This window comes from Bufo bufo, chromosome 2 (genome assembly GCF_905171765.1).
Source record: "Bufo bufo chromosome 2, aBufBuf1.1, whole genome shotgun sequence".
Taxonomy (NCBI): Eukaryota; Metazoa; Chordata; class Amphibia; order Anura; family Bufonidae; genus Bufo; species Bufo bufo.
Window position 1 is genome coordinate 372169956 of NC_053390.1, and position 72089 is coordinate 372242044.

General features: G+C 44.5%; 2 protein-coding genes across 2 annotated transcripts; both read right to left on the reverse strand.

Annotated features, from left to right (window-relative positions):
- Positions 1–12108: 12108 nt before the first annotated feature.
- Positions 12109–52168, reverse strand: ZDHHC21 (zinc finger DHHC-type palmitoyltransferase 21). The gene is made up of 9 exons (XM_040417166.1): positions 51749–52168; positions 41894–41948; positions 40266–40468; positions 34988–35086; positions 33251–33362; positions 30811–30949; positions 29719–29835; positions 15703–15746; positions 12109–13705 (listed from the first exon to the last, which is right to left on the reverse strand). Exons 3-9 carry the CDS (start codon positions 40417–40419, stop codon positions 13573–13575), a joined length of 798 nt encoding a protein of 265 aa, XP_040273100.1. The 5' UTR covers positions 40420–40468; positions 41894–41948; positions 51749–52168; the 3' UTR covers positions 12109–13572.
- A 4751-nt stretch (positions 52169–56919) lies between these two features.
- Positions 56920–61000, reverse strand: CER1 (cerberus 1, DAN family BMP antagonist). Its single transcript, XM_040419765.1, has 2 exons — positions 60527–61000; positions 56920–57522 (listed from the first exon to the last, which is right to left on the reverse strand). Exons 1-2 carry the CDS (start codon positions 60998–61000, stop codon positions 57244–57246), a joined length of 753 nt encoding a protein of 250 aa, XP_040275699.1. The 3' UTR covers positions 56920–57243.
- Positions 61001–72089: the final 11089 nt, after the last annotated feature.

The window sequence follows — 72089 nt, forward strand, 5'->3', positions numbered from 1 at the left end:
GAGGGAATACAAGTGCTGCCCTGAGTCATGTGACCCTCAGTGAAATCTGAGAAAGGAGCCACTGCAGATGCAGTAAGTGCATTGTAAAGCTGTTACATTTGATTAGTTAGAAACATACAAAGAACAAAAAAAAAATAAAATTACTTGGACAACCCCTTTAAGCATACACAAATGTATAGTTGAACATAATACATTAGATGCTAAAAAAAAAAAAGTGTCAGTTTTATATACATCTGAAAGAATATAAATAAATGTAACCCTAAAATTCTGTGACGCGTAATCTCCCCAGATTAATGTGTATGGGGAAGAGATGCTTGCTGAGAATCTGATTCTAGCAGTGATGTCCACATGCAATTCAGATACTGACAATCACTCTATAATTGCTCCTATATTGCTGATATACACTTAGTAGATCATCATAAATAAGTGTAATTTAAGAATTTTTCAGTCTTCATTGTTTCTGGTCACTGAATAAGGAAATGTATTAAACTGGTTGTCCGAGATCACACAAAATTGGGGCAAAGATAGGCACTGGTATAAAATAACAAAAGAAACAACACTTATCTGTAGAATGTCCACTGGCCTTTGCCTACTGGGCTGCACATCATACTGACATGTGACCACTGCAGCCAATCACTAGCCTGAGGCAGGTGATTGGCTGCAGTGGTCACATGCTGTCAACATGACCTTATCACTGCAGCTTGGATTTAACAGGTAAGGAATGTTTCATTGTTATTCTATTAAATGCCTGTTTTTACCCACATTTTTTAGGATAGAGTCAGAGTAACCTGTCTATACATTAAATGGTTGTCCATTTGCTTCAATGGCTGGAATATGATGCTAAATTTTACTTATCTCAGTCATGCCAGGTCTAAGAGGTCAGGCATGCAGCTTCTCTAACTACTGGTGATCAGCTGTTGTTCCAGGCAGAAGCTGCTGATTGCCACGTCGGCTTCTTTTTACAATAACTGGTCCCTGAGAAGACATTTGACACACTGCAAACCACTTATGTTAGTCTAAATCTTTCAAGGCACCCACAAGCGTGTAGAGAATTTTTACTGCCATTTACTGCATGCATTATGTATACATTAGATGAGGTTATCCAATAAAGTGCTCAGAGTGCTGTGTATAGACAGGTAGCAGCATAATAGCCCCTCTCACCTTGATAGGGATATATAGGACTCCTCCTATTGTCTGATCTACCTGACTACACTGTCTGATCTACCTGACTGCGCAGCTGAAGCATCCGTCCTCCGCCCGGCATACTCCCAGGTTTTCCTGCCTCCGGCTACCAAGGAACCGTACCCACTTACTACAAAGGGTCTGGTAAGACTGTTCGCGTCCTCACAGACGGAGCAGAATTTTTCATTTGTACCAGCCTGGTACTAATTGGTCCTATCTATGTTTGTATGTTTTTCGTTTAGTGAGTCCTTTTTACTCTGCTTATCGTATAACTTATTAAAAGCTATATTTTAAATAAGTACACTCCCCCCTCCCTTTGTATAGGGGCCCATTGCCTGCTCATTAACTCGGAGTGTATTCAAAGCCTGAATTGTATCAGGGCTCTGATCAATTTTTGCTTATCCTCTCCTACTGTGGCATGGCAGGGTTCCTGGCAACAGGCTTTGATGCAGACCATTGGCTACATGAAGCCAAAGATATATTCTCTGAGAAGTTATTTCATCAAAAAAAGTATCTTCCATCTTTCCATACTGCCTTTACGGACCTGACACAGGTCTATAAAGAGCAAATCACGTCGTGGTGGGAAGTCCAGAGTCTGGATAACTACATAAAAAACAGTATAGTCCCACGAGGTCTCCGTATATCTCTTCTCCCATCAGCTCGATCACGTAACCCAGGGTTCCTGACCAAGTGGGAACAGGAGGCAACCAACAGCTCCCTCAGACTGATGAAACTTCTGGTGGAGGAGGAGAGAAACACATTGACCACCCTTAACCTGAAGCTGGCGGAACAAGTTGAGGTGGTGCGGACCTTCTCACAGGAGACAGAATTCTGCAATAGGGAAAAACAACTACAACTGACCCTTGAGAAGTACCAGTACCACCTCAAAGAAAGAAAGCACCGCCAGTATATACGTGACCTTTCTGATTTTAAGGAAAACCGCATCTATTCCTCCCTGAGTAACGGGACAAGGGACAATAGACCCAGTAACTCAGAAAGGTCATCAACCGAAACAGATTACTCCGACTCAGATAGGGAAACAGGCCCCAAAACAAACAACCTAATAAGGGGTCCTCCAAAAAAGGTCGACCCAAGGGCTCATATAGAGGACGAGGAAATCGTTTTTTTAGGACAACCCAACCAGACTCTGGACTACCCACTTCGCAGCCGCACAGCACTCCCGCCAAATCAATCACAGGACCAGAGGTCATAAATCTGTCCTCACGCTCCCTTTCTAAAGACGAGACTATGGCTCTTGAACTGGGACTCTCTTTCGTGCCCACCCCTAGGTTTGATAGGTTTACTGCCATTAAAGATCTTAACCTATTCATTCGGAAGTTAAGGTGGCACAAGCATTTCAAATATGTTGACAAACGACAATGCCTTGAGCTGGGTATTCCGGTGGAGATGTTAACAGACGTCCAACTCCTGAATTCACTATCAACGTTAGACAACTCAGTCTCAGGCCTTGGCCCCTTCACAGATCTTAAATGTAAGAGTACCAAGATGCCACCCAGCTCTAGCGAAGTCTCCTGCATAGACGTCTTTTTAAATATGGTCAGCAATGACCTGGAAAACCTAAAGATTTCCTCACACTACTCCAATTGCACACCGCGATCTCCTCCCTCGCCAATGACCCCCATATCGTCATTAAACCAGCCGACAAAGGGGGCAACATCGTGGTCATGGACTCTGGTCAATATAGGGATATGTGTAGGAATCTGTTATCCGATACAGAGACCTATGAGATCTTAGAAAGGGACCCCACAGATATATACAAGCGTGAGCTCAAATCCATCCTTGATGATGCTAAAAGTTCAAAGATCATCTCGGTGGAAGAGCACACGTTTCTACTACCTCAATTCCCCCGCAGGTCTACATTCTATTGTCTCCCCAAGGTCCATAAGGGGACAACCCCCCTGAGAGGAAGGCCAATAGTGTCAGGGGTTGACAACTTGAATCAAAACCTGGGGATCTATATTGACCGTGTCCTAGCACCTTTTGTCACTACGTTACCCTCTCATCTCAGGGATACTACGGACCTCCTAAAACAATTGGAGGGTCTATGCCTAGAGAAAGAATGTTTGTTATCCAGTATTGACGTAGAGGCGCTATATTCCTCAATACCACACCAGTTGGGATTGGCGGCGGTTGAGTTTTTCCTTAAATCACGAGGTTGTCAATACCGCGCCCACAGCCAATTCATCATCCGGATCCTGGAATTCACCCTCAACAGGAATTTCTTTTCCTTTGACAACAAAATCTACCACCAGCTCAGGGGTACCGCGATGGGGAGCCCTTGTGCCCCGTCGTATGCTAATTTATTCCTGGGCTGGTGGGAGGAGACCCTGGTATTTGGGGAAAGGAATCCGGATGATTTGCCCAGAATTGGACTGTGGGCGCGGTATATTGATGATATTTTCATCACCTGGAACGGTAGCCCCTCTCAGTTTGATTCGTTTGTGTCCCGACTGAATCAAAATGAGATTGGGATGAGATTCACACATGAGACACATCCAACTAGTCTACCATTCTTGGACATCAAAATCACCAAGAACGCCAGGGGAGAACTAGACACCTCCATACACAGGAAACCAAATGCGACTAATTCCCTCCTGAGGTGGGAGAGCAGTCACCCTCTCCCACTCAGGAGGGGTATACCAAAAGGGCAGTATCTTCGTCTGCGCAGAAACTGCTCAGATAAGAAGGATTTTGTGGCCCAGGCGGCTGACCTCAGGACAAGATTCTTACAAAGGGGGTACCCTGACTACATCTTAAGATCCGCTTACAAAGCAGCTCTTACACGACAGAGACCCACCCTACTAATGACTAAACAGCCGAATGCTCCTACTACTAAACTGTCCCGTATAATTACTACGTTCGACAGAGGTTCAAACCAGGTCATAAAAATCTTACAATGCCACTGGGGGATCCTCAAGATGGACCCTGACCTCCAGGACATACTAGGTGACAGTCCACAAATTACATACAGACGTGGCACCAACCTGCGTGATAAATTGGTCCGCAGCCACTATTCACCTATTATGCAATCAACATGGCTGCGGTCCACCGTGGTGGGCAGTCATAGATGCGGCAGGTGCGTTGCCTGTAAGCACATCCTGACCACCAAAACCTTCACAGGTTCGGTCACGGGCAAGACGTATTCCATTCCACACTTCATCAACTGCAAATCCAGAGGTGTGATATATCGCATCTTATGTGAGTGTGGTCTGGAATACGTCGGCAAAACAATTAGGGAATTTCGGAGGCGGATTGGTGAGCACATGGGGGATGTCACACACAAGAGGGACACCCCTTTGTCCAAACACGTGCACACCAATCATAATGGCAAGGCCCGGTTGAAGTTCATGGGCATAGACCTTGTGAAACCCCCGCCAAGAGGAGGGGACTGGGACAAAAGCCTACTCCAACGTGAAGCACGCTGGATTTTCAATTTGAAAACAGCTGCACCAGGCGGCATGAACGAGAGGCTAAACTATGCCTGCTTTTTGTGACAATGACACTCTATATCTGTCATTAAGCCTGGCGTATAAAGACTAATACTATCATGTTCTTCCCTCATGGCCCTTTGGGGAGGTGAGCTGCACCTGGGCAGGCACTGACTGCTGCGCAATCTCTGACGCGCATTGCGGTGCATGGGCATACAGTGCAGAGCCTCCCCTCGCCTCTTCTGCATCATCACATGTGTGTGATCTGCGCCCGACTACACACATGTGCTACCCCTGACTCAATTCCTTTGGGGTATATGCGCCGGATGGCCCATCCCCCTCCTGAATTGATGCAGCCACTACGTTTTGACTGTCATCCACACAACACGGTGGTCGTTTTGACTGTCATCCACACAATACGGTGGTCGCACTATATTGTGTACTGTTACAGGGATCCCTGATACATCATCTCATGGTACCCCTGTCCACTACAACTGTGCGCCCATATCTACATATCAATTTCATGTGGCCCAGCTAGTTATATCTCTAGCATCATCTGTGTCCCGTCCTGTGCCCGTCCACCCTGCACTAAATGCCACTAGCCGCATCCAGGCTATACTACTATTTACTTGGTAACCTAGGTGACGCATACACTTTGCGTCGGACGTCGTCACCAGACCATCTAGATACTGGCTGTGTGACGATTGGTCTCCGCCCACCCCCTGCCGCAATCCCGCCTCACCTGAGTGGTGTTGCCGGCGTGTGACGTCACTGGCTGCGTCCGCCCTCTGCCCTGTTCACTGTGACTCTCCTCGGGCTTCCCTGATGCCTGGGTCACGTGACTGGACGTACGGCGTCGATGACGTCACTGGGGGGCGGGGCGACGGAACTGAGGCGCGGATATTTAAAACTCACTTCTGAGACATACAATCGCGGCTGGTCTATACTGTCACCCCCAACCATAGGGGTTGCACATGTTTGAAAGGGATTATTAGATTCCCCAGACCGTCTTGCACAAGACTACCCCTCCTGTGCCACTCTGCTTTCCACCCTGGATTAAGCAGCAACTGCAGCCCAACCAGGCTTCAGCAGTCCACAGGCCATTACAGCCTGTTCTTTTTTCCTCAGTGTTAAACTAGCCTAAGGTTAAATACCTACGGCTATACTGTTACCTCCTGCAGTCGTTCCCCCTGAAGAAGTCACGGACAGAAACGTGCCACGTCGGGTGACCACTGGAAGTATCACCATCCATTCATCACTGGAAAAACCTTCTGTAGTTCCAGGGTACAGGCCCACCATAGGGACAGGCTACCGGACGGGGTCGCCTTTTTCAAGGCGAGTGCTCTGTATAGACAGGTAGCAGCATAATAGCCCCTCTCACCTTGATAGGGATATATAGGACTCCTCCTATTGTCTGATCTACCTGACTACACTGTCTGATCTACCTGACTGCGCAGCTGAAGCATCCGTCCTCCGCCCGGCATACTCCCAGGTTTTCCTGCCTCCGGCTACCAAGGAGCCGTACCCACTTACTACAAAGGGTCTGGTAAGACTGTTCGCGTCCTCACAGACGGAGCAGGATTTTTCATTTGTACCAGCCTGGTACTAATTGGTCCTATCTATGTTTGTATGTTTTTCGTTTAGTGAGTCCTTTTTACTCTGCTTATCGTATAACTTATTAAAAGCTATATTTTAAATAAGTACACTCCCCCCTCCCTTTGTATAGGGGCCCATTGCCTGCTCATTAACTCGGAGTGTATTCAAAGCCTGAATTGTATCAGGGCTCTGATCAATTTTTGGTTATCCAATAAACCATAATTAAAAAAAGGCAATTATAAGAGTGCAAAAGGTATAAACACAAGCAACGTATACATGAAAAGGGCATGGTGGACCGAGTCTGTATACATTACGGTATATAAATATATTCTACTACTTCTTTAGGCTTACATACACTTTCTCATGTGCTATCAATATGTTAAAAATGCAGACAGATTGTGCATTGCAGGAAACTAAGAAAGGAGCCAAGACGTTGGTATTGTATGGTGGCCCTACACAGCAGCTGTTGGCTAAATGTCCGATTGCAATCTCTTCCGACTCCCCCATACATATTTGCTGCAGCTGACAGCATAAGTGTTGTCAGTGGAGAGGGAGGAGAAAGCAGCTGCCAGACACCTCTGGCAGGAGATTATCTCCGGAGGGAACAAAAGGATAGGGTGAAAAATATTCAATTCGCCCTATTCTTCCATAGAGTTGGGCTCTCTCAATAACATTAGACTGTTGTGTAAGGGGGCCTCTACAGTAATGTTCCTGGACATTAGATTCATGTCTTAAAAAGAAAGGATGTCACCTTTTGATAAGCATTTAATGCAGATGACCTCAGATAGTCAATGACTATTTTGCAAGCTAAAAGGGAGAAGGTAAGAAATCCAGAATAAACCAACTAAAAGATTACTCGGCTATAATCAATGCTGTCTTCTAATATATTCTCTTGACCACATTCAATCAATGTCCATCTCCATACTTACACTGTCCCACCAGAAGTGGTTTTATTAGGTGCCAACCAGTCTAAAAGGGATTTGGCCACCTTTGAATGAGACTACGGGTTAAAGCTTGTAGGTTAAGCACACTGCTCAGAAGTATCATGGCAGTCATATTTTACAATGCAAAGAATCTCATAAATGATGGCTGCACAGGGATGAAGCCTCAAATGAAAACTGATGATCAGTAATTTTGGACAAGAAAGGCAATGAAAATGTAAAATGATAAGCATGTAAGTTATTGGGAAAAAACATAGTGCAGAGTATACTCATTACTGTAAATCAGTCAAGCTGCTCAAAACCAGAAAAACAGCATTTTATCACTTACAATCTTGAACTTTAATGAAGATTTCCACCTAGAACATTGGACTAGCGATAGATTAGTAACTCAGAAGTTAGCACAAGAGGCAGTTTGGTAATTCTGTTTCTTTACTTACAGAAATATTGACATTTTTGACATGTTGCAGCAGCCATTTGTTGGAATCAAGCAATAACAAACTGACAAGTGACAAAAAATAATTCAAAGGTTACAACATGGCTGCAAGTAAGACCCAATAACCAAATGTTTGTAATTTTGTAATTCTGTTCCTAACTTCATAATGCCAATTTTTGTGTTGTGTCTCCTCTTAAAAATAAAGGTAATTTTGGACTAGATGATGAAAGGAATTTTTATTACCCCTCAGCTTTCCAGTGGTTATATTTGAGCGTGTTACTGTATATAGTGATGGAGCTGTATAACACCTTGCCTTTTTTCTGGGCCAAGTTGATGATTTTTTAGGTGTCATTTTGAGGCACACATAAAATAACGCATTTTTTTTTTTACTCCAAAGATCAATAATATGTGACCACTAAAATATAATTTTATGACGGAGATTGTTACACAGGAGATTGTGCTATGCTAAGGAGAACACAGAAGCTGCTTTGAACTCTGTTGAAGACCATTTGCCATTCTGGCCACTACCTATACTAAAACCCCACACTGCTCTTAGGACAGAGCTACAGGGCCATTATTTTCATGTGCATATAATGTGCCTGCCAGTATGTAATGAGTGTGTGTTCAATCCTGCATGTATGTTTTAAGTGTACATTAGTGAACATGTTTGTGTAAAGTAAGTGTGCCTCTGGTGAGTGCAGAAGTGTGTGGTGTATGGCAACTTTGCCCCATTAACTCTTCTAATGAAATGAGTGAGATATGGATAAATGTAAAGTTATGCATCTACGTACTAATAATCTGCATACATCATATGTCCTAGGGACAGTAATAGCAGGCAAGTCACTTGGGGAGAAATATATGTGTACTTGTAATTCATAGACTAAATAACAGCATGCACTGTCAATCAGCTGCTCCTAAGGCCACCAGGATATTGTCATGCAATAAACGAGGCAGGTATGTAATATTACCACTTTACAAAGCGTTGGTGTGGCCCCATCCAGGATGTGCAGTTCAGTTCTGGGCACCAGTCCACAGAAAGGATGCTTTGGAACTAGGAAAAGTACAGAGGAGAGCGACTAAACTGATAAGGGGCATGAAGGGTCTTGGTTATGAAGAAAGATTAAAAGAATTACATTTATTTAATCTTGAGAAGAGGCAATTAACGGGGAAGGGGACAGGATTAACCATTAAAATATAGAAATGGTCCAAAAAAATAAAAAAATAAAAACCTATAGTGAAAAGTTATTCCATATCAAATCCCATCAAAAAACAAGGGGGCACTGCCTCCATCTGGAAATGAAAAAGTTAAATCTCCAGAGGTGTCAAGGATTCTTTACTGTAAGAACTGTAAATCTGTGGAACAGACTTCCTCAGGACGTGGTCACAGCAGGAACAGTGGACACTTTAAAAAAAAAAAAAAGCTTAAAAAAAAGGGCTTAGATGAATTCTGGCTTCTCACTCCCTTCCCTTAAAGGGGTTGTCCGAGTTATGGAAGAAAAAATATAGCACTGTAAATCTGATGGTCAGCCATATATAACTAAGGCTACTTTTACGCCTGAGTTAGGTGCGGATCCGTCTGGTACCTGCACAGACGGATCCGCACCTATAATGCAAACGCTTGCATTACCATGAACAAAAAATAATAATTTTTTTTGTTCATGATAATGCAAACGGATCCGTTTTGACTTACATTGAAAGTCAATGGGAAGCGGATCCGTTTTCAATTGCACCATATTGTGTCAGTGAAAACGGATCAGTCCCCATTGACTTACATTGTAAGTCAGGACGAATCCGTTTGGCTCTGCATCGTCAGGCGGACATCAAAACGCTGCAAGCGTTTTGGTGTCCGCCTCCAGAGCGGAATGGAGGCTGAACGGAGGCCAACTGATGCATTCTGAACGGATCCTTATCCATTCAGAATGCATTGGGGCTAAACTGATCCGTTTTGGACCGCTTGTGAGAGCCTTGAAACGGGTCTCGCAGGCGGACCCAGAAACGGCAGTGTGAAAGTAGCCTTAGCTAAGCAAGTTTTAGGCAAAAAAATATCTATTTCCTCATTTCCCTGGTTCTCTTCTGGCCCGTTGTTTACTTGCAATAAAAACAATCTCTGCCCCACCCCCTGCACTGCTAAGGGAGTGAATACAAGAGCTGCCCTCAGTGACATTGTCTGCCTGCTGGGAGACTCAGCAGCATGTTGTATGTGTAGGACTACAAGTCCTAGCTGTACAATGACACTGCTAAGGGAGTGGATACAAGTACTGCCCTGAGTGACATGTCTGCCTGCTGGGAGACTCTGCAGCATGTTGTATGTGTAGGACTACAAGTCCTAGCTGTACAATGACACTGCTAAGGGAGTGAATACAAGAGCTGCCCTGAGTGACATGTCTGCCTGCTGGGAGACTGAGCAGCATGTTGTATGTATAGAACTACAAGTCCCAGCTGTACAATGACACTGCTAAGGGAGTGAATACAAGTACTGCCCTGAGTGACATGTCTGCCTGCTGGGAGACTCTGCAGCATGTTGTATGTGTAGAACTACAAGTCCCAGCTGTACAATGACACTGCTAAGGGAGTGAATACAAGTGCTGCCCTGAGTGACATGTCTGCCTGCTGGGAGACTCTGCAGCATGTTGTATGTGTAGAACTACAAGTCCCAGCTGTATAATGACACTGCTAAGGGAGTGGATACAAGTACTGCCCTGAGTGACATGTCTGCCTGCTGGGAGACTCAGCATGTTGTATGTGTAGGACTACAAGTCCCAGCTGTATAATGACACTGCTAAGGGAGTGAATACAAGTGCTGCCCTGAGTGACATGTCTGCCTACTGGGAGACTCAGCAGCATGTTGTATGTGTAGGACTACAAGTCCTAGCTGTATAATGACACTGCTAAGGGAGTGAATACAAGAGCTGCCCTGAGTGACATGTCTGCCTGCTGGGAGACTCAGCAGCATGTTATATGTGTAAGACTACAAGTCCCAGCTGTATAATGACACTGCTAAGGGAGTGAATTCAAGTACTGCCCTGAGTGACATGTCTGCCTACTGGGAGACTCAGCATGTTGTATGTGTAGGACTACAAGTCCCAGCTGTATAATGACACTGCTAAGGGAGTGAATACAAGTGCTGCCCTGAGTGACATGTCTGCCTGCTGGGAGACTCTGCAGCATGTTGTATGTGTAGAACTACAAGTCCCAGCTGTACAATGACACTGCTAATGGAGTGAATACAAGAGCTGCCCTGAGTGACATGTCTGCCTGCTGGGAGACTCTGCAGCATGTTGTATGTGTAGGACTACAAGTCCCAGCTGTATAATGACACTGCTAAGGGAGTGGATACAAGAGCTGCCCTGAGTGACATGTCTGCCTACTGGGAGAATGAGCAGCATGTTGTATGTGTAGGACTACAAGTCCCAGCTGTACAATGACACTGCTAAGGGAGTGAATACAAGTGCTGCCCTCAGTGACATGTCTGCCTGCTGGGAGACTCAGCAGCATGTTGTATGTATAGAACTACAAGTCCTAGCTGTATAATGACACTGCTAAGGGAGTGGATACAAGATCTGCCCTGAGTGACATGTCTGCCTGCTGGGAGACTGCAGCATGTTGTATGTGTAGGACTACAAGTCCCAGCTGTATAATGACACTGCTAAGGGAGTGAATACAAGTGCTGCCCTGAGTGACATGTCTGCCTGATGGGGGACTCAGCAGCATGTTGTATGTGTAGGACTACAAGTCCCAGCTGTATAATGACACTGCTAAGCGAGTGAATACAAGTGTTGCCCTGAGTGACATGTCTGCCTGCTGGGAGACTCTGCAGCATGTTGTATGTGTAGGACTACAAGTCCCAGCTGTATAATGACACTGCTAAGGGAGTGAATACAAGAGCTGCCCTGAGTGACATGTCTGCCTGCTGGGAGACTGAGCAGCATGTTGTATGTGTAGGACTACAAGTCCCAGCTGTACAATGACACTGCTAAGGGAGTGAATACAAGTACTGCCCTGAGTGACATTGTCTGCCTGCTGGGAGACTCTGCAGCATGTTGTATGTGTAGGACTACAAGTCCCAGCTATATAATGACACTGCTAAGGGAGTGAATACAAGTACTGCCCTGAGTGACATGTCTGCCAGCTGGGAGAATCAGCAGCATGTTGTATGTGTAGGACTACAAGTCCTAGCTGTACAATGACACTGTTAATACACACAGGATCTTCCCCTACCTGCAATGCTCTGCAGAACTTCTCTTTCAGCTCCTGTGCCTAGCATGTCTCCTCACTGCCTGCAGCTATACAGTAAACACTTCAGCCCTGAGTCTGTGCAGCTGAAGGGGTTAAGAATTCTGGGAGAGAGCAATAAGCAGCAGCCAGCAGTGCAGGGGGGCGTGGCCAGCACAGTGACGTCTGGTGTACAGATCTCTCAGGCTTGTGCAAGAACATTATCAGAGCAGGGAGAGAAGCTGACATCACAGGTCATGTGACCCTCAGTGAGATCTGAGAAACCAGCCACTGGAGATAAAGTGAGTTAATTGGAAAGCTGTTACATTTGCCTAGTTGAAAACATAGAAAGAATAAAAAAATAATAATAACTCGGACAACACCTTTAATTCACATCCCATTCTAACATATGCATTTTTTCAACTGTACTATGTAAATTGAATGGGACAAAAAACTCAGCAGAACCGCTAGGAAATACACAGTGTCTGTGCTCGGACCAATGTAAACAACGAGGAGGATGCAGCTTCTTCAAACAGCTGATCAAGGGGAAGCAGACACCCACCAGTTTGATATGGGCGGCCTATCCTAAGGATAGACCACCAATACTGTAATCCCCAAAAATTCCAGTAAACCTGAAATAAAGAATTGACTGAAAGCGGAGCTGAAGTAAGCTGAAACGACCACTAGACAGTGGATGGTGCTTCATGCTTCCAGATCAATCTTCTGTGTTGTTTCCAGCACCGAGGGCTAGAGAAAAAGGCTGGTCTGTGGGGATGCCAGGTGTAAGACACCCCCCAATCTCATACAATGGACCTATCCTGAGGATAGATCATCAATATCTAGAAACCAGAAAAGCTATTTAATAGTCATTCATAACATACATTGTTATATCTGTACGCATTAGAAAGCACTCCACGCTTTTATTATAAAATGATATAATCAGAACCTCTGATTTTAAGACCTGTATTTGCAAAGACAATACCGGAATACAAGAAAAAACACCCTGTTAAATATCTAGTAACACAATATCAATATAAAGCAGCAAAATCAAAGGGTAACCAAATTACCAGTTAAAACAGTCACCACAGAGTACCATATAATCTGTCAAAGAAAAAGTATTTTTACATTAAAATAACCTTTTGTATAACGAAGATTTATAAAATCTGCCCATTTAAATTAAAAGTATATTGACTTAGTGTCAGCTATCTTTTTATACTTTACATACAGCATTAGTTCAGAAAAATAAAATTGACATATTAAAAAAAAAAAAGTTCAAAAAAAGACATTATGTTTTACATTGTACAAAAATAAATACTATTTGGTTTAACAAGAATTTTAAAAAAATTAAATAAAAAAATAATAATAAACCAAATAATTAGAACGGATTCCAGGCGTCAGAATTTGTCAGTGCAGCGATAAAAGCAAAGGAAACAATAATTAAAAAAATGGAGTAGTTGAAAACTTTGCCCGACATAAATCCTAATCCATGGTTTTAGTTCATAGCCTGAGGGTGCTCAATGTGTCCTGAGGGGAGAAGGACATCTTGAAAGGAAACAACGTTCAGCACATAAATACATATCTTGTACTGTTCCCACAACCGCATTGAGATCACTATTAAAACAAAGCCTGGGGCACTTTGTGATGTCTAAGATTGGTGGGTGGATTATAATTGACTTGAAGACTGTCATAGCACTGTTATGATAAAACCTGTAACTTGCTTCCAGCGTGGCGGACCCATCTGTGCCCACCATCCATCTGTTTAGACATGATTGGCAAAGTAGTAGGAGACTCGCAGTGGTCGCCTCCGCCTGAAAGGAATGAACCACAGGATCTTCCAGCGAGTGCCAAAAACTTCTGAGAGGGTCTGCTGCCATGGTTTTCGAGCTCTCGATCTACAGAAGACAGCATTATTAGTGAAAGACGGCATTCCCATGGTGCATTTCAGTCAGTGTAGACAATACATTGTTGGCTGGGGATCTATTAGAAGGCTTAGATGAAATGTGTTTCCTAGCATCACAAATGCAGCTTTCCTTTCATTGTGACATGCAGCTGCGTTTTACCACCACCTAGCAGGGGCTGAAACTTTATTGTCAATCAATGGAGGGCAACTTCTGAAGTTGTAGGCAATCCTGGGATGACAAGAATTCATGTCAGATCAACAGTGGCAAGTCCATTCATACCTCTTTGAACCCTGAAAATACCATTTTGTCTCATCAAAAACAGCCTTCATAAGACAGGAACTAAATTTCTCTTCCCTATAAAGGATGGCAAACTAATGGAAATTAGAACAAACACTAGATGCCAATAGTTTGAAAGCCAATCACCATATTTCTCTCACAAGATCAAGACGCACCGGTTACATGTGGTAACAGGACCTCTTTAAAGGGGTCGTCTAGGATTTTACAAGTGATAGCCTAAAATGTGATCAGTGGGGGTCCGATACCCTGCAGTTCAGCTGTTGTGAAGTCGTTGCCAGAATTACACAGCTCTCTCCACTGAGTGTTGGACGGAGCTCCACTTCATAACTAACAGTATCCGCTGTTAACGTGTTGATGCCAGATAGGATCCATGCCTCTATGGGTCAGAGCTGTTTTGGTGTCCTACACAGTACTAGATAAGAGGTTTTAATGTCTTGGTGAGCGGTATGTGTGTGCGCACATTACACACACACTGCCTGTCAAAAAAAAAAAAAAAGTCGCCACCTGGATTTAACTAAGCAAATAGTTATGAGCCTCCTATTGGATAATTACTGCATGGGCGATTATCTTTCAGCTGGCAACAAGTTATTTAACCCCAACTGGTGCAATGAGTTGCTTCTCATTTCTTAAACAACCATGTTGAAAGACACATCTCGTGGTCGTGGAAAAGATGTTACTCTGTTTGAGAACGGTCAAATCATTGGCATGGATCAGGCAGAGAAAACATCTAAGGAGATTGCAGAAACTACAAAAATTGGGTTAAGAACTGTCCAACGCATTATTAAAAACTGGAAGGATAGTGGGGACTCATCGTATTCGAGAAAGAAATGTGGCGGGAATAAAATCCTGAATGATCGTAATCGGCGATCACTTAAACGTTTGGTGAAATCAAATCGAAGAAAAAGAACAGTAGAACTCAGGACTATGTTTAATAGTGAAGTAAGAGCATTTCCACATGCACAATGCAAAGGGAACTCAAGGGATTGGGACTGAACAGCTGTGTAGCGGTAAGAAAACCACTAATCAGTGAGGCAAACCAGAAAAAAGGCTTTAATTTGCTAGGGAGCATAAAGATTGGACTCTGGAGCAATGGAAGAAGGTCATGTGGTCTGATGAGTCCAGATTTACCCTGTTCCAGAGTGATGGGCGCATCAGGGTAAGAAGAGAGGCAGATGAAGTGATGCACCCATCATGCCTAGTGCCTACTGTACAAGCCTGTGGGGGCAGTGCTATGATCTGGGGTTGCTGCAGTTGGTCAGGTCTAGGTTCAGCAACAGTATGTGCTCCAAGAATGAGGTCCGCTGACTACCTGAACATACTGAATGACCAGGTTATTCCATCAATGGATTTTTTCTTCCTTGTTGGCACGGGAATATTCCAAGATGACAATGCCAGGATTCATCGGGCTCAAATTGTGAAAGAGAGGTTCAGGGAGCATGAGACATCATTTTCACACATGGATTGGCCACCACAGAGTCCAGACCTTAACCCATTGAGGATCTTTTTTTTTTTTTTGGTGGTGACTTTTTTTGGGGATAGGCAGTGTATGTGTAATCCCAAAAATTTAATCCAAGATAACTAATGGCCAGGTGTACATAATCATGTGACTTTAACAGCAAATGGAAGGAGGAAACATTATTTTACAAATCAGTCTAATCAGTCTTAATTTTGTAGTAATCATGGTTACATACATTTCATCACAGCAATTGGACATCTTCTCTATAGTAGTCATATCCTGAAAAAAAAGAAGAAAAAATTAAGTCTGAATATAATTAATGGAATTTATTTATGGATCTCAACTTGGTTTTGGGGATGCATTAAGTTTTAGAAATTCAAAAAAGAAAAGCTTTATTATATGTCCAAAAGAATATACAAATTTCATATATACATGCATATAATGTACAGTATATGTGAGACACTACTAATTTGCATAGGAATGTATTAAAATTACCATGGAGCATGTATTGTGTTTTAACCCCATCCCAACCTCTGCCATATATGTACAGCGAAGCGGAGTTGGGCGCCATAGCCACTAGGTGTCCCAGAAGCAATGCCTGATCGGCAATAGGGCATTGGAAAGCCTCCATAGGAACCTAATGAATCTCCCATAGACTGCAGTGGTAATTCATGGCAGTCATAAGAAATATGAGGATCTTATGTTAAAATCTTCCCTAGTGGACCTAAAGGGGTATTCCGGTTGTTTCAAGTCATCCCCTACCGCTGGGACCCCCACCAATCACTAGAACGAGGGCCCAGTACCATCTGCAGCCCCCCTGAACTGACCAGAGAGGCTGCTCTGTTCATTTCAGGAGGGGTGCAGGGGCATAGGGCTCCCGTTCTTATGATTCACAGCGGTAGGACCCCCAGCGATCTAATAGTCATTAGATAACTTGAAACAACCAGAATAGTCCTTTAAAAGTGAGGGGGAAAAAAGTTTAAAAAATATTACATATTAATATTTAAAAATATTACAAAAAATATAAAAATTTAAACCATCTCCCTTTTCCCATATTAATAATAAGCAATAAAAAAAAACTGAAAAAAAGTGGTAGATTCACAGTTTTTCATCATATGCACTCAAATGGTATCAATGAAAACCACATGAAAAAATTAGCTCTCACACACCTCCGTACACAGATAAAGAATAAAAGTTATGGTGGTCAGTATACAGCAATGCATAGAAAAACATTTTCCAAGCATGAATGTGGTATTGATGTAAGTGTAGTGACCCAGAGAATTAAGGTAACAGGTCATTTTTACTGCATAGGGAACACCGTAAAAAAGAAACCCATAAAACTGATAATTCCTGATATCTCCCTGATAGTCGGGGAGTATGGGAATGAGCAATCGCTTGTTTATGATTTTTGGTGCCAGAAGGAAGACACAATCCCCCAATGATTGCCGATATCTTTTACACAGGGCAATCATCTGTAACGAGCATTTCCACAAACAATAATACCCAATAATTGGCCAGATTGTTGGTTTTGTGTAATTTATTTGATTCCAATAAACTTTGAATTTTTTTTCAAGGTTAGTTAGTTTTTCTCCTTTTTCATTTAGCACCCTTTTGGTGTATGTATCTGTGTATTTAGAGCTTTGATGTGTATAATTTATTGTTACATGTAACCTTTATTGGTGTGACTATGCAAGCAGTCTAATAACAGAGTTGAGCTGCAGCTGAGAAAATTCCTTTCTTTGTATCCTTTATATAGCACAATATCACATAAGGCCTCTTTCACACTTGCGTTGTCCGGATCCGTCGTGTACTCCATTTGCCGGAAGTGCCCGCCGGATCCGTAACACTGCAAGTGAATTGAAAGCATTTGAAGACTGATCCGTCTTCAAAATGCGTTCAGTGTTATTATGGCAGCCAGGACGCTATTAAAGTACTGGTTGCCATAGTAGTAGTGGGGAGCAGTATACTTACCGTCCGTGCGGCTCCCGGGGCGCTCCAGAATGACGTCAGAGCGCCCCATGCGCATGGATGACGTGATCCATGCGACACGTCATCCATGAGCGTGGGGCGCCCTGACGTCACTCTGAAGCGCCCCGGGAGCCTCACAAACGGTAAGTATACTGCTCCCCCGCTCCCCACTACACTTTACCATGGCAAACAGGACTTTAGCGTCCTGGCAGCCATGGTAACCATTCAGAAAAAGCTAAACGTCGGATCCGGTAATGCGCCGAAAACAACGTTTAGCTTAAGGCCGGATCGGGATTAATGCCTTTCAATGGGAATTAATTCCGGATCCGGCCTTGCGGCAAGTGTTCAGGATTTTTGGCCGGAGCAAAAAGCGCAGCATGCTGCAGTATTTTCTCCGGCCAAAAAAACTTTCCGGTCCTGAACTGAAGACATCCTGATGCATCCTGAACGGATTTCTCTCCATTCAGAATGCATTAGGATAAAACTGATCAGGATTCTTCCGGCATAGAGCCCCGACGACGGAACTCTATGCCGGAAAAGAACAACGCAAGTGTGAAAGAGCCCTAAGTGAGGCAGTAGAAGATCACATTAGTAAGACTTTAGTAGGACAATCACATAAGTAAGACAAATAATGTTCTATGTATACAGTTCCTATGCACATAAATGTCTCCATGGCTACAGACTACAAACAATCTACGTGGAGTCAGACTGGGCATTCATGTATTACTAAATTGCTAATTTATCTGCCCACTCTTCTATTGTCCACAGATTAGCAAGATAGGGTATCGGAGCTGAATACAGTAATTAGGCCTATTGGAAAAGTTTGCATTTCTTATTTGAGATGCATTGGAGCAAAAAAAAAAAAAAATTGCCCTTAGCCTCGATTATTAGAAAAATATAAGAAATGTAAGAAAAATATGGCAAATCAGAATTTACCTTTAGTAGACATTTTCTTAAATTTACAGAAATAAAATATACAACCCTGCCGCTCTACTCATTCTCTATGGGACCACTGGAAATAGCCAAGGGCTGTTCTTCTCTACCTCCGGCATTCTCAGAGAATGAATGGAGTGGCGGGGTGCATGTGCGGCCTACCACTCTATCAGAATACGTTCTCGGGATTGGTGGGGGTCCCAGCAGTTAAAAACTCTCTCAGTTTTTTTTGTTTTTTTTTAACAAGCTGGGAAACACAGGAAGTCATAGAAAATATTTACATAGTTAACGGAGCCTTCCACAGTTTTCACCTTCCTCAAAAAAGCTTAATTTTGCAAATCTCATTTTATGTGGCATTATTTTGAATACTTTTACTTATCCAAGTCATTCAGAGACTGTTTTATTATGACATATTATACATCAACAGTGATAAATTTGGACAGACATGCTTACATGTATTTAAAAAAAAATCCAAATATATCGATAATATGGAAAAAAAAAATCTTAATTTGAATTTCTCTGCTTTTAATACAGGTAGTCATATCACACAACATGTCATATCACACAACATAATTATTAAAGGGGTTGTCTTATCTTAGGCATTGGTAGCATATCACATTCATTCCTATGAGAGTCCTCAGAAATGAAGGCGCACTTTATGGATTTTGGGGGTCTTGATTTTATAAGGATGCTATACAGGCACCATGTCAAGTTTACAGAGACCTTTAGCAGCCAAAACACAAAATGCACTCCAAAAAGACCCCATTATGGAATCTGCACTCCTCAAGGAATTAATCTAGGGCAAAGATGGCAAACCTGAGGTTCTCCAGCTGTTGTAAATCACAACTCTCAGCATGCCCAGACTGCCTACAGCTAGCAGCCTACAGCAGGGCATGGGAGGAGGTGTAGTTTTACAACAGCTGGAGAGCCGCAGGTTGGCAATGCCTGATCTAGGGGGATAGTCAACATTTTAGCCACGCAGGTGTCTCATCAGATTATAAACACAGTGCATGATAATGATAAATTACAAATTTTCCAATGAAATGTTGCTTTAGCCCAAAATTTTCAAAAAAGAAGAACCCCTAAATCTGTTAGACATTTTCTCCTAAGTACAGCAACATCCAATATGTGGTTGTAAACTGCTGTATAGGCACAAAGCAGGGCTCAGAAGGGAAGGAGCACCATTTGGCTTTTGGAGATTTAGCTGAAATGGTTTTCAGGGGCCATTTTGTAAACTACACCTAAGGAATTTATCTAGGAGTGTAGTACGTATTTTGACCCTATAGAATTTATTAACACTGGGCTGTGAAAATGAGAAATACCGGAATTATTTTGTAATAAAATATCACTTTCATCCCCCAAAAATACATTTTCCAAACCCAACAATTTGTTATACATTTTCTACTAAACATCCAATATCTGGACATAAATAACTGTATGGGCTGAAGGTTGGGTAACAAGGGTAGGAAGGCAATTTGACTTTTGTAGGGCAGATTTTGATGGACTGATATTTGGGTGCCATGCCGCATTTGCAGAGTCCCTTACAGTGAAAAAGCATGACCCCTGTGGAGACACAAGGGTTAGTGGGTGCTCTTGTCCACCGGCCTGGCTATCATTATAAAGACTGTGCAGGGCCAGGACTTATACCACCGAATGCCAGTGCTGCTTTACCATGGGTGGAACACTACTCAGACAACACAGGGTGAGGGTACAACGCTCCAGGAAGACTGGATAACCAACAGTCAGCAGCATATAATACAGTCCCAGCAAGGACACAGGATGGTGCATATGACCGCAATTTACCCTTTTGCTGACTCGCCAAGGATTAAACCTCCACAACTTCGGGGGAACCCAGGACCAGCTACCCCAGCCAAAAGTACCCCGCTTTGGGCAGGAACCCCCAGAAAGGAGGTAGCGGCAAGCTTAGGGAGCCGGCCGTGCACAGCAAGGCATGTCGCCAGGTGACTCGATTGTCCCAACCTGGACTCTCCAACCGAACCTGTAGGCTCAAGGTTGGGCAAACGAGCAATTCTGAAGTCCACCAGCTGGAACTGTAGTCCCTAGGCTCAAGTCCTGTAGTATAGCTGATAACAGGGGCAACCGCCCTTTTAATTCCCTCAGCCGGCAGTTTAGTGCATTGGCCCCCATAGATTTGTTGGGAGATAATTGTGGCTGTTCCATCATTGGTTGTCAGTTCAATCCAACTGCATATTGTCATTCTGATGACACAGCTTTTCCACTTTAGCCAGACAGGCTAATTGGCTCCTAATACACAGCAGGGGGCTAATGCAATCCACAGTTGATATAAATAGCAGGTCATTTCCCATAGATCTGCTGGCTTGTTAGTCAGACCAAAAGGCACTGCATAGTTAATTAACGTTGCTGTGGAAGTCAGACAGTTACAGGAAAGACACATTAACCCCTTCTACCCCGTTTTTTTGTTTTGCGTCTCCTGCCTACCCAGAGTCATAACTTTTTAATTTTTCTGTTCACATAACTGTATGAGGGCTTGTTTTTTGCGGGACAAGTTGTACTTTCCAAAGCCACGATTTAATATTGCATATGATGTAGTAGAAAGTAGAAAAAAAATTCCAAATGGGGTGAAATTGGGGGGTGGGGGGAAGCAATTCTGCCACAGTTTTACAGGGTTGTTTTTTTTCTGACGTTCAACGTGCGATAAAACTGACAAGTTACTTTCATTCTACAGGTCAGTACGAATCTGCCGATACCTTATATGTAAAGATTTCTTGTGTTTTGATAGTGATAACATAATAAAAAAAGTTTGTTTTATTTTTTGTTGCCATATTTTGACCCATATAACTCTTTTGCAATTATGTGTACAGAGCTGTGTGGGACAATCTGTAATTTTTATTAGTACCATTCTGGGGTGTGTATGACTTTTTGATCACTTTTATATTACATTTTTTGTAGAAATTAAGCAACTGGCGAACCAGCCATTTTGACGCTTTTTCCATTTCGCCGTATGGGAAGATATTTTTATATTTTTATACTATGGGCATTTTCGCACATAGCGATATCCATGATTTGTATTATTAGATTTTTTTAGTTCTTTTATTTTTATTTTGGGGAAAGGTGGGTGATTTGAATTTTTTTTAAACTTTATTATATTTTTTTGTAGGGAACTATAACAAGCAATCATTACATTGCTATTCTCATAGACCCCAATGCATTAGCATTGGAGTCTATGAGAAAATTACTAGTTTACTATGGAGCCCTATTACAGGCAAGGGCTCCATAGGAAATACTATGCAGCAGTCTCTTGTCATTCACTACGGCAGGGGCTGCTGCACACAAGCTCCTGCTTCTCTGATTGCTGTACAGGGGACCCAGAGCATTACCGAAAGCGCAAGCTTCCAGTATTTTGCGCACTCAGATGCCATGGTCAGGATTGACCACGGCATCAGAGAGGTTAAATATCGCGGACATTAGCCACGAATGTCTGCTGTACTACTACGGCGTTGGTCGGGAGGGGTTAAACAATTGCTCACGTCCCTGACTGCCTCCCCAAAACGATGGACAACGAAAACAGTACACCTGGCGCAAATTAAGAACAATCCACCCCACAAGTGGTCAGATGTTATCACCATTTCTGATGGTGTTGTCACAACCCCATTTTGGATTGCTTTGACCCTATGGTATTTAAAAAAAAAATTTTTTAAGATTGGGAAATAAATAAAAAAAATTAGGGGTTAATTCTACAATAATCTTTCATTCAACAAGTAAGGCCTGATTCATACTGCTGGCAGGCTGTTCTGGCATGAAACTCCAGGAATCGGCTGGACACAAACCGCTGTTCGCAGTGGAATTTGTCCATCCGTTTCTCAGCATATTTGTCGGATCACCGCCGGACCTCATTATAGTTAATGGGGCCTGACAGCATTGCGGTGGTGTCCAGCAATGCTGGATCCGCCAGGCTGTTCCTGGCTGGAATAGCCTGCCAGATCGGCAGACGCAAGTGTGAAATAAGCCTAATAATTGGAGGAAAAGCATCTCAAGTTTAGGAAATGACCCAATTTTAGAAACCACATCCCTCACAAAACTTACTGAAGGGTATAGTGAGTATTTTGACTCCAGAAGTGTTGCAAAAATGACACACAGGCAAAATTGAACTGTTCATCATTTGCATGTAGGGGGATGTATGGAGTGGGCTCACAAGCTGATCCTGTTCCATATGCAGCGGATGCCAGCTGTATAAGGGGCCCTTTACAGCGGCTGAGAATCTGCCAGATAATCGCTAACAAGTGTTCATTGGAAGGCTTGTTTGCGTTTATCTGGCGGTATAAAAGTGTTGCCAATTACCTGATAAACGAGCGAAACACTAGTTCATTGAGGTATTAAATCATTTGTGCGGAAAGTAAAATTGGCGCTTGCCGGCAGCAGATGGTGCTGTGTAAACATGCTCTGCTGCTGGCAAATAATGAGTCAGTATGGGAAGGAGCAATGACATCAGCGATAGCACCTCCCCATACTGTTGAGGAGCAGAGATGGCCAGTTCGCCGGCGAACACATGCGGGCTGCCATCTTAAATCACAAGTCCTTACCTGTGCCTGCGCCGCGAGCCGGTCTAAAAGAAATGCAGTTCTGAGAACAGCCCGATGAAGGCCCCCGGCGGCTGTTCTCGGAACTGCTTGCTCCCGGTGACCGCATTTGTTTCAGACCGGCTCGCGGCGCAGTCACAGGTAAGGACTTACCTGTGCATCGCCAGACTTGTGATTTAAGATGGCAGCCCGCATGTGTTTGCGGGCGAACACTGCGAACTGGCCATCACTGTTGAGGAGATCACTGCATGTAAATCTAGCTGTCTCCTTCACTGAGGAGCAGGTGATTGCCTGCTGTATCGTTCCGTGTAAAGGGACCTTAAAGGGAACCTGTCACCTGGATTTTGTGCATAGAGCTGAGGAAATGGGTTGCTAGATGGCCACTAGCACAACCGCAATACCCAGTCCCCATAGCTCTGTGTGCTTTTATTGTGTAAAAAACCCGATTTGATACATACAGTACAGACCAAAAGTTTGGACACACCTTCTCATTCAAGGAGTTTTCTTTATTTTCATGACTATGAAGGCATCAAAACTATTAATTAACACATGTGGAATTATATACATAACAAACAAGTGTGAAACAATATGTCATATTCTAGGTTATTCAAAGTAGCCACCTTTTGCTTTGATTACTGCTTTGCACACTCTTGGCGTTCTCTTGATGAGCTTCAAGAGGTAGTCCCCTGAAATGGTCTTCCAACAGTCTTGAAGGAGTTCCCAGAGATGCTTGTTGGCCCTTTTGCCTTCACTCTGCGGTCCAGCTCACCCCAAACCATCTCGATTGGGTTCAGGTCCGGTGACTGTGGAGGCCAGGTCATCTGGCGCAGCACCCCATCACTCTCCTTCATGGTCAAATAGCCCTTACTTTCAAAGTTTTCCCAATTTTTCGGCTGACTGACTGACCTTCATTTCTTAAAGTAATGATGGCCACTCGTTTTTCTTTACTTAGCTGCTTTTTTCTTGCCATAATACAAATTCTAACAGTCTATTCAGTAGGACTATCAGCTGTGTATCCACCTGACTTCTCCTCAACGCAACTGATGGTCCCAACCCCATTTATAAGGCAAGAAATCCCACTTATTAAACCTGACAGGGCACACCTGTGAAGTGAAAACCATTTCAGGGGACTACCTCTTGAAGCTCATCAAGAGAATGCCAAGAGTGTGCAAAGCAGTAATCAAAGCAAAAGGTGGCTACTTTGAAGAACCTAGAATATGACATATTTCAGTTGTTTCACACTTGTTTGTTATGTATATAATTCCACATGTGTTAATTCATAGTTTTTATGCCTTCAGTGTGAATCCACAATTTTCATAGTCATGAAAATAAAGAAAACTCTTTGAATGAGAAGGTGTGTCCAAACTTTTGGTCTGTACTGTATGCAAATTACCCTGAGATTAGTCCTGTCCCTGACTCATCTCACATACAGGACTTATCTCAGATAATTTGCATATGTATCAAATCTATTTTTTTACACAATAAAAGCACAGAGAGCTATGGGGACTGGGTATTACGGATGTGCTAGTGGCCATCTAGCAACCCATGTCCTCAGCAATATACACAAAATCCCGGTGACAGGTTCCCTTTAAGAGAGATGAAACCTGCTGGCAATGACTGGGAGCAGAGTCATAAGCTATGGTCAATGAAAACAGCAGCATCTAAGCGATTAGACATGGGGGGAGGAGGTGAAATTGGTGAAATTGGGTGCCAGAATATGACGAAGCAAAAACAATTTTTTTAAAGAAGCAAAACTTTATACATTTGGTATTGCCGTAATCATAATCATGCAATAAACAGTGTAATAACAAAACCCAAAATACCAAAGCTGAATTAGGGTACATTCACATGACCGTATGAATGGGTCTGCATCCATTCCATAATTTTGCGGAAAGGATGCAGACCCATTCATTTCAACAGGGCCGCAAAACATGTGGACAGCACACAGTGTGCTGTCCGCGTCCATAGTGCTGTTCCGCGGCCCCGCAAAAAATATAGAGCATGTCCTATTCTTGTCCGCACAAAAATAGGCATTTTCTATATTGAGCCGGCCCTGCAAAATGCGGAATGCAAAAGCCAGTATCTGTGTTTTGCAGATCCGCAATTTTTGGACTGCAAGACACTTATGGCCGTGTGAAAGTACCCTTAGTTTTTCTTTTTTTTCCAATTTCCCGTAACAATTTTTTTCCAGTTTTCAAGTACAAGATATGGTAAATTAAAAGTGCCATAAAAATACAACCCACAAAAATAAGCCTTCATGCAAATATGGGAGGAGGAGAAAAAGAACGAGAAATAGAAAAAGAAAATCCGCCCAGTCCAGGTTAATGCACTGCAGATATGCCATTGCAGTTTCCCGGTTTTATAAGAACACCGTGAGCATTTGAGGCCCAATTACAGGAGTGAAATAAACAGAACCCCGAGAAGTAAACATATTATAGAAACTACACCCCTCGGGACATTTATCAAGGGGTTTAGTAAGCATTTTGACCCTACAGATATTGTGTAGAAATAAACGTGCCACAGATGGTGCAAAATGAAAATGACAAATTCCACAGATAAGCCATTTCCGTGCCCAATATGCTGCTCCCAGCTTAAGACATCAGAGACACACACCCTTTAAATTGTTAGGCGGGTTCTAATAGGTACAGAAATGTGGATGTCAACTGCTGTGTGGACAACCCCTTTAAGTGTTAACTGCCAAAAGGAATTGGTCAGTTTCTTCTACAGAGCACGCACACCACTGGTGTATAAAGATGGCTTATCTTCCAGTGCGATGTGATCATCAAAGCATAACATGGGGGACGTGATGACAATGTTGGAAATTATAAATCAACTCAGTAAACAGCTCAAGTCCTACAAAGGGTCACAAGACCAAAACACTGTTGCTCATTACTTTAGGATTAGCAAGAACACAGTAATGTGCAATGTCTATGTAAACCACCACAACATGTGTCTATGGATAACATGGAAGACGGCCAAGCAATACCCTACAGGAGATCTATGATGCTGGATAACACTTGGCTCAAAAACAATGCAAGAAGTGTTGTGTGGAAGCCTAAATAAATCCCATTCACTTCTAACAGGATAACTAATTCAATAATTTAACTAGAGCTTTGTGTTAATCACATTAATAGCGCATTACATTCATTCACTTAAAGTAAACCAGTCACCATGAAATGCAGCGCAGTCTGCAGGCAGCATGGTATAGAGCAGGAGGAGCTGAGCAGATTGATATACGGTTTTGTGGGAAAAGATTCAGTAAAACTTGTCATTTATACATTTAAAGGGGTATTCCCATCACATACAATGGGGGCATGTTGCTAGGATATGCCCCCATTGTCTGATACGAAAACGGAGCGGGGAGAACTGTGGCTGGAGGACCCCGGATTTCCCGGGGTCCGTCCACCACCAAGCGCTGGTCCCATAGAAGTGAATAGGAGCGCACCGCGCACGCACAGCCTCTGCTCCCAATTATTTCTATAGGGCACACGGAAATAGCCGAGCCAGCGCTCAGCTATTTTCGGTGGGCCCATAGAAATTAATGGAGGACGACTGCTCATGCACAGTGCGCCTCCAATCACTTCCCCGCTACGTTCTCATTGTAGGTGCAGGTCCCATCAGACAATGGGGGCATATCCTAGTGATATGCCCCATTGTCTGAGATGGCAAAACCCCTTTAAATCTCTTAGGAGTCGTGTTTGTAGTCCTATAGAGTGATTTACAGTTACGAGTGTAAGAGCATGCACAGAGAGCCATCAATCACTGAATTTGGCTGTCCATTTGATACCTAAACTTAGAAAGAGTGAACCTTTTCCCAAAAATCTACAGGTGAAACTCGAAAAATTTGAATATCGTGCAAACTAGGTCATTTATTTCAGTAATGCAACTTAAAAGGTGAAACTAACATATGAGATAGACTCATTACATGCAAAGCGAGATATTTCAAGCCTTTATTTGTTATAATTTGGATGATTATGGCTTATAGCTTATGAAACCCCAAAGTCCTTTGCTGAGGGGGTGTGGACTAATTAGCTGACTAGAGTGTGACACGTGGAGCCTAGAACATTGAACCTTTTCACAATATTCAAATTTTAAAGGGGTTCTGCACTTTCATTTAACTGATGATCTATCCTCTGGATAGATTATCAGCTTCTGATCGGCGGGGGTCCGACACCTGGGACCCCCGCCGATCAGCTGTTTGAGAAGGCAGCAGCGGCGCTCCAGCAGCGCCGCAGCCTTCTCACTGTTTACCGCCGACCCAGTGACGTCACGACTAGTATCAACTAGCGTGGGCGGGGCTAAGCTCCATTCAAGTGAACACAGCTTAGCCCCGCCCACGCTAGTTGATACTAGTCGTGACGTCAGTGGGCCGGCGGTAAACAGTGAGAAGGCTGCGGCGCTGCTGCCTTCTCAAACAGCTGATCAGAAGCTGATGAACTATCCAGAGGATAGATCATCAGTTAAATGAAAGTGTAGAACCCCTTTAAGTTGCATTAATGCAATTCCTTTTAAAGGGAACCTGTCATCAACTTTATGCTGACCTCACTGGGCAGCATAAAGTAGTGACAGAAATGCTGATTTCAGCGGTGTGTCTCTCATCAGCTAAAAGTAAGTGGTTGCTGAGAACCAGCCTCATAAAATCATTGCAGCCCAGGCCTTGAAAAGAGTCAAATCCACCTGAGAAGAGTCCTGGTTATTCCTAATCTCCTGCTCTCCCGTCCATCTGCTGATGATTGGCAGTTCTCTCCTAGACAGAGAGGGAGAAAACTAGGTAGAAAACTGTCAGTCATCAGCAGGTGGGTGAGGAGAGCAGGAATTCATGGATAACCATGACTCTTCTCAGGTGGCCGGGACTCTTTTCCAGGCCCAGTCTGCAATTATTGTGAGGTTGGTTCTCGGCAACCACTTACTTTTAACTTATAAATGACAGACCGCCGAAATCTACTCGCCTGTCTTTACTTTATACTGCCGTTAGTATGGGAAGCATAAAGTTGATGACAGGTTCCCTTTAAGTTGCATTACTGAAATAAATAAACTTTGCACGATATTCTAATTTTTCAAGTTTCACCTGTATATATACACATCTTCTCAGCTCCTCCTGCTCTATAACATGCTGCTTGTAGATTGGATTGCATTTGCATGGAGACACGTTTACTGTAGGGGGTTGTCTGAGATAATGACCTGGTCTCCATTTACTTGGTTGCAGCCAATCAATGTCCTCAGTGGTGTGGAGCTCAAGACTGACTGATGCCAATGACTGCCTGCAGCGGTCACATCATTGCTGCAGCCAAGTAAACAGAGACTGATGAAAAACATAGGTAGGAGCCCCGGTACTGGGGAATTTAAGGGGGGGGGGGGAGGGGAGTACTGGTTCATTTGCTGTGTTGTCATATTCCCTCCTATTGGCAAAGGCTTTTATTTTCTCAGACAACCACTTCAATCAATACAGGACCATTTAATCTGACCGAGCTACTAAGCAGAAGAAATCACCCCAGTAGTGAAGAAAAAAATCAGCAATCAGGTCATATGTTGCAAGAGCCAGGCCTACTCTTTCCTGCTCCTTTTTGAGATATAGCCCACAATCCATAATTGCATGCATGTAGCATGAATAAGTTATACTGAGAGTAAAGAATGGACATCTGAGCTGATGGTGCTGGAACACTGGACACGCCACACTACAACAACTAGACAAAGTGAACAGAAACGTATTTATCACATTTACCATATCTTGTATTGGAAAAAGGAAAAAAATAAATTATATTCTTTGTGGTGCAGCCGGGGAGGTTGTTGGGGGGGAAGGGGGGAATTATTATTATTATTAATTTGTTTTACTGTTTAGGGGATAGTTTTAATTTTTAATATGTTGTTTGTTATATTTAAAATATTTTTTTTTTTTACTTTTACTGTAAGAGATGGATGCTTACCTGCTTCCCGCCATTCCGGGTCCGTAGATCCCAGGCTGGCTTCACTGCACATTACAATGTACATGCAGAAGTCAACAGGTGATGACTGGAAGTGCAGTGAAGACAGCCGGGAAGCCACGGAGCCGGAAAAGAGCGGAGGGGAGAAGGCAAGTATAGATTTCTTCACTTGTAGTGCTGGGAAGGGGGAAGGGGGGGTTTAAAATAAAAAAAAATCCTAGACAACCCCCGTTATGTCCCAACTTTCCTTTGATGAACACAATAAACATTTCATGGCAGGAGTAGGGGTTCACAACACTTTTACTATTATAGTGACATTTTAATGAATGAAGCGGACTCATCCCTGAACATAAAGCTTCTACACAGCATAACAATCAGACCTATATATTCCCCATGCATTTCCTAAGTGGTTAATAATTTATCTTTATAACAAACCTTGACAATTAGGCCCCAGATTAGTCTGTGTGAAGGATATAACATCTGGTCACATTATAATGAAAGAAAGACGTTTCTAACATTAGGAAATAAGATTACCAGATCCATGCTATGCAAGTGTCTGGGTAAAGTCTAATTACTTTATCTGGGTCACAGATAATCTGCTTGTACAGACTGCATCCGCCAGTATTATAGGAGGAGAGGAAGGATCATTACTCCAATCATGAGGATCAAACTACCCAGACTGAGCAAGATTTTTTTTCTTATAAATCCACACAATGCCGGACAGATGTGTGGATAGGCCCTATATCTGAATAATAATGGAGATGAATGAGCACATCCCTGTAATATGGATGCAGAAAATACACTATACATTATTATTCTAGATGAAAACCATCATGAAGTGCTAGTCAAACAAAGTGTAAAGTGACTTACCGTTAGTATGCCGACAACCTGCGTGTAGAACAGACTACACATTCCTCCAAACATGACAATGCCCATAAACGTTGATATTCTAAGCAGTGCCAGCTCATGTCTGAATACAAATAAATCCTGCAAAAACCAAATAATAGCAAGTGAATGCGCTTTAACATAATGCTGTAGCTATTCTGGTATGTGATCTCACGTGTAGTTCTCAATAAAACTATGGATACGCTGTGACACAAAGTAGCAAGTAAGGGACGCAAATGAGCTCTTAACAAGCTCTGCCTCTGATGCCACCAGATGTAAGGCAGATATCCTACAAGTCAGTGTTCAACCCTTTAACCAGGCCTTGAGACATGACTTGGATAATAAATAAGCCAGCATCTCATCTGCAGACAGCCTTTTCAGAGTGATTGCCTCTTATCAGTGCAGAGAAGAGAGTACTGGCCTAACTGGGTGAGAGGTCTAGGTCAGTACTCTGCTCTGCACTGATTAGGGGCAATCACCCCAAAACAGCTGTCTGCAGATGAGGTGCTGGCTTATTTAATATCAGAGTCATGTCTCAAGGCTTAGTTAAAGGGTTGAACATTGACTTATAGGTGGCATTAGAGGCAGAGCTTGTTAAGAGCTCATTTCCATCCCTTTCTTCCCAGAATTCCAGAAGAGCATGTAGAGCCTATGAGTCTCCTCATGCCGATTAAGGCGCTCTCCACAAGGAGAGATAGGACCACCAAAAAAATTAGCAAGTGATACGCAGTAATAATAGCTGCTGCAAACTTCAATTGTCCTCTATTAGAAGAAAAATCAAAGTATAAGTAATAAATTGGATTGACCCCCTCCTCAGGATTTGAGAAAAGGTAGATCAGAGTCCCCTCTGTGAATGGTGGGACTGATGGAGCAAGATCTACATGATTCATACGCATAGTTATCTATCTACATGCAGTTATCATACCATGCAACAGCTAGATTTTTATAAAACATTCCCCTTTATGGTACTCTCTCTCTCTCTCTCGCTATCATTTCTGTATTGTTTTGTAAGTGTCAAAAACATGCATTTTTCAGGGTATCTAGAAATAGGAAATATAAAATAACAATACTTCATACCCAGTTGATGGCTTTCAGTGGCAAATAGTAATAATAGTGGCAGAAATCTAGAATGAGCGTGTAGCCACTAAGAAGTTGTGTATAGAAGCAAAGCTGCAGAAACAGCCAGTGGTTATCTTCTCCAACGCAGTTATTTATCCTGCAGGAAAATCACAACTATTAATAACAGCACAAATGAAAAAACATTATCGTGCCATCAAGGCTTCCCTTTCATGATGGATCCATTTTATGTGTATTAAAATCCAACTGAAATCAACAGGTGCATTAACATTTCTGTACTGTCTTTTGTAAAGAAACTGAAAAAATGCTAGCGTGAACAGTGCCTAATAGCCCTTTAACATGGGCCAAGGATCAAGCGAACTATCGGGATGAATGTTTGTGTGAATGCTGTCCAGTGTAAAGTTGCCACTGATCACCAAGCAAATGCTTGTTCATGTGGTGATCACCACTTAATGTCATTTTTCATAGAAGCCGTTCTAACGGTTTCCATGGAATTATTTCTTGAGAGTCACAATAATTTTTTCTATAATATTGCAATGGGGCAACTTCTGCATAGCAAGATCCCTTACTTCACCGGGATGGTTGTGTACTAATAAGTCCTGCAGGTCATGGCAGAAAGTGATTTGCCTAGTGAATATTTTGAATGTCCACTCATGAATACAGAGGGGCGCCAACTAGGGGTGGGCGATATGGCCTAAAATCTATATTGCGATATAATTTTAAGCATGTGCGATATGCGATATATATCGCGATATATTCTATATTTCGGGGGGGGGGGGTTAAACTTTTTTTTTACTTTTTATTTTATAACTATTAGCCTCCTTAGGAGCTGGAACCCTTGTCCTATTCACCCTGATAGAGATCTATTAGGATGAATAGCACTTCACTCTCTCCCTGCTGCCCTGTGCATAGTGCACACAGCAGCAGGGAGATTACCATGGCAGCCAGGGCTTCAGTAGCGTCCTGGCTGCCATGGTAACTGATCAGAGCCCCAGGATTACACTGCTGGGCCTCTGATCAGAAGCTGCCACCCTAGGGCCACTGCCACCAATGATTTAATCGTGTGGGGGGTGGGGGGGGGGGGGCCCGGAATTAATATAATACTTAGAAGAGGGGGAGTAGAAGGGAGGGGCTGTGGCCACTGCGCCACCAATGAATATAGTTAATATGCCTGAATACGAACGTAGCCTGCATGTGCCGGCCATATTCCATACCTGGCCTCTATTACTGTGTGCCGTGATCCGCCGCAATTAACCCCTCAGTCCCTCCCCTCCTCCTCCTCTCTGTTCTCATTAGTGGCGCAGTGGCCACAGTCCCTCCCCTCAACGACTGTTCTCATTGGTGGTCAGCGGCAGCTGCACACAGTGGGGAGGGAGTCCCTCCCTCCTTCTCCACTGTGCCAGGTCAGGAGAACATAATGCGTGCAGAAAGCGGCGCATGCCATGTTCTACTGCGGTATGGCAATATAAACGAAATCTCTATCGTTGGCCAAATTTATATAGTTTATATTGCATATCGTCTATATCGCCCACCCCTACCGCCAATTTTTTTTTTTTTAACAGTGAATTACTGAAAAGGCATGGACAGTCAAAAATCCAAGCAGACATGGTCAAACACTCAGGTCAGCTAACAATGATTTCTTATACAACTTTAAAGAGGACCTGTAATGTCCGGCCATGTCCGTTTAGTAACTACTTGCACCCCCCTTATTATAACATTTCTGGAGCATCTATTCTTATGACTGTCATGTGCCATTCCTTTATTAAAAGGGTTATCCAATTCTAAAAATGCCCCCACAGTGCTAGGGAGTGGGGCAAGTATGATCTATAGGAGGGGCATGGGCGGGGGGCACATTTTTAGAATTGGATAACCTCTTTAATCCTGCTATGCACTATAAATGAATTGCTAGTGTTACCAGTTGGGAAGGGGGCTGGTGTCCTTGCACAGTCTGACACTATCCAATCAAAAATAGTAGGGGAGAAATGCAAGGCCAGCAAATGAGGAGGGTGTTCACTTCATTGTAGACTGGTATCTAAAAGGGTATTTAGGGTACTTTCACATTAGTGGCAGGGGAGTCCGGCAGGTGAACAGCCTGTCGGATCCATCCTGCTGCTAGTTCACGTGTGCCCCCGGACTGCCGCTCCGTCCCCATTGACTATAATGGGGGCGGGGGCGAAGTTCCGGCAGCAGCACGGCGAAAGCAGCCGGACTAAAAGTACGACATGCAGTACTTTTAGTCCGGCTGTCTCTCGCCGTGCGCTGCCGTGCTGACGCCGGAACTCCGCCCCCATTATAGTCAATGGGGATGGAGTGGCAGTCCAGGGGCACACGTGAACTAGCAGCAGGACGGATCCAACAGGCTGTTCAACCGCCGGAACTGCCTGCCGGAGTCCCCTGCCGCCAATGTGAAACTAGCCTAAGTAAAAGGCTTGCCATTTACCATGGACAGTGGTGATCCATCCTTCTGACACAGTGCCCACATCGACTGCAGTGGTGAGAGCGCTTTGGTCTCATCATATTACATTTGTTGCACAGTTCCCAAAATTCTTTTTCTATAGAGAGTAGAGAAACAAATGGTAACTGATCAGCATTGACATATTTGTCTCAGATGTTGTCAAATATATACCAGCCCTACGGATGCAATCTAATGCAGTATAGATTAGCCCATGCCCATGCTTCACACGTTAATTAGAGGTATAACTACATATTTTTTCTTTACATAACAGCTAGTTTACTGTTATGTACGATCACTATCATCGTCTCTGGAATGTAAAGCCTTTCCTCTCATGCGTGTCATGTCTTTTGTGGACTTATGCATATGCAGTTCTGAGATTCAAAATACATGTACTGCACATAAGCAGTCTATGCTCACATGACATTTCCACTCCCTTATGACCTGCTAAAGGTGCCTTAACACAAGGCAGAAATATCTGCCAGAAAATCGGCCACAAAGATTTCCCCATGTCATCCTATGGGGTTGAAAGGTGTCAACCCCTGCCGGTGTTCCTCTGCGGAATACCATTGAGTAAATAATGATGTGCTGCGGCAGATTGGCTCCACTGATTTCAAATGGGGGATGTAATCCGCACAGAAATCCTCACCTGAAAATTTGCTGGTGGACTTTACCACTACGTGTGACGGCGATCATAGTGGTTGTCAGCTTCGTACTGGCTTTGGTGACATTAAACTAAAGGACATTAGTAAATTGTGAATACTGCCTAAAGCATGGGGTCACCTTCACACATGTTGAGGGAAATAGCTATAAAATAGACCACTTTGTAATACATCTTAACCAGTTTCGCTGCTAGGTGTATTTGCTACAGGTACACAGAATTCTGGCATTAAGGATGGATCGGGAGGATACGCCATCAATGTTGTAGAGCATGAACACTGTGCACATTCCTTTTCAGGTCCATAAATTAAATTGCTTTGGGGGTCAGACACACTCTTTAACAACCTGTATGTCTATATTCTATGTGCTGTGGGATTAAATGGCGACGTGTAAAACATTTTAGAATAATTGTTGGCATCAGGTCACACAACGCCGTTAAATCATTTTAAAGAGGACCTTTCATGGGTCCAGACATTCTAAAATATGTAGGGCATAGTGCAGGGATCTAACTGCACTTACAATTTTTTCTGGGTGCCGCTCCGTTCGCCCGCTGTGGCGCCCGTTGTATTCTCCCGCCTGGTATGCTAATTTTAGCATTGGTACAGGAAGGAGGAGACTGCCCTGTTTCTCAATGGGTCTCCTCCCCTGGCTGTGAGCTGTCCAATCGCAGCAAAGCGTGTCACAGCCAGAGAGAAGGGAGAAAAAAAAAAAAAAACTTGCATTCTCCCTGGCTGTGACACACTCTGCTGCGATTGGACAGCTCACAGCCAGGGAGAATGAGACCCATTGAGAAACAGGGCAGTCTCCTCCTCCCTGTACCGATGCTAAAATTAGCATTCCAGGCGGGAGAATACAACGGGCGCCACAGCGGGCGAACGGAGCGGCACCCAGAAAAAAATTGTAACTGCTCTATGCCCTACGTATTTTATAATTTCTGGACCCATGAAAGGTCCTCTTTAACTTTACTGACTTTAAACTTCCCCAAATGTGTAGGTTACAATGATTAACTATAAGGATAAACATTGTCCTCATATAGTAGCTAACTTTATAGGTTACAACCATTACCTGTGAGAGGGATTTTTGGACTATCTTGCAGTTTACCAGGATCTGCAGTTGATGCTCTTAAAAGTGAAACCACACAAAAGAAGGAAGTCATATAATAACCTGAAAGGCATAAAATAAAGATATATAAGTTATATAAAAAAAAATATAACAACTATATAAATGAATATAAATTTCTTTACATTACTACAAGATTTCCATGATGTGCAGTAACACATTGGCACTGCTCATTTATTTAACAGTAGCGTCTTAAAGGTGTTGTCCAATATATTCCAAAAACTCCCAACGATCAGCTGTTCAAGAGCTGGAACTACACAGCCATGTCCACGGTGTACTGGACGGAGCTGGTTACAATTCACTACAATGGAAGCAGTGCTGCCGTAAAGGTAATTCTTGTTAATCTGGCTATTTAAATGTTCCGCCGATCAAATGATGAACGAGTAAAACGCTTGTTTATCCCGTCGTTCGTGCAGACACCACCGATCATGGCTTCTGGGCAGCAGATCGTGTGGTCTAAACAGCAATCTGCCGCCCAGGAACAATGCAGCTGTATGAGGACGAGCGATCGCTATAGCGACCGCTCATCCTCATACTGTGGAGACGATCGCTGCATGTAAATTCAGCTTTCTCCTTAACTGAGCAAGTAGTCGAATGTCGGGGAGTAATGTTTTCCTTCCCAATTCCCCCGTCTAAACCTGCCCAACTGTGTTTTTCCAGTGTCGGAGCTAGCTTTTCCTAAGGATAGGCAGTCAACATAAAAATACTGAAGACCCCTCAGGCATCAAGACCCAAGTTAGGGCTGCAGTAAAAGATGATTTTAGCAATCGAGTATTCTACTGATTAATCGAGTAATCTAATAAGGGAAAATGAATAGACTGTTTTCCTTTATAAAAACTCAGACCCCCTGCCATCAGTCCCCAACACCCTTCGTTTCCCCCTGTGCGATCAGCCCAAGTGCATCAGTTCCCCCTCAGTGCCATCAGCTCCGTTCCCCCCAGTACCATCAGCTCCGTTTCCCCAGTGCCTTCAGCTCTGCCCCCAGCCCAGTGCCTTCAGCTCTGCCCCCAGCCCAGTGCCTTCAGCTCTGCCCCCAGCCCAGTGCCTTCAGCTCTGCCCCCAGCCCAGTGCCTTCAGCTCTGCCCCCAGCCCAGTGCCTTCAGCTCTGCCCCCAGCCCAGTGCCTTCAGCTCTGCCCCCAGCCCAGTGCCTTCAGCTCTGCCCCCAGCCCAGTGCCTTCAGCTCTGCCCCCAGCCCAGTGCCTTCAGCTCTGCCCCCAGCCCAGTGCCTTCAGCTCTGCCCCCAGCCCAGTGCCTTCAGCTCTGCCCCCAGCCCAGTGCCTTCAGCTCTGCCCCCAGCCCAGTGCCTTCAGCTCTGCCCCCAGCCCAGTGCCTTCAGCTCTGCCCCCAGCCCAGTGCCTTCAGCTCTGCCCCCAGCCCAGTGCCTTCAGCTCTGCCCCCAGCCCAGTGCCTTCAGCTCTGCCCCCAGCCCAGTGCCTTCAGCTCTGCCCCCAGCCCAGTGCCTTCAGCTCTGCCCCCAGCCCAGTGCCTTCAGCTCTGCCCCCACCCCAGTGCCTTCAGCTCCACTCCCCCATGTGCCATTGTCTCTCCCTCCTTGTGCCATCATCTCTAGCGGTGCTAGCACAGAAATGAATGGGGTCACAGCGTAACTTGCACGCGTGCCGCAACCACGACCCCAGAAACTCCAGATTTTAGGGTCGTGCGACCCATTTACTTCCACTCCAGCACTGCTACACCGCCATCCTTGGGCATGACAGCTGATCCCTTAGCTACACATCAGCCCAAACCCCTGTCCGGCGCACAGCCTGGTGCCGCGCAATGCCTCCTGCAATGTGACTTATATGCCACTTCTCTCTGCGCCAGTTAGTTTCACTGACTTTAATGGTCCCCATCTCCGTTGCAGTGAGAATGGTCCTAGATTTCACAGGATGCCACCTTCATACATAAAAGATAAATGAACTAGAAACCTGAGGGGACACCCGACAACTCTACCTCAATAGGACACATCTTGACAACTCACCCGTAGTAGCCACAGTGTCAAAGTCATCTAACGTGTACTGCTGCTGGCCCTCCAGGCAGGGTGGGGAGCTGTGTCCACATCCATTCAGTGCCAGGCACCCGGGGCTCGGGCTGGCGACCCCCCCCTCCCATTTCCACTCCCTTTGCTGGCACTTCTGGAGCCAGACCAAGCTTTCACCGCCCCGGCCGCCTCCATCGGTGCAATCTGTCAGCATCAATCCATCTCATGACCCCACCCATTTCTCGCAGAGGCGACTCTGATTGGCCCTCCCCACAGTCTATCACTTTCAAGGAGGCCCGGCCACAACACCCATCCCATTCCACAGTGACCCGCCCATGACTTTTCACTCTTTCACAAGCTGCACCAGCATACAGCCACCAATGACCTGCCCACTTCCTTGTCGTTCTAACAAGGTGAGTATTTGAAGCGCATTGCAGGCCATGGGGAGACCACGGAGCGGGAGTAATAGCAAGCGCTTCAATCCTGCTCCATGGTCACGTGACACAAACGAATCCTCAATGCAAAAAATTAGCATCAAGGATTTTTTTTGGTGTCGAGTTACTCGATTTAATCGAGTACTCGTTGCAGCCCTAATCCAAGTGTGTCTGCAATCTCATTTACCACTTCTCCTGTACCACCTATGAATAAATCACCATAGCATGCTTTGCTTTCTAAAACTGTTAAAGGTTAATGGTTAGGTGCAATTTTTCCCTACTCTAGTAGCAGTACCCACAAGGATGCAAATAAAAAAAGTTTTTTTTTCAAATTATGTTTTATTTGGCGGTTATGTAGACTTTTTTTTGTCTCGCTAGTCCAGGACCAAGAACATTTATTTTTTCATCAACACAGCAATGTGGGACCAGTTGTAGTTTTTACATGTACCAATTTTGGGTACATATAAATGGAGTTTTCAGTGCATTAGAGCCGTCCTCCCACTGGTGATAACTGCACAGGGGACTGCCACCGTGCCTGCGTGATCATGATGTAATAGTACATCAAGGTACACCAACTTATTATTATGGCATGGTGCAGGAGGAGTTAAAGCAGCATGCATTATCATATAGCATTGCGTTCCACCAGATTCTCCCCTGGAAATGTATCCAACTGAAACATACAGCAATTTATTCGGTTTCTGCAGACACTGCATATTAATACAGGGCCCAGGGCAGGATAAGTAAGGGTCTATTCACAATACCTTCATGGCTTTTGTTTAGATGCCCCTATACAAATGCTCATTCATCGGGTGAAAGCATTGCTGATCAGGGTGGATAAAAATCTATGATTTAAAAAAATATAAAATAAATCAGATTTTTTTTATTTAAATCAGATTTTTTTTATATAAAATCCTTTTTGTGGAAAATATATTACCATCCAAAGGTTATTCCATCATGAAATAAAGATTAGTTTTTTAATTATGTAGATTAAGGCTGTATATGTTTAATTTTTTGGGTAAATAAATTCCATTAATCCATTCACAATGTCATGCTCTTCCAGAGGTTTTTGTAAGATTATTGGGCAGTTTCTCTGCCTACAAGATATTATCACAGATGCTCGGTTTACTTGCAGTTCTCAAAACTGAATTTGACTCAGCAGAGATCACATGCGTCTTCTTCACAGCAAAAATGTTATAACATGAACAGAGTTGAGAAAAATACCTTAATCCTAACTTCTACAAACCTATGAATGCAGAATCAACCTAATCAAACTAATATGTAAAGCTGTTATTCTAAAAATCTTCATCTACTTGCATATTATAAGTTATACCAGCAAGAATTAGTCTTTATGTAGAAAACTATGATTTAAATCAAATCCACCCTGTTGCTGATGCCATCACCTAAATCATTGTTACTGTACAGCAGATGACACTTTTTAAACAAGGATCTGCTGCCCAGAAACAATGATTCCAGCAGTGATCCCTTGTCTCTATACATCAGAGTTGAGTGTTGCATATAAATGCAGCTCTCACCTCATCTGATGAGCAGGCAATTATTGGGAATGAATGGATCGTTCTCAATAATTGCCTACTGTCGGCCTGTGTAAAGGAGTCTTTAGGCTCTTTTCACATCTGTGTTGCAAGTCTCCCTTAGGGCACCTCTGCCACATTTTATGCATACTGTGCTATTCTTGCTGTCAAAATGTAGGAAACCAAGTGAATCTAATTCTAAGTTAACAGGGTCTGAGAGTCACCGTTTTAATCCATCATACCCCATAAATGTCCAAAAGGTGCAAGTCCCACTACTGTAATCATCACACACGTCCACAACAGGGTCGCCTGACACACAGGGAGAAGGCGCACCAGATGTAGAATGAATGGAGATGTAATCGCTAATATGGCTCTGGCCACAAATTTCTATGGAAAATACTGTTCTGTCCTGGAGATGGGACTCACATCTGTCAGACATTTATCGCATATCTCGAAGATATATACCATAAATGTCTATGATGATAATACCCCTTTAATGCTTGTGAGAGAATGACTGTAGTATACTTCAATGGGATAATTTATACAAATTCAGTAAAATCCCATCATCACCAAATTATGTGCACGCTGTAGACTACATTACATATACAGGCTAGAGAACATTACAGCTGTAATGTAACCTTGCTGTGGTTGATCGTAACTAATGGCTAAGGTGGGGGGAGGGGTGAATTGAGGGGGATCTGTGACTACAGCAAGGGCACGGCAGCAGCGAATATTGCGAGGAGGGGGCTTGCTGTTACACATCACACCATTATCCTTTTTGTGCTACATTTAATTTTTTATTTTATTCAAGGAAGAAAGAAGGATAATAGCTGTTCTAGGGAATCAGTATCTGAGCGGTGGGGGTCTGACACCTGAGACCCTCACCGATCAGCTGTTTGCGAAGGCAGCGGTACAACAGTAGCACCATGGCTTTCTCGCTGCTCAATAAATCTTTTACCCTTTAATAGGCTGTGAAGGCTTATACTGAAAAGATTACAAGAAAATGTATGACCACAAGTTCATAAAATAATTTCTTAGGTACTTTCACACTAGCGTTATTCTTTTCCGGTATCGAGTTCCGTCCTAGGGGCTATATACCGGAAAAGAACTTAGCAGTTTTATCCCCTCAGGATCCTGATCCGTCTGACAAATGCCATCAGTTTGCATATGTTTTGATGGAACCGGCAGGCAGTTCCGGCGACGGAACTGCCTGCCGGAATCCTCTACCGCAAGTGTGAAAGTACCCTTACTAAATGTAGACAAAAGTGACTAAGTAACGCACCCCATATTGCAGCAGCGTTTACATGTCCTTCTTCAAAGCGTGGGAAGAGGATGAGTTTTGGAACAAACACTGTGTTGTAGAGCCAGATGAAGAATATAACCCCAACGCAGCACCATCCCTGTGGATCAACAACAAAGTGTATAGGCAGCCCCATTGTTCATAGTCTGATCACTTCCCGGACCTCTTCTGTGTCAAATCACTGTCTGTAAAAAAGAAAAAAACACACATGGAAATTACGGTACAGTGAAAGGTATCACTACTGTCCAGATATCTCATTACATATGTATCAAACTGAATGGTTTCCAGCCTTTTAAAGGATCACTGAGCTTTTAAAAAAGTTTTGCGCCTGCCTCCTGCAGTGAAGAAAGCACTTCTCCTCGTTCTAGTGATTGGTGGAGGTCTCAGCACGCAGACCCCTACCAATCAAAACCTTTGATATGTCGCTATGACATAAGGTTTTGTGAAAGGTCAGTGACCCTTTAAAGTGAAGGTTAACTTTTGGTAAGAACATTGCCTATTTTGCACTTCAGGAGGTGAAGATGTACTTGTACTTTTACAAATTTGAGGGGCAGGGGGGTAACGGCGTGAAAAAACATTGCAATTCCATCTCAGATTTTTGGTTTTATGGCGTTCAAAATATAAGTCAAAGGAAAAAGAAAGGATAAAATGAAAAGAAAAATAAATATGAAAAGAAAAAAGACAGAAATATAAAGACAAAGAAATAAAATAAAAAAATAAAAATATTTTCTTTATTTTTATCTCGCTTTCCTTTTTATATTTATTTTCATTTTATCCTTTTCCTTTGACTTATATTTTCCTCTCTTTTCTCTTTCCCTACTGGCTCCTCCTTCTCCCCCTTTTCCTTCCTTTCCCCTGGCCTTCTCCCCCCTCGGGGGTCCTTCATAGTCCTTCATTAAGCTCATCTATACCAGCATTACATTCCCTGCACAGTATTAACATGCGCCTGGATAGCTCTCAGAAACCGACAGTACATTCTACACAGCCGATTGCTTTCTACATAAGAAGCACGCGTCAGCACAAGTCTCAGAACCAATGGTACGTTCTATGCAGCCGGCTGCCCGGACACGAGCCGCGTCAGGCAACCGCATCAAACAAGTGATCAGCGTCACCTAATGACGCTCCGCGCCCTTTATAACCAAAGAGCCGCATCAGATATATTACTAACGCCATCTAATGACGAGCTGACGCTCCCCGGCCCTCACACATGATCCAGTCTTCCCTGATGCCATACTACTCACACAAGTCCGTTTCTCTGCTGCTTTCTCTTCTTTTTACCCCCTGATATTGTTCTCAATACTACCTTTGCTCTTTCTATACGCCCCACCTTATCTCCTAATTCATCTGTGTTCTGGACAATAATAGAGCTGCTACAACAAATGTTATACTATACTCTAATGTGAATTGATGATTACGCCAATACGCTGAAGTTTTGCATTATATGTATTGTTGGATGTGATTTATAGGTTTCTAGACATATACTTACCCGTGATATTTTGTGTTATCCTGATTTTTGTTTTTATTTTAGTTTTTGCTTGTTATATTCTATGAATTGACCTGGACGTCTGTTCTGATCATTTGTCTTTACTCCTTGCTTATATTATACTTACCTATAGGCGAAACCGCTGAAGAAAGTTCACCTGGACCGAAACGTTCGGAGACTTACTGTAGAAAAATGATAAAAATATCTGGATCAGAAATCCGTTTGTCTCTGTAAAGGATAATAAACTATATCTTTTTTTGCAACATAAACATTGGAGTGCAGAGATTTTTCTCTTTGCTTGGCATATTGACCTCCTAGCTAGCACCAACACGTGACTGAGTGTGCAGACCCCAACTTTGTCTATATAGTATGGTATATACAGGAGACGATAGTTCCTTGCCCCACCGACCACCCTCATAGGCCTAGTAGGCCTGAGGCCTATGAGGTAGTAAATCCCAGCACAGGCAGGTGTGACGATTTTATCGCAGTTGCCTTTGCTGGGATGCAGCGCAGTGACGTGTGTGCGCGTCTGGCCACCCAAATCCCACTATCCCAGGCTGTAGACCAGACGAGGTTGAGGCCTGTTTCATGAATGCCAGTAAACAGGACACAGGTGGGCATTTTTTTGTTGTCTTTAATGCCCACTTGGGAGACCCCACTACTGGAGAGGGGCTCTGCGTGGAGACCCCACTACTGGAGAGGGGCTCTGCGTGGAGACCCCACTACTGGAGAGGGGCTCTGCGTGGAGACCCCACTACTGGAGAGGGGCTCTGCGTGGAGACCCCACTACTGGAGAGGGGCTCTGCGTGGAGACCCCACTACTGGAGAGGGGCTCTGCGTGGAGACCCCACTACTGGAGAGGGGCTCTGCGTGGAGACCCCACTACTGGAGAGGGGCTCTGCGTGGAGACCCCACTACTGGAGAGGGGCTCTGCGTGGAGACCCCACTAATGGAGAGGGGCTCTGCGTGGAGACCCCACTACTGGAGAGGGGCTCTGCGTGGAGACCCCACTACTGGAGAGGGGCTCTGCGTGGAGACCCCACTACTGGAGAGGGGCTCTGCGTGGAGACCCCACTACTGGAGAGGGGCTCTGCGTGGAGACCCCACTACTGGAGAGGGGCTCTGCGTGGAGACCCCACTACTGGAGGGGCACTGTGGGCGACTGCCTGGATGTATATAGTGAATGGGCAATCAGCAAGTGGTTAAGCAATTTCCTAGAATATACCTAAAAGATGAATTGTATGCCAGCACTGTAGACAGCAGATGTGAGGAATAGGCGCTCTAGAGAAGAGCAAGATAAAATTCCTCAACAGCACCAACATCAAATCATGCAGGGCATCCAAATATAGTAACATGGTAAATTAATATTTAGTGTACAAACTGTGTTCCCCTGGGGCAGTTCAGAGGTTACTAGAGTACAAATTCTATCACACCAGGGCAGTTTACATTGGTCGTAGCTGGATGCGGAGACTATATGCGCTTCCACAGCTATATCTAGCAGGATCTCAGCCTTCCATGAGCAATTAAAGTATACATGCATCATTAATTTTTCTGAAATCTGATCTGTTGGCAACGTTCTGACATGTCAAATTAGTATGTATGGGGATGTCCCTTGGCTCTTACACTGAACAAAAATATAAACGCAACACTTTTGGTTTTGCTCCCATTTTGCATGAGCTGAACTCAAAGATCTGAAACATTTTCTACATACACAAAAGACCCATTACTCTCAAATATTGTTCACAAATCTGTCTTAGTGAGCACTTCTCCTTTGCCGAGATAATCCATCCCACCTCACAGGTGTGGCATATCAAGGTGCTGATTAGACAGCATGAATATTCCACAGGTGTGCCTTAGACTGCCCACAATAAAAGGCCACTCTGAAATGTGCACAGTTTTGCCTTATTGGGGGGTGGGGGGGTGTCAGAAAACCAGTCAGTATCTGTTGTGGCCACCATTTGCCTCACGCAGTACAACACATCTCCGTTGCATAGAGTGGATCAGGTTGTTGATTGTGGCCTGTGGAAAGTGGGTCCACTCTTCTTCAATAGCTGTGCGAAGTTGCAGAATATTGGCAGGAACTTGAACACGCTGTTATATACTGTACGCCGATCCAGAGCATCCCAAACATGCTCAATGGGTGATATGTCGGTGAGTATGCTGGCCATGCAAGAACTGGGATGTTTTCAGCCTCCAGGAGTTGTGTACAGATCCTTGCAATATGGGGCCGTGCATTATCATGCTGCAACATGAGGTGAGGGTCATGGATGAATGGCACAACAATGGGCCTCAGGATCTGGTCACGGTATTTCTGTGCATTCAAAATGCCATCAATAAAATGCACCTGTGTTCGTTGTCCATAACATACGTCTGCCCATACCATAACCCCACCGCCACCATGGGCCACTCGATCCACAGCGTTAACGTCTGAAAACCGCTCACCCACACGACGCCACACTGCTCTCTGCCATCTGCCCTAAACAGTAAAAACCGGGACTCATCTGTGAACAGAACGCCTCTCCAAAGTGCCAGACGCCATCGAATGTGAGCATTTGCCCACTCAAGTCGGTTACGATGACGAACTGCAGTGAGATCCAGACCCCAATAAGGACGACGAGCATGCAGATGAGCTTCCCTGAGACGGGTTCTGACAGTTTGTGCAGAAATTCTTTGGTTATGCAAACCGATTGTTGCTGCAGCTGTCCGGGTGGCTGGTCTCAGATGATCATGGAGGTGAACATGCTGGATGTGAAGGCCCTGGGCTGGTGTGTTTACACGTGGTCTGCGGTTGTGAGTCCGGTTGGATGTACTGCCAAATTCTCTGAAAAGCCTTTGAGATGGCTTATGGTAAAGAAATTAACATTCATTGCACGGGCAACAGCTCTGGTAGATATTGCTGCAGTCAGCAAGCCAATTGCACGCTTCTTCAAACATTGCGACATCTGTGGCATTGTGCTGTGTGATCAAACTGCACATTTCAGAGTGGGCTTTTATTGTGGCAAGTCTAAGGCACACCATCACAATACTAATGCTGTCTAATCAGCACCTTGATATGCCACACCTATGAGGTGGGATGGATTATCTCGGCAAAGGAGAAGTGCTTACTAAGGGCTCATGCACGCAAACGTATTTTCTTTCCGCTTACGTTCTTTTTGCGGACCGTATGCGGAACCATTCACTTCAATGGGGCTGTAGAAAATACTGAAGTTACTCCCTGTGCATTCCGTTTCCCCGCATGGTCGATCCGCAAAAAAGTAGTGCATGTCCTATTATTGTCCGCAAATCACGGTCCGAGGACCCATTCAAGTCAACGGGTCCGCAAAAAATACGGAACGCATAGGAACACATCCGTATGTCATCAGTATTTTGAAGATCCATACTGTAGAAATGCAATGCCCAGCCAATATTGCTCATGTGTTTGGTGATTAATAAGTTACTGTTTCCGTTCCGCAAAAAACAGAAACCATACGGATATATTTTGTTGAATAACAGAACGGAAGAGGATTTAAATCAGAGGGGAAAAAAAAATCTCAGAAACGGACAAACGGATCTGTGAAAAACAACAAGGGTCGTGTGCATGAGCCCTAACACAGATTTAGACAGGTTTGTGAACAATAAGTAATGGGTCTTTTGTGTATGTAGAAAATGTTTCAGATCTTTGAGTTGGGAGCAAAACCAAAAGTGTTGAGTTTATATTTTTGCTCAGTGTATTATCTATCAGTGTAACCCTCCCAATATAACAGTGAACACATAACACATGACACTTGGACCTATCTATGTGTTGAGTTTATATTTTTGCTCAGTGTATTATCTATCAGTGTAACCCTCCCAATATAACAGTGAACACATAACACATGACACTTGGACCTATCTATGTGTTGAGTTTATATTTTTGGTCAGTGCATGTACAAAATAAAGGAAGCCTCCGGACCTCCTGGAAGGGAATTTCAGTAAATCATTTCAGTGTCTGTACCGTTTGTCTACTAATCGGTTTAACCTCAGCCTAGAATTAAAGGGGTATTCCGGTTATGTATAATTATCCACTATCCCCAGAACAGAGGATAACCATTTAGCTTGATGGGTCTATAAACAATGGGACCCCCACTAATCATGAGAACAGGGACACAGGATAGGGGATAACTATTGGATCAGTGGGGGTCCTACTGCTGTGATCCCCACAAACACAAGAACGGGGGCCCCATACCCCCTGCAATGAATGAAGTGGCCAGTCGGGCATGCCTGCCGCTGCTCCATTCATTTCTATGGGAGTTCCGGAGATAGGCGAGTGCTGTACTCGGCAATCTCTGGTACTCTGACTGTCATATTAGCATCGACCGCATCAGAGCAGCCAGTACACAATCGTCTCACAAAACTTAGCTGAAGTCGGGTTTGGTACTGGCTGCTGCATCAGTACCAAACCCGACTTCGGATTGCTACTTTAAAATATTTTTTAATTGATTACAGAATTAATTCACCAAAGTCTTGCGAGACTTCGCCTACACGGAGGCAGTACATTTTAATGATCTCTGATCCGAAGCTCGATTTGCTCAACACTAAACATAACGCTATTGCGTGACACGTTACTTATGCTGCACGGTGATCGGTGTACATTTAAAGGGTTTCTATCACTTCGTTTCACCTATTTAGCTTTCAGACACTAGCGATCCGCTAGTGTCTGCTCTATCTAACCATCCTAATATAAGAGCTTATTGTCCTGCCGTTTAGCTAAAAAAATAACTTATATAGATATGCAAATGAGCCTCTAGGTGCTATGGGGGCGTGATTAGCACCTAGAGGCTCCGTCTACCTTAACAAACTGCCGCCGCCCAGCGCGTCCCTCCAGCCCGCCCATCTCCAGCTGAAGCGATCCTCTCCGTGCGCGTCTCTGTTCTGCGCATGCGCAGTGAATGTCTGATCGCTTCCCTGCTCAGACATCTCCACTGCGCCTGTTCCTCAGAGCGCTATGACGTCATCGGCGCAGGTGCAGTGGAGATGTCTGAGCAGGGAAGCGATCAGACATTCACTGCGCATGCGCCGAATACGAGGAGCATCGCATTCCGGAGGAGATGGGCGGGCTGGAGGGACGCGCTGGGCGGCGGCAGTTTGTTAAGGTAGACGGAGCCTCTAGGTGCTAATCACGCCCCCATAGCACCTAGAGGCTCATTTGCATATCTATATAAGTTATTTTTTTAGCTAAACGGCAGGACAATAAGCTCTTATATTAGGATGGTTAGATAGAGCAGACACTAGCGGATCGCTAGTGTCTGAAAGCTAAATAGGTGAAACGAAGTGATAGAAACCCTTTAAAACACAAAGAATAATGGTGGAATTGGCTTTTCTTTTTAAAGGGATTTTCCAGGCTCCTGATGTTGATGTCCTATCCTCAGGATAGGTGACTAATATCTGATCGGTGAGGGTCTGACACCTGTTCCCTGCAGCCTCTGGTGCTGGAACTAGCACGGCTCCCTTCACAGTGGAGTGGCCACGCTGGGTTACTACAGCTCTACCTACAATAAAGTTAATGGGAGCTGAGCTGCAGTAACCCGGCGTGGTCACTACACTGTGAACTGAGCTGTGCTTCCTGCTCCATCCAATGCGCTAGTTCCAGGCTGCACGGAACAGCGGATCGGTGGACATGCCGGGTGTCGGACCCTCACCGATAGATATTAATGATCATGGGGTTTGTGGGGTGTCAAATATGAATCACCTATCCTGAGGATAGGCTATCAATATCAGGAGTGTAGAAAACCCGTTTAACATTCCTCCCACCAAAAATAGTTCATGACTAGCGCTGAATCCCGTTATGGATTCCGCTACCACGGACCATAACGGAATTTGGAATCCATAACGGGATTCTTCGATAACCCGAACCCGAACTTTGGACGCAGAACTTAAAACACAAGTTCGCTTAACACTATTAATAACTAATATGAATCCCAGCATGGTGCTTTTGTAAAATCCCAGCAGATTAAGCTGACACTTTGCTGTACTTCATCCACCCAATCTGCATGGAGCCTGATATTGGGAAAGAGAGGAGCCTAAGAGGACATGTTTAGAAAGATGCTGGTGGTTCAGTGGCCCCAAACCTTGTACCGGGGTCCCTTTATTCTGCACATTGGATACATAACATATACTGCTGCGTGGACTGACCACATGTCCTATTCCGCAAAGAAACTGCATATTAGATTAGGCCGTGTTCACACCAGGGGATTCCATTAACATTCGGCTCCATTACAGCGGCAGAACAACGAAAAAAAGGAGCACCAGAGTTGTCAAATGACGAATGAACTGCGCCCGATGGACTGTGCTGACTATAATGGGATCTGTGAGGTTACCATTAGAAAGCCCAATATTTTACCAGACAAAATAGCAAGGCGGAAGTGAACATGGCATTACAAGCCTTTTCCATACATTTGCGCACTGTATATCGTGTCAGTGTGATCCAGTCCGACAGGTTTCACAAGGAATTACCAGACGAAAGCTGCTCCATGAACAGATGAGGACCTACAGAAAACCACTATAGATTGTGACAGAGTGACAAGGACATTTCACCAATGAGGTGGAGAAGCAGAGGAGATGACAAGAGCCGTGTAAACCCAGCCCAAAAAGTCTCAGTATAGCCTCGGCCTAAGGGCACATTCACGCGACCGTGGGACCACCGTGCCCATTTGCGGACCGCGGGTCTACAAACCAAAGCCACCGTTGGGTCTATGATCCACAAGATGCGGCCAAAGATAGGACATGTCCTGTCTTTTGTGGCACGGACTCAGAAGCACACGGTAGTGCCTCCACACAGTAAGGAGATAGGACACGTCAATGAGTCTGGACCGCAATGCGGAGTGCACACGGCTGATGCCCGTGTTTTGCAGATCCGCGGTTTGCAGTCTGGAAGACGGGCACGGCCATCCCACAGTGGTGTGAATGCAGCCTTAGACCAGTTTTACAAGAGGGAGCGCCTGACAAATACGAACCATGTGACGGCCACATTTCCCAGACTGACCCTAGTGGTTAGTGATGATGCTACATCCAAAGTCGCTTCACTCAAAACTCTGAATTAAGGCTGTATCTCCATCAACAATATTAGAATGTATGGGCTCCGATGAGCCGAAGTAAGTTATTTGCGAAGTCGTGCAAGACTTTTTTGAATAACTTCGGTAGTTGATTTTTGAAGTGGAAAACCAGTTTAAAACTTGGATCTGAACTCGGCTTAGGTTCCGAATGGTACCTTAGACCCGAAGCAGAGTTCAGTTCCAAGTTTTAAAGTGGTTTTCCCCTTTAAAAATCAACCACCGAAGTTATTCAACAAAAGTGTCGCGCGACTTCGCAAATAACTTACTTCGGCTCATCGGACCCTGTACATTTTAATACTGTACGGAGACGGATCTCTGTACAGTATTAACCCGAAGTTTTGAAGCGACTTGATATGTAGCATCTGAAGCACACTTCGCTCATCACTAATAGTGATCCATGATGCTGTGAGCTTAGGCCTCTTCCTAGGCGGGTGACGTCACTGTACATTTGTTAGGTGTCTGTCAAGCGAATGGGCCTGAACTGCAATACCAAGCATAGCTGCTATACAATGGACAGAGCTGGGATTGGTGAGCTGCGAGGAGGCCAGTGGCCTCTTCAAACAGTTGGGTGCCTCCACTGATCTGATATTAATGACCTAGGGATAGGCCATCAATATCACAATCCCAGATAGGTCCTTTACAATCAGCCCGGCAGGATAGGTGATAAAGAAGGAATCATGACAAATCATTTTCATGGAATGACCCCTTTACACACTTAGGTTCTTTGTGCAGTTAGTGATCCTTGAATGAGCACAACATGTCAGCCTGAAAAAGCCCCAATGTACATCACTGTGCTGTTTTCTGGTACTTAGGGCTCTTTCACACTTGCGTTGTTGTGTTCCGGCATAGAGTTCCGTCGTCGGGGCTCTATGCCGGAAGAATCCTGATCAGGATTATCCCCATGCATTCTGAATGGAGAGAAATCCGTTCAGGATGCATCAGGATGCATCAGGATGCCTTCAGTTCCGGAACGGAACGTTTTTTGGCCGGAGAAAATACTGCATGCTGCGCTTTTTGCTCCGGCCGAAAATCCTGAACACTTGCCGCAAGGCCGGATCCGGAATTAATGCCCATTGAAAGGGCCCTTAAGCTAAACGTTGTTTCGGCGCATTACCGGATCCGACGTTTAGCTTTATCTGAATGGTTACCATGGCTTCCAGGACGCTAAAGTCCTGTTTGCCATGGTAAAGTGTAGTGGGGAGCAGTATACTTACCGTCCGTGCGGCTCCCGGGGCGCTTCAGAGTGACGTCAGGGCACCCCAAGCGCATGGATCACGTGATCGCATGGATCACGTCATCCATGCACATGGGGCGCTCTGACGTCATTCTGGAGCGCTTCACGGACTGTAAGTATACTGCTCCCCCGCTCCCCACTACTACTATGGCAACCAGGACTTTAATAGCGTCCTGGCTGCCATAGTAACACTGAACGCATTTTAAAGACGGACCCGTCTTCAAATGCTTTCAGTTCACTTGCGTTGTTACGGATCCGGCGGGCACCGCCGGCAAATGGAGTGCACGACGGATCCGGACAACGCAAGTGTGAAAGAGGCCTTAGATACTGATGACCAATCCTCAGGATAGGTCATTAATATCAAGTGAGTGGAGGTCTGACAAACCTCACCCCTGCCAATAATGGGGAATCCGTCACTTCCGCTTCATGTCTATTTCCTGGCGCCGGCCTGAAAAGAAGATTAGGGGGTGTGCATGACCCCACCGATCCGATACTGATGACTAAGGGTCCATTCACACGTCCGCAACTGTTTTTGGACACCGGCCATGTGCGTTCCGCATTTTGCGGACCGCACATGGCCGCCACAATGTCTGTGGCTGCGGACAAGAATAGGACATGTTCTGATTTCCTGAAGTGTGCTGTCCGCGTCTTTTGCGGCCCCATTGAAAATGAATGGGTCCGCAAAGTTGCGGAACGGATGCAGACGTGTGAATGTGGACCCTTATCCTGAGGAAAGGACATCAATATCTAAATACTGGAAAACCTGTTTAAGAGTTGGCGTTATATGGGCAGAGAACCTCTTAAATGACGCTTACGATTCACGCTACATTTTGACCAGTATGAATGAGTTGCTCCGAAGTGAATAAGGTACAAGATGTAGTAGAGATGTACATTCCCAGTGGTGTGCAATGGGAGATTCGTCACTACAACATATTAACCATGGTTTCCACACACGTAGCCGTCATTACTACAATGTCCCAAGCCATGCCCCGGGCAACCACTGCACAGAACACTTATTTCCTTATCCACCACACCTATTACTATTCATGACCGGCGCACATACCGTTGGTGTCAGGTAATGAGTAGGTGGGTGTGGAGGTATGTGGACCTCACTTGGGAGACGGGCGGCCTAGGAATGTGTAGGTTCCACCAAACTCAATGGAGACTCAATAGTATCATTAGACTACAGCAGGGCCCTGAGGTGAAACTACAACTCCCAGCATGCAAACATGCTTAGCCGTTCTTCTAACTCCCATAGAAGGTTGCTGATCCCTGGACTACAGGAACCTGAGGAACATGTACTGTACCAGAGGATCAGCCGTCAGACTACCGCCCTGTTTTGAAATAATTGGGGGGACTTGTATATACGTTTTTGCTCTGCTGCCTCATATAGCATAGCGCCTGGCATACGTGTGCCCCACAGGAACCTACTGGTATGTTACTGTCCACACCAGACCTGGGGACAGCACAGCCTCACCACCTTCCCTTTTCCAATTCCTGTGGTCAGTCACCTCCTATGACTTGCTATATGCAAGGCATGAGAAGGTTACATAGTGCCAGTGTGGTGATGAAGACTGCAGCCACAGACCAAGAAAGAGGGCGATGCCACCTGGAGCTCTCAATGTGCCAGGAGTATGCCCACTACAAGGAATGGCACCCCTCCCTAGACCACACTCACCGAGCACTCTCTCCCCTCACACAGCGGGTACCGGCTGCCTCACATCGCCCTCAGCTTCTGGTTGGTTGTGTGCCGCCCTCTGCTTCCTGTTCCTGCTGCACACAGCGTGCACCGCCCCACACCGACGACAACACGGGGCCAGTACGGATTCCTGTTCCTGCTGCACACAGCGTGCACCGCCCCACACCGACGACAACACGGGGCCAGTACGGATTCCTGTTCCTGCTGCACACAGCGTGCACCGCCCCACACCGGGGACAGTACAGATTCCTGTTCCTGCTGTGCACCGCCCCACACCGGGGACAGTACGGAGTCCCTGCTGCACACAGCGTGCACCGCCCCACACCGGGGACAGTACGGATTCCTGTCCCTGCTGCGCACAGCGTGCACCGCCCCACACCGGGGACAGTACGGACTCCTGTTCCGGCTGACTTACATATGGACGCTATACTGTGCCTCAGTGCCTGTAGTGTCCATGGATCACACTCCTTTCAAACGTTATCATTAGTAGAGCTTCAAACCAGAAGCCCAATTGCTGGGAGGTGACAGTGCTGACCCCTGTGCAGCCCCTTAGGGTCATAGGAAAGGCTAATGTGCCTTTATGTCTGTCCTAAAATATTGCAGTACCTCATGCACCCAAAGACCCTGGTACATGATTTTACTACAGAGCAGTAGACTCTCTTTGTAGAGATATTATGGCAGTGCCTTAAAGGAGCCAAAAGTTATCAGTATCAGGGTCCATTCACACGTCCGTGTGTGTTTTGCGGATCCGCAAAACACGGACATCGGCGATCGCATCGCCGGCACTTAATAGGAAATGCCTATTCTTGTCCGCAATTGCAAACAAGAATAGGACGTGTTCTATTTTTTTTCGGGAACGGAATTGCGGATCCGAAATTCCAGATCCGGGCAGCACATCGTGCTGCCCCATAGAAATGAAATTGCAGACGTGTGAAAGGACCCTCAGACTGTTGGAGGGCCCACACCCAGCGCCCTTACTGATCAGCTACACTCATTTACAAAAAATTACGCACCCAGATAGAAATGTTAGATTGCTGCAATACCGGACATGCAGTTATGTCTCAGGCAGATATGTAAATGATTACAGGAGGGAAAAAAGTGCCTCCCCTGCTGCCCTATAAAAAGGCTCTCAGAGGCTACTTTGGGGTAGAGTACCTCTTGGTGAGGGATTGTTGACTGCTAGTCTCTATGAAGCACTTGAAGACATTTTGCCCAGTTGACAGACTTTGAGAAGGGGCGTATCATTGGCTGAGAAAAGCAGGATGGTTGTTTGGACAAAATGCCCATCATCTAGGCCATTCTGACCTAGCCGTTATGAGGTGTTAAGAGCAGTGGTTACATGAGGGCATGCACACATAGGGGTTCATTTATGAAATTGGTTTTAAGTAGAACTGGCTTAGTTGCCCATAGCAACCAGTCAGATTTCTCTTTTTCATTTTCCAAAGGAGCTGTCCAAAATGAAAGGTGGAATCTGATTGGTTGCTATGGGCAACTAAGCCAGTTCTACTTTACACCAGTTTGATAAATGACCCCAATAGTGAGCAGACTCTGGATGGCACGTACAGACTTCCAGTATTGAGGATCATATGATCTGCCACCAAGCACCTACCACAGTTTTGCTGTCCACCATCCAGACATAGGTGGCCCATGTATTACACACACCTGTCTCTGGCCCATTTCCAGGCCCTTAGCAGACAGAAATTTGGTGTTATGGCACCCATTACATGTCCTGCCATTGACAGCCAGCTACCTTTGCCTTCCTTTGCAGTGGTATCATGAATGAGAAACCTGGACTGCTTCACCATGTAACCGTAACATATTCGTAACAACCAATCCAGCTTCTATTTGGGATCCAAGGACAGTCGAGTTAGAGTATGGAGGCCTCATGGTGAGCACTTCAATCCTGCCTTTGCTGTGGAGTGATTGCTGGTGTGATCTGAGGAGCCATCACATTCGGTCCCCCTAGTAGTGATAGGAGGGACAGTAACAGCTCAACGATATGTGTAGGACATCTTGTGTCCACACGTGCTACCTCTCTTGGCAGGGCTTCCACCGGGCATTTTTCAGGAGGATAAAGCCCAGCTAAAGAGGGTACTTCAGTAGGCATCGGGACATATACAGTGTACGGAGCTAGAGGCAGACAGCGCCATGGGCTGCGTAGTGGCCGTGCTGCGGTACTACAGCTCAGCTCCTATTCAAATGAATGAGAGCGGAGATTCAGTGGAAACTACAACCTTCTGCTTCCAGCTCTGTACACTGCTAGTTTTCGTCGCCACAGCAGCCTGAGAAAGCTGATTGGTGAGGTTCTTGGATCCCCACTGATCTGAGAATAGATCATCAATATTTGTAGGCCGGGGAACTTCTTTAAAGGGACACTGACAGGCCCAATTAGCATATTTAGGCATATATATGTCAGTACAGGTCTTCTAAAGTGTATTAGAATCATCTAAGTATCCCCCCTTGTCCACCTTATAAATATTGAAATATAAAGTTTTATAACCTGCTTGTCCGGTCACCAATCTGCCCAAGGGGCGGCGTTTCATCTCAAAATGCCCCCAGCCAGCCGCTCCCAACTGCCGTTCTGAAGCCCCGCCAAGCTCATCAATATTCACTTCGCTGGGCGGCGGCTACAACTCTCCCGGCGCATGCGCATAAAGCAGGGGCTGCAGCGCTCTGTACGCAGGCGCGATGTGACCCCGGCCGGGCGCATGCGCTGAAGATTGGACGGAGGACGTGCCCAGAGGATCGAATGGGCTGTGCGCAGAATCTTGAGTCGGGAGAGTTGTAGCCGCCGCCCAGCAAAGTGAATATTGATGAGCTGGGCGGGGCTTCAGAACGGCAGTTGGGAGCGACTGGCTGGGCGCATTTTGAGATTAAACGCCGCCCCTTGGGCAGATTGGTGACCGGACAAGCAGGTTATAAAACTTTATATTTCGGTATTTATAAGGTGGACAGGGGGGATACTTAGATTTTCAAACAGACAATGTTTTGTCTGTATGCAGAGCGATTTTCTGCACTGACCCTCTGTATTTCCAGAGAAAAGCGTGACATTTGTTTTTTCCGCAAGACTCATTCAAATGAATAGGTTTTCAGAAAAGATGGACTCCTTCTTTATGCAGCTAGGTCTAAAACGTATCTGTGTTTCCATCTGAATGGAGCCTAAGGGTCAGTTCACACATCAAATAATTTTTCGTGACTCAACCCCAAAATCTGCCCTGAAATCTGCTTGTGTTATGTGGTAATTTCATTGTGGATTTTGGTGCAAGATAAGCTGTGGATTTTGCTTATTTTATGGTAATTTCACACCTTTTCCACAACAGATAGGGCATACTTGGCAACCATTTGGAAAAGCTGGCAGAAAAGTATGGAGACTAAACACACCCCTTTATGCCAACCCCTCACTGTGTATTTGGACTCTGGGGCCGTGCTGATGATGTAGCCCCAGTGCCACACACAGCTGGGCACTGATTTTCAGGATGTGCCAGGAGGCTTCTGCGGCACCTGGGTGGTTTATCAGCTCTTCTGGGAGGTCTCCCTTTTTTGGGAACCTTCTGGATGTTTAGGGAGATTTGTCAATTATTAGATAGGGTGTGAAGTGGATTTTCTACCTTTTGATTGAATGCTGTTCGCTGGCAATCTACTTCACTTTGTTGTCAGAGGTGGATTGGCCATAGACCTTACAGGGAAATTTCCCAATGGGCCGATGCCCAGGGGGCTGGCCAGTGGAAGTTTTTGGGGATGTATTTTGTGCTGCTGGCAGTATTTTGTGATAGACTGTGGTATTTGGCTCTGTTAGGGTGGTGTAATGTGCCCATTTCAGTTCCCAGTCCCCCCTGTTTGTTGTAGTTTTAGTGATGATTCCGCAACTGAAATTCCAGAACAAGTTGCAGTGTGTGAATTCAGCCTTTCACACTAGCGGCAGGGGAGTCCGGCAGGCTGTTCCGTCGGCTGAACAAACAGGGGGGACTGGGAACTGAAATGGGCACATTACACCACCCTAACAGAGCCAAATACCACTAGTCCTGCCACTAGTTCACGTATGCCCCCGGACTGCCGCTCCGTCCCCATTGGCGGCAGTGCACGGCGAGAGGCAGCCGGAAATCCGCCCCCGCCCCCATTATAGTCAATGGGGACGGAGCGGCAGTCTGAGGGCGCACGTGAACTAGCGGCAGGACGGATCCGACAGGCTGTTCACCCGCCGGAGCAGCCTGCCGGACCCCCCTGCCCCTAATGTGAAAGTACCCTTAGCCAACACCATGAGTGGGTCTAAAACATAGAAAACAGATAGGGCCTCGTCCATATCTACCTCACCGGTCTCCAGCAGGCTGTTTCAGCGGAGAACAGTCTGCCGGAGCTCTCTCTGGACCGGCATAACTGTTTCAGTTTAGGAAAGGAACGCTTCCTTCCCGACAATCTGCTGCTGTCTCGTCCTGTGTAAAGAGACCTTTGCTGAGAACTTGAAACAGAAAACGCAACCATATTATACAATACTACAGCTGTTTAATAGAAAACAAGAAAAAGAAGCTTCACCGACTGAGGACCTTTAACCCGAAAATGAAAGTTAAACTAAAGATATAGCCTTACTTACATGCCCCCGGTATTGCTTATTCAGTCATTTATTTTTCAATCAGTGCCCCCGTTTGTCCGCGCTGCCCGCCGGAATATTTGCTGCCTTGTATGCTAATGAGCCATTCGGCTCAACTGGGCGGGCCTTCAAAAGTTCTCCCGGGCGTGTCATTCTTCTCCCTGGCATTAAGCGCATCCAATCAGCGCGCTCCGCTCTTAGCCAGGGAGAAGACGCTCCAGTTCTCGCGAGATGGAGCCGGCTCCGGATGGATGAAATCGCTCCAGTTCTCGCGAATCTCGCGAGAACTGGAGCGTCTTCTCCCTGGCTAAGAGCGGAGCGCGCTGATTGGATGCGCTCCGTGCCAGGGAGAAGAATGACACGCCCGGGAGAACTTTTGAAGGCCCGCCCAGTTGAGCCGAATGGCTCATTAGCATACAAGGCGGCAAATATTCCGGGGCACTGATTGAAAGATAAATGACTGAATAAGCAATACGTGGGCCATGTAAGTAAGGCTATATCTTTAGTTTAACTTTCATTTTCAGGTCAAAAGGTCCTCTTTAAAGCAGGCAGTATTCACACGCCAATCGGGTAGGGTCCAAAGATGTCACCTTATTACACATAGATATCAAAGCTGAATAATTTAGACATAAGGGACATTCAGTGTCTTCTCAGTACTCTTAACAAACAAAAGAAAAATGACACATTTCTCACCATTTGCATCTTGAATATCAGTCAGTATCTTTATATGTCCACTGCCCACAGCCAACTGCAGGAAATGAGAACTTCTTTCTCAACAGTTGCCTTACAAAATGATTTCCCAACATGTTAGGAAATCATTTTGACAGATACTGGAAATCTGATTGGTCAAAAACAGTCAGTTCTAGCAAGCTGCCCCCAGCCCATGTCTTCAGTGATGTCCATAGATGTTGTTCTTGACGTTGTTCACTACATGGTGGTTGTGGCTGAGAACCACACACTTGCACTCCTCCACCATCATTATAACTTTAACCACATTACTGGATCCTGTGCAGTTCATTTTCAGGTGGTTCATTGTAAATTTGAAGGGAAGACAATGGGAGTATATGTTGAGCTGATGTATCTGGTTCGGTACATAAAGAGAGTTACATTTTCCGAAGCACAGATTGTTCTGTATGGTCACTTTGTCACAGTTCTCATGTTCAATATTCTGCAAAGAAAAATATAGCATCAGGTCAGCAACAATTACAAAATATGTTCTGATTTTTACGTTCAGTGTTATATTGCTATTGAGTATAACCTCACTCACAGATATTAGTAAGCTAAATCTATAAAGCACTTTAGTTCACTTTGTATAGATAGTTCTCAAAATCTTTAGACTTTAAAGGGGTATTCCCATCTGAGACAATGGGGCATATCGCTAGGATATGCCCTCATTATCTGATAGGTGCGGGTCCCACCTCTGGGACCCGCATCTACACCGAGAACAGAGTGGGGAAGCTGGTGGCCGGAGGACCCCTGATTTCCGCATGTCCAATTTTTCCTTAATTATTATTTTTAAAATATTATATCCATCATCTAATGGCACAAAGGAAAGGTCTAAGGTGTCCCGAGAAAAATAATATCAAATAAATGTAGGCTGGCTCAGAAATTAATCAGTTATTTGCAGTTAGATAGACGTATTGCTGCAACTGAAAAACTGGCCTGGTAAGGAAGGGGGATAAACACTCCGGTAATGAAGTGGTTAAAATAGCAATCCGAAGTCGGTTTTGTTACTGAGGTACCAGACAGTACCAAACCTCACTTCGGACTGCTATTTTAAAATGTTTTTAGAGATGCAGATGCGATTACCGAATTAATTCACCAAAGTCTTGTGCGACTTTGGGTTATTTTTTTTTATGATTGCATTTTACTAATTTTGAGCTAAAAATCATTTATTAAAAATATTAAGCTGTTCAATCACAAAGGGTTAACAGTACTTTCACTTTGTGCCTCATCTAATAAACCTATTACTTATCAGTAAGAGCAATAATGAGTGTTTATAATGTTAGAGAGCAGAGATAAGGAGTCCATCTGTTCCTGGTCTGACGGAAAAGACAGAAAATCCAAGGGCTTCTACTAGAGCATGTCAGCTCTGTACAAAAAAAGACCAATTAAAAAAATTATTTTTAGCTCAAAATGAGTACAATGCAATAATAACAAATTGCCCCCAAAGGTGTACATAGCCTTTAAGTGCCCAGTCCGCCCTTGTCAACAGTCAGGCTTGGACTGGCCCACAGGGGTACAGGTGAATCCCCCGGTGGGCCCCTGAGCAAGGTGGGCCCCTAGTCTCCCACGCCCTGCACATAACACAGTAAACTTACTGCACTACATACATATATTCAGTGTACAGCACCTCAGCCAGCCTATGTTCATATAAAAAAACTTGTTAGATTATTTATTATATTTGAATGTACCCGTACGGTGGGCCCCTAAAATAAATTTTACGGGTGGGCCCTAGGCACCCCAGTCCGACCCTGTCAACAGTATACATCTGTAAAGCAAATATCCAGGTGTTTACAGTGGCCATAGGTTTTTAGGGCATAGACGTGCCAAAATTTGTTATTTTGGCCTATTTCAAAAAGCTGGATTTAAGAAAAAGGCCAATAAACTATAATAAGCAAATAAAAAATCCTTAAGACTTTTCAGACTTTATCCCTTTATAGGCCACCTGAGCCCTCCTCATAGCCAGCCAGTGGCTGTTTTGGGGGATGTATTTTGTGCTGCCGGGGCAGTATTTTGTGATGCACTGTGGTAATTGGCTTTGCTGGGGTATTATAATGTGCCATAATATAGTCTTGCTGGTCCTGCCTATTTGTGTTGGCCCTGCCTTCTGTCAATTTGGACCCAACTACAAAATGGGGACACTATTAGTTTTTTTCCAGGGCCACTTTAAGTTCTCAGTCCGTCCTTGCCAACAATCAATATATAAATTGGAACTGTATCATCAAAGGGGTTACACAGGGTAACTGACAACCCCTGCAACATGATCGTAGAGTGCTGATTGTTGCAATGGCAGCCAGGGGTCCCCAACACTGGCCTTTAATAGCTATCATCTTAAAGGAGTTGTTTCACTTCAGTAAATAGCATTTATTATGTAGAAGAAGTTAATACAGGCCACTTACTAATGTATTGTTATTATCCATATTGCTTTGCTGGCTGGATTCATTTTTCCATCACATTATACACTGCTCGTTTCCATGGTTACGACCACCCTGCAATCCATCAGTGGTGGTCATGCTTGCACACTACAGGAAAAAGCGCTGGCCTCTCTGATGGCCTGGACTGTGGGACCGCACATAGGCTAGTGCTTTATCTTATAGTGTGCAAGCACGACCATCGCTGCTGGATTGCAGGGGGTTCGTAACCATGGAAATGAGCAGTGTATAATGTGATGGAAAATGAATCCAGACAGCAAAGGGAGCCATATGGATAATAACAATACATTAGTAAGTGGTGAACTACCATAGTGGGACTTTTAAAAGAATGTTAAAGCATTTAAATTTTTTTAAAAAAAATATCAAAATGAAAAACATAAAAACTCCCTTTCCCCAATAAAAGGAGCTATGTAACAAAATAAATAAACTTCACATAATTAGTATTGCCACATCTTTAACAACCCAAAATATTAAACTATCCCATTATTATTTAACCCATGTGATGAACACCATAAAATAAAAATGCCTGCTTTTTTTGCATATCCTGCCTCGGTAAAAAAAAATAACCAAAATGTAAATTGATCAAAAAAGTCATACAAAGCTGAAAATGTTACCGATAAAAACTACAGCTCATCCCATAAAAATACAAGCCCTCACACAACTCTGTTGACAGAACAATAAGAAAAAGTTATGGATCTCAGAAATATGGGCACACAAAAACAAGTTAATTATTTTTTTTACAATATGACCTTTTATTGTGAAAAAGTAGTAAAACATAAAAAATCTATATCAATTTTGTACATTTAATAAGTTATATGTACACCAAAATGATGCCATTGAAAATCATAACTCATCCTATAAAAACCTTTATATGTCGATGGTCAAATAAAAAAGGTATGGTTCTTAGAGGACAAAAAATAAATAAAAGCTCAAACAGGCCCAGTTTTGAAGAGGTTAACATAGAAAATACAAAAAATAAATAAATAAAGTACAATAAAAATAATACCGTCCACTTACCTGGGTGAATGGCAGGGTTTTGCAGACTGCTTTTGGTATTTCTTGAGGCTTAACCTGACCATGTATGGCTTCCGAGGCTGAGTTCATTTTATAGATAAAATGGTTCCATGATGCTTGGGCATACTCCTTTTCAGAATCTTTTACCTTTCTTTCACTGCTACTTCCACTGTAGTCCACCATCCTCGGCAAATTCATACCCTGATAATCTTTTTCTCCACTTTTGTTTTCCAGTTGAGGTCTTGATTTAGGAACTCTGTTTTTCTCTGGATTATTTCTGCTTATACCTGATGCTTCATTCTTTCCTACAGATCTGTTAGGTCCCACTAAACTTGGAGGGCTGTCCTTCTCATTTCTTAGGTGGTATTGATGAATTATAGAGTGATATTTGGATCTTCCTCTAGTTTCCACCTCTCTCCCTTCTCCATGGCTTGCAATGTAGGACACAATGAGCAGCTGGAGCATCTGCAAGAACATGGTAGAGAATGTATTGATTTCAAAAAATAAGTTCCCTCTGTAGGGACCTACTGGTTTTAAATACCAAACTGATCGAGTTAGCACTCCATCTGTTTTCTCAGTGCTAAAAATGTGGCCTTTAGATGTGTTTATGCTAATGATCCCCTTTTCTTTGTGATCTATATGTGTGACATGTGAAGCCTCTTTATGTCTAAATTGTAAAAGCTAATCTGTTACTTTCCTGAGAAAGAGGAATAATGATGTATATCAGTGGTGTATTCAACATTGTCCTTAATCCCATTAGTCGTCATACACTGCTTGTCCAAAAAAAAAGTCGCCACCCAAAAAAAAGCCTTTAGCTTTGATTACGGCACGCATTCGCTGTGGCATTGTTTCGATAAGCTTCTGCAATGTCACAAGATTTATTTCCATCCAGTGTTGCATTAATTTTTCACCAAGATCTTGCATTGATGGTGGTAGAGTCTGACTGCTGTGCAAAGCCTTCTCCAGCCCATACCAAAGATTCTCAATGGGTTAAGGTCTGGACTCTGTGGTGGCCAATCCATGTGTGAAAATGATGTCTCATGCTCCCTGAACCACTCTTTCACAATTTGAGCCTGATGAATCCTGGCATTGTCATCTTGGAATATTCCCGTGCCATCAGGGAAGAAAAAATCCATTGATGGAATAACCTGGTCATTCAGTATGTTCAGGTAGTCAGCTGACCTCATTCTTGGAGCACATACTGTTCCTGAACCTAGACCTGACCAAATGCAGCAACCCCAGATCATAACACTGCCCCCACAGGCTTGTACAGTAGGCACTAGGCATGATGGGTGCATCACTTCATCTGCCTCTCTTCTTACATTGATGCGCCCATTACTCTGGAACAGGGTAAATCTGGACTCCTCAGACCACATGACCTTCTTCCAAACGTTTAAGTGATCGCTGATCACGATCATTCAGGATTTTTTCCCAGCCACATTTCTTCCTCGAATACGATGGGTCCCCACTATCCTTCCAGTTTTTAATAATGCGTTGGACAGTTCTTAACCCAATTTTAGTAGTTTCTGCAATCTCCTTAGATGTTTTCTCTGCTTAATGCATGCCAATGATTTGACCCTTCTACAACAGACTAACATCTTTTCCACGACCACGAGATGTGTCTTTCGACATGGTTGTTTAAGAAATGAGAAGCAACTAATTGCAACAGTTGGGGTTAAAGAGGACCTTTCACTACTCTACAAACTAAAAACTAACTATATCAGTGGGCAGAGCGGCGCCCAGGGGTCCCCCTGCACTTACTAGTATGTCTGGGCGCCGCTCCGTTCGCCCGGTATAGGTTCCGGTGTCTGCGCTCCCTCTGCTGTACTGGAGTGATTTCTTGTATGAGGCGTGTCCCTTGCTGCAGCGCTGGCCAATCGCAGCGCACAGCTCATAGCCTGACTGCTTCTGTAGTCGGCACAGGCGCAGTGACTGTCTCCCTGCGCCGGCATCTTCACTGCGCCGATTACGGCGCAGGGAGCCGTCCAACAGTCACTGCGCCAAATACAGAAGCACATGGCGCAAGCGCGAGTAGGCTGTCAATCTAGAGGAGAGGGGCGCCCCCATAGCACCTAGAGGCTCATTTGCATACCAATAAAACTACGTTTTTTAGGGTAACCGCTGCAGAGAAAGGGATTACAATAGCATGGTTAGGTAGAGCAGACACTAGCAGATCGCTAGTGTCTGACAGCTAATTAGGTCAAAATGTGGTGGTAGAAACCCTTTAAACACAAAACTTTGCTGCAGAGAAAGATACTTGGAAATCTGCAATTATTTAAATGAGTTTCCGAGACTGGACAACATCTAGCCAAAAGGGGGAAATGCCACCAAAAAGACTCATTACAGACCCAATAATCCCCCTTTCCGCTATTCCAGAGCTGCCACTTCGATCCTCCCTGCCAGGCTTAGTTCATGTGGCCACATTGATGACAACCATTGACCTTAGCGGTGCACCGTTTTTTATGACAATCCCCCTTGCTAGATTTTTTCCAGTCTTATACAACAAAAGTACTGACCTTCCATAAGGCCTGTGGAATATGTCATAGCTGACTATCTGATATCTAGCAAGTTCAAGACTGGACCATTTACCCCCTTCCTGACCACAGGGCTGGTTTTAGACAAAATGTGGCCCTGGGCAAAATCAAAAGTGGGACCCCAAATCTTGTAATAATGTGCTAAAAACACAGTCCGACACCTGACACCCCCGCCGATCAGCTGTTTGAGCAGATGGCGCATGCTGTATACTGCTACTGTCCCGTAGACATACAGCGGTGAGCAGTAAGAGAGAAGGGAGACGACACGTGCGCACAGCGCACGCCGTTTCCTCAAACAGCGGATCGGCAGGGGTGCCGGATGTCCCTACAGTACCCTAGTAGTAATAATATAACCATAAGGCCCCTTTCACACGAGCGAGTTTTCAGCGCGGGTGAAATGCGTGACGTGAATGCATAGCACCTGCACTGAATCCTGACCCATTCATTTCAATGGGTCTGTGTACATGAGCATTTTTTCACGCATCAGTTCTGCTTTGCGTGAAAATCGTAGCATGTTCTATAATCTTTTTCACGCAGCCCTGGCCCCATAGAAGTGAATGGGGCTTCAGTGAAAAATGCATTGCATCCGGAAGCAAGTGCGGATGCAATGCGTTTTTCACTGATGGTTTCTAGGAGATGTTGTTTGTAAACCTTCAGTTTTTTATCACGCGTGTGAAAAACGCATCAAAATGCATTGCACCCAAAACTGACTGAACTTGCTTGCAAAATGGTGCGAGTTTCACAGAACGCACCCTGAATGCATCCGGACCTAATCCGTCACGCTCATGTGACAGAGGCCTAATGCTCCCAGTGGCTCTAATGTCCCTATGTAGTGCCTCCCACCAGTTCCATATAATGCTCCCTCCCATAGTGCCAGTATATATATATATAATGTTCCCCCGTAGTGTCAGTATATAATGCTTCTCCATTCCGCCACAGTAGTGCCAGGTGTATATATAATGATCTCCTTCTCCCTTTCCTGGTACCCCCAGCAGTGTGGACGTTTAGTAAAAATTTAAAAAAACTCACCTCACTCCCGTTTTCCCTGCTGCTGTCTGCGATGCAGACCACAGTTTTATCTGCGCCTCCCTTTATGGGTAGCGAAGTGGCGCCCTAGGCGGATGACTACCCTCCCCTATCCATTGTCCCGGCCTTAATGCAGAGCACATTACCGCAGGAGGTATAACAGGAGAGGACTATAACTCCCAGCATGTCTAAGCCATTACTATTTAATATCAGAGCACATTATAGGGGGACGTATAAGAGGATGGGATTACAACTCCCAATATGTCCAAGCCGTTATTATGTAAAATCAGAGTACATTATAAGAGGAGAGGACTACAACTCCCAGCATATCCAGGGTGTTGTAATGTACCCTGATATTACATAATAATGGCCTGTACATGCTGAGAGTTGTAGTCCTCCCCTGTTATACCTCCTCTTGTAATGCACTCTGATATTACATAAGCTGGACACGCTGGGAGTTTTAATCCTCTCATCATACCTCCTCTTGTAATGTACTCTGATATTATATAACAGGAGGTATAAGAGGAGAGGGCTAGAACTCCCAGCACTTCCCTGGCACTTACATTGAATCCTTCACTTCTTCCTATGCATCACTGGTCTTCTTCATTACTTTACTGCACTGCTTAGCTACTCCTCCTATTCTGGTAACATGATGGTGAGGTCATCACAGGTCCTTTACCCCCCTCTTCTCTGCTGAGCTCCGCCTCGTCACATCATGGCAGGTCCTACAGCTCCAGTAGAAGAGTGTTGCTGGTGTCCGGAGCTATCAGTTTGCAGAGCAGCACTGTGGTAATGATTTGTGTTATGTGTACAGGGAGGGGACCTTACACTGTATTATAAAGTGCAGCTTTTCAGCTGTCCGCCCATTTGCTTCCTCGGACGTTCAGCTGAACAGTAGCACTGAAACAGGGGGCCCCTTAGACGATAGGGGCCCGGGGCAATTGCCCAGTTTGCCCCCCTAACGCCGGCCCTGCCTGACCAAACACATTTTAAACTTTTTTAGTACATGCAACTTCGAAAAACAATTTTTTTTGGTTCAGTTATTTAAATAATTTTTTCTTGATTTGGATCAGGGCTTTATTTTTATGCCATTTTATTTCAGTATGTTTTCATATCTGGGGAATAAAAAAAAGAGAAATAGTTTTTTTTTTACATAATTTTTTTTTTAATAACGCAAATTTCAACTAAAATACGCAGATCAAAACATACAGGGGGGATGTTTCATAGCAGGCCGTGACGGGAACGAGCCTCCCCATCGAAGCCTGCTATTGGCTGCCCCCCTGTCACCGGATGTTTTGATCCGTCTGACGGGGAGATGCAGTGGTGGCTTGCAGGGATCAGGAGTGACGCAGGTGACGGGGAGCAAGGAAAGTAAAATCTATATGAGGGGCCCTGGAATTGGGTGGCATGTTTTACACTTTGGATAACCCCTTTAAGGCCATTTTACACAGGCCAATGGTTGGCTGAACAAACATTAGTACGAAGGTTTGTTTCCAATGATTGCCCTGTATAAACATGCCCAGAGACAGGGGCGGATTGGCCATAGACCTTACAGGGAAATTTTTCTGATGGGCCGATGCCCAGGTAGCCACCTAAGCCCTGCTTTATGCTGCTGGCCGGGTACATAATGAGCTCTTAAGGCCTCATGCACACAACAGTATTTTTTCACGGTCCGCAAAACGGGGTTCCGTTTTTCCGTGATCCGTGACCGTTTTTTCGTCCGTGGGTCTTCCTTGATTTTTGGAGGATCCACGGACCTGAAAAAAAAAAGTCGTTTTGGTGTCCGCCTGGCCGTGCGGAGCCAAACGGATCCGTCCTGAATTACAATGCAAGTCAATGGGGACGGATCCGTTTGACGTTGACACAATATGGTGCAATTTCAAACAGATCCGTCCCCCATTGACTTTCAATGTAAAGTCAGGAGTTAATATACCATAGGATCTGAGTTTTCTCCAATCCGATGGTATATTTTAACTTGAAGCGTCCCCATCACCATGGAAACGCCTCTATGTTAGAATATACCATCGGATTTGAGTTACATTGCTCCCCTCTCCCCCCCCCCCCCCCCCCCCCCCCCCCCCGATCATTGGTGGCAGCGGAGAGTTAGAAGCATCATACTTACCTGCGAGCTGCGATGTCTGTGACCGGCCGGGAGCTCCTCCTACTGGTAAGTGACAGGTCTGTGCGGCGCATTGCTTAATGATCTGTCACTTACCAGTAGGAGGAGCTCCCGGCCGGTCACAGACAGCGCAGCAGGTAAGTATGATGCTTCTAACTCTCCGCTGCCACCAATGATCGGGGGGGGGGGGGGGCGGGGGAGAGGGAAGGCCGCACACTGGCCACAAATGAAAATAATACAATAGAGGGGGGGCCGCACTGGCCACCAATGAAATTAAAACTGGGGAGGGAGGGGGGTCTGCTGCCTGGCAGCCCCTGATCTCTTATAGGGGGCTATGATATGCACAATTAACCCCTTCAGGTGCAGCACCTGAGGGGTTAATTGTGCGGATCACAGCCTCCTGTAAGAGATCGGGTGCTGCCAGGCAGCAGGGGGCAGTCATGTACACAGTTCTCAGTATATTCTAACTAGAAGCGTCTCCATCACTATGGGAACGCCTCTGTGTTAGAATATACTGTCGGATTTGAGTTTTCACGAAAAAAAACAGCACAACGGCCACGGATGCACACAACGGTCGTGTGCATGAGGCCTAACACTGTGAGAGCGGTAATCAGCCAGCAACCGCACATGTCCCATATCTTACAGACAACAGGAGCAGGAACACAGAAAGTGGCAGCTATTGATGGCCATCACAGAGGGAAAGCTTTTGGGGCAATACAGGGTGGGCCATTTATATGGATACACCTTAATAAAATGGCCACCATGGTCACCACCCATCTTGAAAAGTTTCCCCCCCTCACATATACTAAAGTGCCACAAACAGGAAATTAATATCACCAACCATTCCCATTTTATTAAGGTGTATCTATATAAATGGCCCACCCTGTATATTGTGCTGCACTGTGGTATATGGTTCTGATGGGACAGTATTTTTCCCTATGGTATCGCTGACCCCAACTACTTTTGTTGCCCCACCTTCTGTCAATTTGGGCCACTTTTAGTTTTTTTTCCAGGGCCACTTTAAATTTCCAGTCCGCCCCTGCTCAGAGACCAGATGAAAAACGAGCAATCATCGTTTGTAGGCAGCACGTCACCACATGTGGACACGGGACACGCTTTCAACATAAAATGTAACTTAATGAGAAGTTTGAACAAATGTGAAAATGAAAGTAAACGAACGCTGATTGGCTTCCTATAGTAGCGATTAATGCTTGTTATGGGCAATTCATCTGCCTTTACAAATAAATGCTGGTTATTCATCAACTGGTCTCCGAAACTTCATGTTACATGTTAGTGGATTTATGGATCCTTGGTTGGCAAAGCTACCTTAAAATTCTGGGTCCACAGATTATAATATTATCCTGATGTTAATTGTGCTTGCCTCGAACATTCCAAAAACATACCTAAGGCTACTTTCACACTTGCGGCAGGACGGATCCGACAGGCTGTTCACCATGTCGGATCCGTCCTTCCGCTATTTCGCCATGCCGCCGCTCCGTCCCCATTGACTATAATGGACACAGGCGCGCGCGTTCACAGGATCGGAAGGTAAGCGAGTGGATCTGCAGCCTGCCAGCGGCGATCGTTCGCTGGCAGGCTGTAGATGTGATTTTTTTAACCCCTAACAGGTATATTAGACGCTGTTTTGATAACAGCGTCTAATATACCTGCTACCTGGTCCTCTGGTGGTCCCCTTTGCTTGGATCGACCACCAGAGGACACAGGCAGCTCTGTAATAAGTAGCACCACACTACACTACACCCCCCCCCCTGTCACTTATTAACCCCTTATGAACCCCTGATCACCCCATATAGACTCCCTGATCACCCCCCTGTCATTGATCTCCCCCCCTGTAAGGCTCCATTCAGACGCCCGTATGTGTTTTACGGATCCACGCATTCATGGATCGGATCTGCAAAACACATATGGACGTCTGAATGGAGCGTTACAGGGGGGTGATCACCCCATATACACTCTATGATCACCCCCCTGTCATTGATCACCCCCCTGTAAGGCTCCATTCAGACGTCCGTATGTGTTTTACGGATCCACGCATCCATGGATCGGATCCGCAAAACACATACGGACGTCTGAATGGAGCCTTACAGGGGAGTGATCAATGACAGGGGGGTGATCACCCCATATAGACTCCCTGATCACCCCCTGTCATTGATCACCCACCTGTAAGGCTCCATTCAGACTTTTTTTTTTGGGCACAAGTTAGCGGAAATTGATTTATTTTATTTTATTTTTTTTGTTTATTTTTTCTTACAAAGTGTCATATTCCACTAACTTGTGTCAAAAAATAAAAAATCTCCCATGAACTCACCATACCCCTTACGGAATCCAAATGCGTAAAAATTTTTTGACATTTATATTCCAGACTTCTTCTCACGCTTTAGGGCCCCTAAAATGCCAGGGCAGTATAAATACCCCACATGTGACCCCATTTCGGAAAGAAGACACCCCAAGGTATTCCGTGAGGGGCATATTGAGTCCATGAAAGATTGAATTTTTTGTCCCAAGTTAGCGGAAAGGGAGACTTTGTGAGAAAAAAACAAAAAATTTCCGCTAACTTGTGCCAAAAAAAAAAAATTATATGAACTCGCCATGCCCCTCATTGAATACCTTGGGGTGTCTTCTTTCCAAAATGGGGTCACATGTGGGGTATTTATACTGCCCTGGCATTTTAGGGGCCCTAAAGCGTGAGAAGAAGTCTGGGATCCAAATGTCTAAAAATGCCCTCCTAAAAGGAATTTAGGCCTCTTTGCGCATCTAGGCTGCAAATAAGTGTCACCATGTGGTATCGCCGTACTCAGGAGAAGTTGGGCAATGTGTTTTGGGGTGTCATTTTACATATACCCATGCTGGGTGAGATAAATAATTTGGTCAAATGCTAACTTTGTATAAAAAAAATGGGAAAAGTTGTCTTTTGCCGAGATATTTCTCTCACCCAGCATGGGTATATGTAAAATGACACCCCAAAACACATTGCCCTACTTCTTCTGAGTACGGCGATACCAGATGTGTGACACTTTTTTGCAGCCTAGGAGGGCAAAGGGGCCCACATTCCAAAGAGCACCTTTAGGATTTCACAGGGCATTTTTTACAGATTTTGATTTCAAACTTCTTCTCACGCATTAGGGCCCCTAAAATACCAGGGCAGTATAACTACCCCACAAGTGACCCCATTTTGGAAAGAAGACACCCCAAGGTATTCCGTGAGGGGCATGGCGAAATCCTAGAATTTTTTATTTTTTGTCACAAGTTAGCGGAAAATGATGATTTTTTATTTTATTTTTTCTTCTTACAAAGTCTCATATTCCACTAACTTCTGACAAAAAATAAAAACTTTCATGAACTTACTATGCCCATCACGAAATACCTTGGGGTGTCTTCTTTCCAAAATGGGGTCACTTGTGGGGTAGTTATACTGCCCTGGCATTTTAGGGGCCCAAATGCGTGCGAAGTAGTTTGAAATCAAAATCTGTAAAAAATGGCCGGTGAAATCTGAAAGGTGCTCTTTGGAATGCGGGCCCCTTTGCCCACCTAGGCTGCAAAAAAGTGTCACACATGTGGTATCGCCGTACTCAGGAGAAGTTGGGGAATGTGTTTTGGGGTGTCATTTTACATATACCCATGCTGGGTGAGAGAAATATCTTGGCAAAAGACAACTTTTCCCATTTTTTTATACAAAGTTGGCATTTGACCAAGATATTTATCTCACCCAGCATGGGTATATGTAAAATGACACCCCAAAACACATTCCCCAACTTCTCCTGAGTACGGCGATACCACATGTGTGACACTTTTTTGCAGCCTAGGTGGGCAAAGGGGCCCACATTCCAAAGAGCACCTTTCGGATTTCACCGGCCATTTTTTACAGATTTTGATTTCAAACTACTTCGCACGCATTTGGGCCCCTAAAATGCCAGGGCAGTATAACTACCCCACAAGTGACCCCATTTTGGAAAGAAGACACCCCAAGGTATTTCATGATGGGCATAGTGAGTTCATGGAAGTTTTTATTTTTTGTCACAAGTTAGTGGAATATGAGACTTTGTAAGGAAAAAAAAAATTTAAAAAATTCATCATTTTCCGCTAACTTGTAACAAAAAATAAAAAGTTCTATGAACTCACTATGCCCATCAGCAAAAACCTTAGGGAGTCTACTTTCCGAAATGGGGTCATTTGTGGGATTTTTCTACTGTCTGGCCATTGTAGAACCTCAGGAAACATGACAGGTGCTCAGAAAGTCAGAGCTGCTTCAAAAAGCAGAAATTCACATTTTTGTACCATAGTTTGTAAACGCTATAACTTTTACCCAAACCATTTTTTTTTTATCAAAGACATGTAGAACAATAAATTTAGAGAAAAATTTATATATGGATGTCGTTTTTTTAAAAAAAATTTACAACTGAAAGTGAAAAATGACATTTTTTTGCAAAAAAAATCGGTAAATTTCGATTAATAACAAAAAAAGTAAAAATGTCAGCAGCAATGAAATACCACCAAATGAAAGCTCTATTAGTGAGAAGAAAAGGAGGTAAAATTCATTTGGGTGGTAAGTTGCATGACCGAGCAATAAACGCTGAAAGTAGAGTAGTGCAGAAGTGTAAAAAGTGGCCTGGTCATTAAGGGTGTTTAAGCTAGGGGGGCTGGTTAAGGGGTTGTCCAGTTTTTTTTTATGTGCCCATCCCCTCCAGCAGGACATGTTGAGAAATCCATACTCATCTGGTCCCCGATGCTCAGTTCCAGTTCCTTGCTCCTCGAGCTGACTTGAGTTAACTTCTGGTCCCCGTTTGTCAATTTCCACACAGATGAGGTCATGTGTGCCACTGCAGTCAATGACCAGTTTTAGCAATGGCATGTTCCCAAGCCACATGTCACTGCTCGAACACGTGACGCTTGTTGGCACATCACTGCTGAGGCCAGTCATTGGCTGCAGTGTTGCATGTGACCCTATCCATGTGGAAGTTGACAGATGGGGAATGGTAGTGCAGTGAATACAGCCAGAATGCAAAGGTCAACAGAATCCAATAATCAGGAATGAATCGTTTGTTCCCAAATCGTCAAGTTAAGGGGAGAGCTACATTTACATGTAGCGATCATCCCCTCTATATGGGAACAAGCAATCATTACTGCAATCGCTCATCCCCATAAAGAATTGTTGTTTGATGGCAGCAGACAATCAGCTGCTGGCAAACAAGGATTTAATGTGGAGAAGGAAAGATGGGAACACCCAATAAATCATCATCAGGTGTTTGGTGGCACATTTACTCAGGGCAGTTATCAGGAACAATTATTCATTCCCGATAATTGCCCTGATTGTTGACCCATGTCTCTATTGTCAGACTAATGAGTGCATTCACTGTACAGCAGTGGGGACTACGTCAGCTCTGTACTAGATTATGAATAATGATAAGTAATAAATATGAAAGGGGGTCATCCTGGATTAGTGCTAGAAACAGTGCCACTCCTGTTGGTGGTTTCCATCTGGTATCACAGCTCAGCATCAATACCACACACAGATCCTGAAAAAGAAGTATACCTTCTCTAATCCTTGACAAACCCTTTATGACAGCGTACTTCTACCACCCTGGATTATATTTTGGCTATGCTTGGTTTGATAATAATAGTAGAAAATGAATTGGGCTTCTCCAGAAATAAAAGGAAAGGTGAACATATATTGATGATTAGTAATGATCTGGGATCCACGGTGCAGAAAATATTAACATGAAGACATTGAAGGCGCAGCATTGTAAGCCCTTGGAAAAAAAATATTCAAATTGCAAGAAAAAAAAACTGACAATGTTGAGAAGTTGCAAAAACCTTTTACTAACCAAACATTTCCTTTGAAAATCTTCGCTGACAACATTTTAAATAT

Coding starts and splice junctions, on each gene's coding strand:
- ZDHHC21 (XM_040417166.1), bottom strand. CDS start 40,419: ATGGGGCTGCCTATACACTTTGTTGTTGATCCACAGGGATGGTGCTGC. Junction 35,087..40,265: donor AAACGCTGCTGCAATATGGG/GTGCGTTACTTA, acceptor TATGCCTTTCAG/GTTATTATATGACTTCCTTC. Junction 33,363..34,987: donor TCCAAAAATCCCTCTCACAG/GTAATGGTTGTA, acceptor TACTCTCTATAG/AAAAAGAATTTTGGGAACTG.
- CER1 (XM_040419765.1), bottom strand. CDS start 61,000: ATGTTCTTGCAGATGCTCCAGCTGCTCATTGTGTCCTACATTGCAAGC. Junction 57,523..60,526: donor AAACCCTGCCATTCACCCAG/GTAAGTGGACGG, acceptor TTTTCTTTGCAG/AATATTGAACATGAGAACTG.